General features: G+C 45.4%; 1 protein-coding gene across 1 annotated transcript; it reads right to left on the bottom strand.

The window, feature by feature from the left end:
• Positions 1-36,405: 36,405 nt before the first annotated feature.
• On the bottom strand, positions 36,406-69,126 carry LOC138511376 (oxalate decarboxylase OxdC-like). The gene is made up of 9 exons (XM_069626999.1): positions 69,001-69,126; positions 64,429-64,659; positions 60,149-60,355; positions 58,596-58,829; positions 52,907-53,060; positions 51,325-51,434; positions 47,841-47,954; positions 40,093-40,239; positions 36,406-38,580 (listed from the first exon to the last, which is right to left on the bottom strand). Exons 1-9 carry the CDS (start codon positions 69,097-69,099, stop codon positions 38,446-38,448), a joined length of 1,431 nt encoding a protein of 476 aa, XP_069483100.1. The 5' UTR covers positions 69,100-69,126; the 3' UTR covers positions 36,406-38,445.
• Between the last annotated feature and the right edge of the window lie 2,963 nt (positions 69,127-72,089).

Below are 72,089 nucleotides of genomic sequence, written 5' to 3'. Positions count from 1 at the left end.
ACCCTAGGCAGGCATTGCACGCTCCACAGTAGTAACCACCTCCCTTTTAAGAAGGCAGCAAAGAGACTGCTGCGCCCCCAGCATTGCAGCGCACTGACCCTAGGCAGGCATTGCACGCTCCATAGTAGTAACCACCTCCTTTTTAAGGAGGGTGCAAAGAGCCTGCTGTGCCCCCAGGATTGCAACGCACTGAGCCTAGGCAGGCACTGCAAGCTCCACAGTAGTAACCACCTCCCTTTTAAGGAGGGTGCAAAGAGCCTGCTGTGCCCTCAGCATTGCAGCGCACTGACCATAGGCAGGCACTGCACGCTCCACAGTAGTAACCACCTCCTTTTTAAGAAGGCTGCAAAGAGACTGCTGTGCCCTCAGCATTGCAGCGCACTGACACTAAGCAGGCATTGCACGCTCCACAGTAGTAACCACCTCCCTTTTAAGAAGGCAGCAAGGAGAGTGCTGTGCCCGCAGCATTGCAGCGTACTGACCCTTGCCAGGCATTGAACGCTCCACAGTAGTAGCCCCCTACTTTTAAGAAGGCTGCAAAGAGACTGCTGTGCCCTCAGCATTGCAGCGCACTGACCCTAGGCAGGCATTGAACGCTCCACAGTAGTAACCCCCTACTTTTAAGAAGGCTGCAAAGAGACTGCTCTGCCCTCAGCATTGCAGCGCAATGACCCTAGGCAGGCATTGCACGCTCCACAGTAGTAACCACCTCCCTTTTAAGGAGGGTGCAAAGACCCTCCTGTGCCCCCAGCATTGCAACGCACTGAGCCTAGGCAGGCACTGCACGCTCCAAAGTAGTAACCACCTCCCTTTTAAGGAGGGTGCAAAGAGCCTGCTGTGCCCCCAGCATTGCAACGCACTGAGCCTAGGCAGGTACTGTACGCTCCACAGTAGTACCCACCTCCCTTTTAAGAATGCTGCAAAGAGACTGCTGTGCCCTCAGCATTGCAGCGCACTGACCCTAGGCAGCCATTGCACGCTCCACAGTAGTAACCACCTCCCTTTTAAGGAGGGTGCAAAGAGCCTGCTGTGCCCCCAGCATTGCAGCGCACTGACCCTAGGCAGGCATTGCACGCTCCACAGTAGTAACCACCTCCCTTTAAGGAGGGTGCAAAGAGACTGCTGTGCCCCCAGCATTGCAGCGCACTGACCCTAGGCAGGCATTGCACGCTCCACAGTAGTAACCACCTCCCTTTTAAGGAGGCTGCAAAGAGACTGCTGTGCCCTCAGCATTGCAGCGCACTGACCCTAGGCAGGCATTGCACGCTCCACAGTAGTAACCACCTCCCTTTTAAGGAGGGTGCAAAGAGCCTGCTGTGCCCCCAGCATTACAACGCACTGAGCCTAGGCCTAGGCAGGCACTGCACGCTCCACAGTAGTAACCACCTCCCTTTTAAGGAGGGTGCAAAAAGGCTGCTGTGCCCTCAGGATTGCAACGCACTGAGCCTAGGCAGGCACTGCACGCTCTACAGTAGTAACCACCTCTCTTTTAAGGAGGGTGCAAAGAAACTGCTGTGCCCTCAGCATTGCAGTGCACTGACCATATGCAGGCACTGCACGCTCCACAGTAGTAACCACCTCCCTTTTAAGGAGGGTGCAAAGAGCCTGCTGTGCCCCCAGCATTGCAGCACACTGAGCCTAGGCAGGCCCTGCACGCTACGCAGTAGTAACCACCTCCCTTTCAAGAAGGCTGCAAAGAGACTGCTGTGCCCTCAGCATTGCAGCACACTGCGCCTAGGCAGGCCCTGCACTCAACACAGTAGTAACCACCTCCCTTTCAAGAAGGTTACAAAGAGACTGCTGTGCCCTCTGCATTGCAGCACAATGAGCCTAGACAGGCCCTGCACGCTACGCAGTAGTAACCACCTCCCTTTCAAGAAGGGTGCAAAGAGACTGCTGTGCCCTCAGCATTGCAGCACACTGCGCCTAGGCAGGCCCTGCACTCAACACAGTAGTAACCACCTCCCTTTCAAGAAGGTTGCAAAGAGACTGCTGTGCCCTCTGCATTGCAGCACAATGAGCCTAGACAGGCCCTACACGCTCCACAGTAGTAACCACCTCCCTTTCAAGAAGGCTCCAAAGAGACTGCTGTGCCCTCAGCATTGCAGCACACTGAGCCTAGGCAGGCATTGAACGCTCCACAGGAGTGTTCTCGTCCCTTTTAAGAAGGCTGCAAAGAGACTGCTGTGCCCTCAGCATTGCAGCACACTGAGCCTAGACAGGCCCTGCACGCTCCACAGTAGTAACCACCTCCCTATTAAGAGGGTGCAAAGAACCTGCTGTGCCCCCAACATTGCAGCGCAGTGACCCTAGGCAGGCATTGCACGCTCCACAGTAGTAACCACCTCTCTTTTAAGAAGGCAGCAAAGAGACTGCTGGCCCCCAGCATTGCAGCACACTGACCCTAGGCAGGCATTGCACGCTCCACAGTAGTAACCACCTCCCCTTTAAGAAGGCTGCAGAGAGACTGCTGTGCCCTCAGCATTGCAGCGCACTGACCCTAGGCAGGCATTGCACGCTCCACAGTAGTAACCACCTCCCTTTTAAGGAGGGTGCAAAGAGACTGCTGTGCCCCCAGCATTGCAGCGCACTGACCCTAGGCAGGCATTGCACGCTCCACAGTAGTAACCACCTCCCTTTTAAGGAGGGTGCAAAGAGACTGCTGTGCCCTCAGCATTGCAGCGCACTGACCCTAGGCAGGCATTGCACGCTCCACAGTAGTAACCACTCCCTTTTAAGGAGGGTGCAAAGAGCCTGCTGTGCCCCCAGCATTACAACGCACTGAGCCTAGGCAGGCACTGCACTCTCCCCAGTAGTAACCACCTCCTTTTTAAGGAGGGTGCAAAGAGCCTGCTGCGCCCCCAGGATTGCAACGCACTGAGCCCAGACAGGCACTGCATGCTCCACAGTAGTAACCACCTCCCTTTTAAGGAGGGTGCAAAGAGACTGCTGTGCCCCAAGCATTGCAGCGCACTGACCCTAGGCAGACATTGCACGCTCCACAGTAGTAACCACCTCTCTTTTAAGAAGGCAGCAAAGAGACTGCTGTGCCCTCAGCATTGCAGCACACTGACCATAGGCAGGCACTGCACGCTCCACAGTAGTAACCACCTCCTTTTTAAGAAGGCTGCAAAGAGACTGCTGTGCCATCAGCATTGCAGCGCACTGACCCTAAGCAGGCATTGCACGCTCCACAGTAGTAACCACCTCCCTTTTAAGAAGGCAGCAAAGAGACTGCTGTGCCCTCAGCATTGCAGCATACTGACCCTAGCCAGGCATTGAACGCTCCACAGTAGTAACCCGCTACTTTTAAGAAGGCTGCAAAGAGACTGCTGTGCCCTCAGCATTGCAGCGCACTGACCCTAGGCAGGCATTGAACGCTCCACAGTAGTAAGCCCCTACTTTTAAGAAGGCTGCAAAGAGACTGCTGTGCCCTCAGCATTGCAGCGCAATGACCCTAGGCAGGCATTGCACGCTCCACAGTAGTAACCACCTCCCTTTTAAGGAGGGTGCAAAGAGACTGTTGTGCCGTTAGCATTGAAGCAAAATGAGCCTAGACAGGCCCTGCACGCTCCGCAGTAGTAACCACCTCCCTTTCAAGAAGGCTACACCTTGTCTTGCAAGCCGAAAGCAACTTGCTTAATCGGGAAATCACACATCAATCCCAGAAGTCGCTACTCAGGGCTGCAATACGGAACCCTTTGTTCGAGCTCACAGCTTTGGACACTCCAGTCTTAACTTCAGTAGCATGCTCGGAAAAAACAGCTCAAATAACATGCACGCGTCAACAATGAAATCATTGAGAGTTACTTTGCCTTCCCAAGTTCTAGAGCATGCCAAGACCAATACAAGTACGCCACGGCGTTATTGAGGAAAATCAATAGTGCTAAAAGTCCCGGGTCAGCACAAAGAAATGTGCATGCAGTGGATGCCCACTTGCCAAATGAGGATACCTCGAGTCATTCGAGCATTGGAGCTGAAAATCCCTACCATACACCCGCAAAGGCCAGTCTTTCCTCGGCTGCCGCCATGCAAATTCATAATAATGTTTTGGCCGCATCATCTTTAGCCTTTATACCGTTTGTGAAACTTTATGAAGCCCTAAATGAAAGGATTCATGATAAAGAAGCAATGTTGTCAAATTTGAACCAAAAAATGGAACAAATAGAAAAGTTTAACGTGTATCTAAAAGAAAGAATACATGCAGAGGCAGTTCTTACAGTAGAGTGGCAGCAAAGGCAATGTGACTTGGCCACCTAACACCGTTGCCAAAATGAGAATGTGGTTGAAGGCTTGTTGGAAGCTATTAAGTGGTTGCGTAAGAGTCAATGTTCTGACTCTAGCGACTGTGTTGGGAAATGCCTAATGAAAGCTGAAATGAAAGTATCAAATGCGTTGCAAGTTCCCGCTGATTTAGATCAGAACTTAATCTTGATTTACAAGGACATCTCGACTAATGTAGGTTCAGCTGAGCCTCGGTCGACATTAAAAAAACCTAACACAGTCGTTGGAGACGATCCTTCGCAAAACTTGCTGGTGCAGGAAATTATACACGGAAATGAAAAACCCCTTAGTGGGTCAAGGAGTTTAAACAATGATGATGGAACGAAAGGGGCCAGGGACAAAGACATCCAGGAAGCTATTCAAGCGTGAAAGACCATGTCTGAGAATCATGTTTCGTCCTTTGGTATCTTTACTGGTGCGGCAAAGACAACCTTATCTACAACAATTATTGTTGCAAATAAAACATCAGATAAAGACATAACTCGGAAATCAGCAAAGAAAGGCCAAATGTCTGATCATGCAAAGACCAAGAAATTTATAAGAAATCTATCTTCTCTGCCAAGATTAAGTTTATTCAAACGTAATGATGGCACAAAAATCAAAACGCCAGAAATTGTCACAAAAAAAGCTGCCCATGCTAATTTCGTCCAAGGCAAACAAAAACCAGCTCTAAAACGAAGAAGAATAATTTCTGACTCTGAGATGAGCGGCATTACAACTTCATCCACTTCAATAAATCTATGTGATTTATCCACTTATTCGACTCATGAGGATCAAGACGTGTCCATTTCTTCTAGCGGCCATCAATCAGCTATAACTCAGGCAAACCCTCAGAAATGAAATAAAGTGACACCTATTGTAATGAAATCTATGGCTGAGCAACCTCAAATAAATACTGATGCTGCAGCAAAGGTAAATTTAGTGTCCAGAGCTGACTTACAGATGAACCCGAAAATTTACGTCAAATCAACGCAACTAGCGTGTTAACTTTAAAACAAGGGTTCATGAGAACAAATCCAGTAAAGAGGTACATCATTGCTGTAAACTACGTCTACAAAATATTCAAAGTGATGAAACAAAAGTAAACTTAAATCGAACAAACATAATGAAATTGTTCAAGTGCGAACCACTTCTGTGCACAATTGAATCAGACGACATAAAGATTGTTCAATATGCAACTGAAAAATCTTTGGATCAGGTGCTCCTACATATCAATTTAGCAGGTGTTCGTAATACTCTTTTAAGAGCCAGTGACAATCTTTTGTTCTTTGGATTTAAGATCTCGTCTGAACCTGACCAGGAAGGAACATCACAACATGACAAAGTAATGGAGGCAAACCAACACCAATCGAAACCTGTTGATTCTGCAGTTTTACGGAAGTCTATGAGCATCAGACAGAACTCAAGACCAGAACGATCTCTGTCAAAAAATTCATCAAAAAAAAAGCAAACCCGAACAGGCTGTGGGTCCATCAATAGCCATGACTGACAGAACGCGAGTGTCCATTTCTGTTTTTATCCTGCAACACACGTGGATTCAAACATTTATTTAATGATTTTGAAATCCCCTTGGAACGTGTGTTTGTTATCTGTCTACAGGAAACATGGTTATGCAAAACTCCAATGTGTGATGGGTTCACCACCTTATTAAAAAATAAAAATCAATGTATTTACCTAACGGTTGAAATACACTGTCCAAGCCAGCCACGGTGGGGCCATGGGATGCTTGTGTATCTTAGGCAGTATGTAAAAATTGGGTATCCTGGGATGGCTTTTGAGTAGGAACCTCTTACTGTGTTCATTGATCCATTTAAAACCCTCAGCCTTGTTAATGATCATTTCCAGATTCAATAAGATAGCAACTGTTGGGTCAGTATAAAGTTTGGCTTATATCGAGGGGTCACTGAGTTGTCTTTCGCATTCTGTTGAAATCAGTGCTGTTCATTAATCAGCGCTGTTCATTATTACCAGAGCACCTCCTTTGTCCACGGGGCAGACCGTTATGTTCTTATCGCCACAGAGATTCTTCAGTATCATGAGTTCCAAAGGTTTAAGTTACTGTGTTTAGGACGTTTGTAAGAAATTTTCTTCAGGTCTTTAAGGGTCTGTTTGTGGAAGATTTCTATAGATGGTATGTTTACCAGTGGCATAAAAGTGCTTTTATTTTTAAATTCTTGGTAGCCTCATTTTCTTCTAATTTTGACTGGTCGTTGTCAGTTTCGAGTTCGTTAAATAACACTCTGAGCTTCAATTTTTACGAATGAACCGGAAGAGTTCAATCTTTGTGTCAAATAGAAAGGTGCTACTGTGGATCCAAAAGGGCTTGATGATCCCGGGGCTTGGCTCCCAGAAACACTAAAGAAGAGGACCTAGCAAAGAACCACAGAAACCAGTAACATAAAGGAATGTACTTTCCGATCATTGAATACAAGGGGGTTTACTCATCTTACCCAACAAGATGCTCTACCTTGGAATGATCTGGACCTGTTCTGTCTCCAGGAGACCTTGCTAAGGGAGGAACCAATGCTGTGTGGCTTTACGGCATTGGTTAATCTAGTTCTAAGTGGAGCAGTGGGTAGACTTAGATCTAGGCTCCTCACTCTATTTAACATACAAGCTGGAAATGACAATATAGAATACCTTAACACGTCCCCCTTTAGCCAACATACAGTCCTCAAAAGGCCTTATAATTGTGCTGACAAAGGCCCCTCTTCTCAGTTTCATGTATCCATAATAAACATAATAAACATCTACTGGAGTGACTCGGATGTGGAACCAAAGGTGATGCTGGATCAGATTGTTGAAGTCATTGATAATGGTTACAGATACGATAAGGTATCAATCATTCTGTGCGGAGATATTAACATGCCTTATTCCACCATGTTTTTCCCAAAACAAGAGAAAGGAATTAAAATGGCGGCCTCAAGGGGAAAAATGCACTTATGGCACACTTTTGTGAAGAGCCATGACCTCCACAAATGCTAATGGCCACTTTGAACAGGCTGCAATATGTCACGCTACCTGGAAAAGGAGAGCCGTGCCTTTGATCAATGATCATATTAGCGTCTTTAGATAATTGAATTTGCTAGTAACATCTTTGGAAGTTTAACCATCAGACAAAAGCGACCATAAATGATTGAAACAAATTTGGTCAGCCCCTTTACCGGAACCATCTCTCAAATCTGACATCTTAGTAGAAGTAACCAGTCAAGGTAACCATTTGAAATTGAATGTCAGGGCTGTTGACCAAATGGCTCAAAACCGAGCTAAAACTATCATAAATTTCAAGGCCAATTCAACAGTGAATGCGGATGTTGTGAAGTGACTTGCAGGCTTTCTTATTTTACTTCTTAAGTTTATTACAAGCACTTAAGTTACATTAACATGAAGGTAAATACTAGAGAGTATGGACTATAAATCAGCACTGGGCCCATCACCCAGGCAGGGGAGCACTAACTGCCTCAGTATGGAACCCACATATCAACATTCCATCATTCATACAACACTCCATGTGACATCACAGACTCACAGCATGACACAGTCAGTCACTACATAACACATCTCCTTCCTTTACCAGACCCACACACACAGAAACAGTCATAACATAACACATCTCCTTCCAACAACAAACACTATTCACCTACTCATACACTACAAGGACTCAGCCTATCGGTTGCAACCAACTGAGCCAACATATTCAAATACTCCAGATAATTCTGAGACATTGGCCAGACATCCCCAAATCCATCTGCGTAACTGGCATTTGACCACTGGTGACCCGATGGCAGTGTTGAACGAGTCTGCCCTGCCAAACCCGGACCCTGGACAAAGCCCAGGCTTTAGCAAACCAACATACAAGACAATCTAAGGAGGCGCTAGCTCCTTTAAACATTGTGGCATCACTCTGACATGGCACTCACCCACTCAGATTTCTGCCCAGGTTCATACAGGCAGAGGCGCTACCTCTTGCAAATCACAGTATACCACACACAGGAGTCACTACCTCCCTCTAGTACCCTAGTGACACGCACATCAGAGGCGCTACCTCACTCAAATCTAATTGGGCCACTCACACCAGAGGCGCTACCTCCAATCAATACCAATTTTTGCCACTCACATCAGAGGCGCTACCTCCCATAAATACCCTAGTGGCACGCACATCAGAGGCACCAGCTCTCTCAAATGCCAATTGTGCCTCTCACACCGGAGTCCCTACCTCCCTTATATACCCTTGCGTCACTCTCACCAGAGGTGCTACCTCTCTCAATATTGACGCACACAGCAGAGGTGCTACCTCTCACTACTACCACTGTGTCACTCACACCAAAGGCGCTACCTCTGTAATGATCCCTGACTTGAATACCCTAGTGACACAGACACCAGAGGCGCTACCTCTCTTAAGTACCAACTGTGCCACATAAACCAGAGGTGCTACCTCCCTCAAATACCTGTGTGCCACCTTCACCAGAGGCGCTACCTCTCTCAATCGTGACACACACAGCAGAGGCTCTACCTCTCAGTACTACTACAGTGTCTTTCACACCAGAGGCGCTACCTCTGCAGTGACAGCCTGACTCGTAACACACTTCATGTTCACTCTTGCACACTCATTTCACAGCATACCTCATCCGAGTCAGGCACAAAACATTTTGCATTCCACTAATTCTTAATGCAAAGTTATAACTGTAGTATAGATAAATGACACATATGTTCGTCCTACAAGTCCATGGTCATCTTTTGACCTTAAGACACGACTTTGCTCCTCCTAAAAGTCGATGTTGCTATAGCAACTAAACTCCTGAAAATCCTCAAAAGGCTATACTATCTTATTCTTGCATAGACACACATTTTCATAGCAATGCAGACAACTTCAAACTCTTCATTTCTAACATACAACTTCAGTCTGCATAAGAAAATAACACTACTTTCCTACATGTCCATGGGCACCCATAACCCTAACCTGCAAAACCTGCAACTTGTTAGTTCTATGACACAACGTATTACACAGCACTTCACTTTATATAAAGGATACAGATCATGCAGCCTCCCTTTCATCCCTTCAACCTTTGCTGTTCTTAACAACAAGCTCCAACACTTTGTCATGCTGCTCTGGTCTGAAGCTTCTCTTCCCTTCGCTGAGCATTACGAAACAGTCCATTGCCCCACTCAACGTTGGCATACAAGACATGCACGCCAGAAACTGTGCTGACTTCATGCGAAAATTCACTTTACATGCAAGTCTTCCTCCTTCATATCCTATGACGCTTCGGCTTCGAATCACATCCTCCAGTTTCTAATGAAAATAAGTACTATGACCGCCCATCATCTTTCTTTCTCTCGCGGCACGTCATGATAGAGCATATCAGTTCAACAGCTCCATTCAACTTAAACTCTGAACTTGAATCCATAGCTGTGTATCTAAGCAACAAGGATCCTGCTCGCTTTCCATGCCAAACACTGTTATCTAGGATATCATGTGATACCACAAATCAAAAGGGTTCTTTACTCTCAAGCGTGTATCTTCTGGTTAATGGAACGAAGAAATGTGCTACGCGGCACACTTGGAACTCTGAAATCTTCGTTCGATTACTTTGCCAACTCCCCCTGAAGCTAGTATGATGTCATCATTTTCCTTCACACCGAGGAGCGTCGCTGAGTTCCTGCTGCCCAACGGTCACATCCCTCAGGTGAGACGACGTTATGACACCTTTACATTTTGCACAAGTCCTTAAACCAAACCCCACAGAGTTTAGTATTTCGCCGGGGCACACTGCTCTCAAAGGGCTTTCTGTGACTGGCCAATGCACTGCTTCTCCCTCTACTTCGCCCTTTGTGCTTCACCAGGCCCCGATTCTTAGGTGCTTCTCCTTTTATTCTTTATCCATCTACTGCATCTTTGGGACTTTTCAATGTTACTTTCCCACAATTATGGGCTTGGCATCACTCCACCTGATGACTACTTCACTTAAGGGCAACACTCACTCGCCGAGCTTCCCTCCTAGGCCCTGCTTGTTCCTTTAACCCCTTGGGTTCTCTCACCTGTGCTTTTGGACCACTGAACCCTTATAACATGGGTTTTCTTCCTCCTCCCCTCCTTAGCCCTGGGTGATGGGTCTTACTTATCTTGTGTGGGCAATGTTGATCTCTGCTTTGTCCTCCTCTCCCCTGCAGCCCCCGCAGCAGGCTCCTTCATCATCAACTTCTTCTTCTTGTGCGCAGATTCTTCTTTAAAGACCAACTCATCGCCAATGTTGTCAAGTGACTTCCAGGCTTACTTGAATTACTTATTAGGTTTATTACAGGAACTTAAGACACTGTTACATAAGGATAAATACATGAGAGTATGGATTATAATCCACACTGGCCCCATCACCCAGGCAGGGGAGCTCTAACTGCCTCAGTATGGGCATTGTATCATTCACATAACAACATCACAGACTCACAGCATCACACAGACAGTCACTACATAACAGTGGACCATACAAACCTTTTGGTTCTTTACCGGAATGAGAAGAACCAAAAGTACGCTCCTCAAAAATCAACTTATCAGCACATCTACGATCATAACTTGGCACAGAAGCATAAGGCAATGAGAAAAACCTTATGAGACATAACTAAAACATGGACCACCTCAAAGGACGTGGAAGCCAAAGGTATCAAATTATACTATAGATCCTGGTGCATAAACCATAGAAATGAGCTCCTTCAAAGAGATGCCAAAGTAATGATGGCTGCCCTAAAAGGGAAATCCTCAGCTCGGACGTGGTCGTTAATAAATGCACTTAATCAACCCCAACACTACCTACAAGCCACAGGGGTGACTGAAGAAGCCTGGATAACTTTTTACTCAAAGCTATTTGAAGACCTTGATCAGGAGAATTCACTTGGCGCTAAGATCTTGGAGCAATGGCTCTTGCCGAATGATCAAGAGGGCCTGATCCTGATGATGAAACATCTCAACCCCTCCAGAGCACCGGGACTGGACAGGATCCCAAACCATTTAATGGCAGAAAACCTGCAACATTGGGCTAAGGTTTTGGACAAAGTAATCCAAGATACCCTAGACAAAAAGTGTACCATGAGGTCGTGGAAGAATGCCTAGGTCATCCCCATAAGTAATTAGGGCCTAACATCGGACCCTAAAAACTACAGGCCCATTGCCCTATCAGACGTAATGGGGAAAATGTATGCTTCACTACTACTGAAAAGACAGACCCGATGGTTGGAAGTGAACAGACGTCAGGATAAATTCCAAGCCGGATTCTTAAAAGGATTAGAGACGTCCCCTGAAGCTTTTATAATTTCCCTGCTGAAAGCCAAAATGATAACATAAAATAAGAAATTACATATGGCATTCGTGGACTTCACCAAAGCGTTTTATAGTCTCAACAGAACGCAAATGAGGAATAAACTGGTAGAGAAAGAATGCCGTGGTGTTTTATACAAACAAATAAAGGGCCTATACACGAGCACCTGTTTCAGAGTTCGACACGGCAGGCCTTTTGAGTGACGAAATCCAGTCTCAAAGAGGAGTTAGAAAGGGTTGCGCTCTGGAAAAAAGAATCATTTAAAATGGCATCTGAATAAATCAGAGATAGAAAAGGTAGTCTCATTTAGATACCTGGGAATAACAATCTCCAGTAGCATGGTGTAAACGGAAGCAGTTGAATCCCTGAAACGTAAGACCAGGACATTGACGAGCCAGTCATTGATCCTTAAAAGGAAATACTGTAAATACTAATTATCTCCAATCATAGAGTTCTATAGATCCAAGGTCATTCCATCTATAACCTATGGATCAGAAGTATTCCTTAACATGCCAGTAAAAAGGGGGCCCATAATGGGAGGTGGATTTTTTATAACAATTCTGGGGCTTTCCCGTTCAACACCTATCCAACTGATAAGGAAAGAATTAGGTTTGAGTTCTTTACTGATGGCAGTGCAATGGAAGAAACTGTTGCTGTATGGAAAATGTCAGAATAATCTGACAGCCCCAATGCTCAAAGGGATCCAACAGGAACTCACACATGCTTCCAATCCTGTGATCATGACGTGGGAAAAAGAATGTGTAACTCTAATGGAGGCCCTGGAAATTCAATCTCACGACATGTTTCTCAGGCCAGCGACACTCAAGAAGAAACTACTTCTAAATGACTGGTAAAGACCACAGAGGAAGTAGCTGAGCTAAAACTCCATCAGAACCTTGCAGCAGAAATAAGAAAAAAGGGCATGACACAGCCATACCTAATAAGATGTCCGCATCCAGGCACTTGAACTTCTTTCATGAGAATTAGTTTTTATCTATGCAACAATGGTGAAGTCATGGCAGCGTGTGACTCCACCCATACTAAAAGCTCCTCATGTAGAATTGGCAACAAGGGGGACATGAAAGAAACACTCAAGCATCTATGTATGCTGTGCTCCCACTTTGCAGACGCTTCTTTGGTCACTTTCTAACTGAGTATAACATAACTACGGCAGATGACTGGTGGAAATATATGCTCAGTGGTTCCAAAATGTCACTAACTTTAGCCATGGTGGATTTCTACAGACCTATTATAGAAAAAGTGTGTGCTTAATAATCATGGAGGATAAGCTCTGAAACCTAGGACTATTCTGATCATATTGTGAGGTTTGGGATCTTTCCATATGTATGATATGTGACCTAAATTGGCTTTGTTGAGATGCTGAGGATAAGCTGTATTTGCTAAACATTTTAATGTAAACTATAAAGCAATACAATTAAGCAATTAAAACATTAAAATAGAGAGGTGATATATGTTGGTACAAAGCTAAGGCCCTTTGACCGTGTCTGCTTTATTGAGTGGTCTGGTAGACAAATGTATCACTAGGTTATATTTTGCTATCTCGTAATTCTTCCTTCCACTCTTGGATTTCCTCTTCCCCCTACTGGTCCTTTTTCTCCCGGTTTAGCATCTTAAAAAGAACCACCAGATGTGGTAGGTCTGATGTTATTCTCTTCATTGTTAACTGCAACCTCTCTGAATGTAGTTTCCTTGTTCATTCATTGTTTCCGAATAAGTGCTAGAAGACTTGCCATAGCTCCCAGGATGGGGTTTTCTCTGTGGTGGTGTCAATGTATCCACCCACGTATACCCTTCATCATTCAAGTAGTCGTAAGTATCCTGTCGAAACTTTCTTACTTTCTTAGCTTCTATTTCAAATGTATGCGTTTCAAGTTTTTGGTTGATGTCAGTTAAGATGGTGTCTTGTTCTTCTTGACCTAATAGTCCTTTGAGTTCCTGCTTGATATCTTGTATCTCATTATTTAAGCATGTAACATTTTTAGTTTGTTCCTGTGTTGTTAACAGAATAAGGGTGAGCGAACATTTGTTTAGGATTGCCTCCCACTTACGCATACATTCCTTACTTTCTTTGCATAGCGTTGGTGTGAGATTCATCCTCTTGGTATAAGTTGGTTTTTGTAGTAACAGCCTAAGGAGATAGCGTGTAGTTTTCTGTTGATCTCGTTGCGGATATTCCAACTGTTTAATGCATTTCAAGGGATAATATGTATTGGCTGTTGTAGTGTTCCATGTTGTGTCGCTATTAGTCCTAGGATGGCTTCTGCCTCTTCGGTGAAGAAACCTAAGGCATCGGCCCTAATATTTGTCAAGGTCTTGATGTGCTCAAAGGGAAGTAGGGTGGGTACCACTGTTGTAAAGTTAAATAGTAATTAGGATCGCTCAGTTAATCGGTGCATGCCTTTAAGCCTTGGAACAAGGTTGTGTAATTCACAGAAAAAAGAACTATAGTGAATTCTAGTTCAAGGGATGCTCACACTGTGCTCTTATAAAAATAGCTGCATATGGCATTAATATTCTCATATGATGCTGCTAAAGAGTTAAAAGAATGTTCAATTATTTAATTGCATGAAAAGGAAATATGCATCCAGAAGTCTAGTGTCCCAACATTGTGTTGCAATGCCTTTCTGACAAAGTCTGTCTCGGGCTTAGACACTATAGTACTGATTATAGCGGACAAAATACTAGCAGATTGGTCTATGCAACATTGTATGTTAGGTTGCCCCGAGAGGCTAGCATGGGCGTGATCTTTTGATGGGTGGAGCCCATGTGTTTTGCGAAAGTCGCAAACTCATGTCCACTAAACGGGTGTCCGTTGTCTGACTTGATAATGAGTGGGATTCCCCTTTCACTCACAACCTCGTTGAAGATTGCTGCTATGTGTGAGAACGCTGTGGACTTGGGGCCTCGTCACGAGTTGGATGGTAGGCCGGGCACTAATAGCGCCGGGCCTATTAGCGCTACCGCCAAACCCCCTGGCGCTAATAGCGCCGGATCATGGGTTTGGAGGAACGGTTGGTTCCCATTCCCCATTGGGCCCATTTGGGAATTCCTCATTCCCCATTGGGCTCAATGGAGAATTTTTCTAATATTACCGCTGGCGGATTTCCCGCTGGCGGTAATAGTGCAGAAAATTGGCACATTTTCGGCAGATTTGCCCCCAGCTCAGAGCTGGGCAGAAATCAGCCAAGGCCATGATCTGGTGGACCATTAAATGCAGCGTAATAGCGATACTGCTGCATTTAAGGGCTACCGCCAAACTCGTGATGAGGCCCTTGGTCTTCACAATGGGAAATCTTGAATGTTCATCTATGAATAGGAGGAGGTACTCTCCTGACTCGAGTGGTTCATAGAAATCAACGGCGACCCTCTCCCACGGATGGTCTGGGATTTGAGTGTGCTGGATTGGAGCTGGGGCTCCTGCTCTGGCCGTGCAATGGCAGGCTACACAGTTTCTCACCCACCGATCGACCATTGCGTCCAGGAAGGGGAACCACACATGGCACCTGAGATGCCTCTTCATGTTATCAGCCCCTCTGTCTCCCTCGTGCACTGTCTTGATGATCTCAGCTCTGAGGGTCGCGGGAATGACGAGTCGGCACCCTCTTAGCAGTATCGTCTTGTCCTTCCCTGCCAGTTCTGAGTTCACCTTGGCAGCCTCTTTTCGTCTCGTCCCTGCAGGCCCTCGGGTGGTTTGGCACAGCACAGCAGAAGTCCTTCCATTTGTTGTTCTCCGTCAGGCTGATTGCGAATGCCATGGAGGGGTCCGCTGCAGAGCACATTACCAGCAACATAGTTAATGTATTCTTTATCCCCAGGACTCGAAAGTGGCTTGCCCACTCGATGCCTCGATAAGTAGTCAGCCGGGTTGATTTCGCCCCCGGGTCTGTGGATGATCTCGAAGTCATTCTCCTGGAGCTGGATGCCCCACTGCTCTATCCTGGCGGGCATTTTGGTCTTGGGGTTCATGAAGAGGGACAGCAGAGCTTGATGGTTCATAATAAGTGTGAACTTTTTCCCTATCATGAAGGAAGTGCTCACATGCCAACACAGCTGCCAGGCTCTCCTTCTCCGCTTGCAAGTAGGCCGACTCCGGTGGGGCTAGTGCCCTGCTGGCGTAGGCAACAATGTGCCTGGGGTGGATGTCTGTCCCGTTGGTCTGGGCCAGTATGGCCCTCAGTCCCATCGGACTCGCGTCCACAACAATCACGGTGTGCCACTCTGGGTCAAAGTAGGCCAGCCTCTGGGCTGCTGCCAGTGCAAGCTTCATGGTGTCAAAAGCTTCCTGACACTCGGTTGACCAGGTGAACTCTGAGTCTTTCTGGAGTAGACGGCGCAAGGGCTCAGTGATGATGGCATAGTGCAGGATATATCGGGCGCAATGCACTGCCATTCCCAGGAAGGATCGCACATCTGCAACTTGGGTAGGTTCCCTTAGGTTGAAGCTGGTAGAGCCCTTATCGAGGTCCAGCGTCATCCTGTCTGCAGAGAATATGTGTCCGAAAAACTTAAGTTTGGTTTTACTAAACCGACACTTGTCAATGTTAAGGGTCAGGCCTATGTCCTGTATGGCTGCACATGTTGCGAGCAGAGTGGCGTTGAGCCCCGCCTGGGACTGACCGAAAATGAGGATGTCATTGCTGTAATTTAGGGTCCCCTGTATCGAATTTTCTGCCTGATGGCCTCGTGGAAGATTTTGGCCACCAAAGAGATACCAAAGTTAAGGCATTTGTAGCAGTACAAGCCGTCATGCGTTGCAAAGGTGGTGATGCCCCTTGACTCTGGGTGGAGCTCCATTTGGTGGTAGCCCTGGTTCAGGTCTAGTTTGGAGAAGAGGACTGATTTGTTCTTTTGTACAATCATATCGTCAATGCATGGTCCTGGGTGGCACTCTGTCTGAATGGCGGTGTTGGCCATCCACACGTCCATGCAGAGCCGTAGGCAGCCCGCTTCTTTGGGTACGATTACCAGTGGTGAGACCCATGGGGTGGGTCCGGTGGCAGGTTCGATGATGCCGTCATTCAGCAGCTGCGTGAGTTAACGCGAGACTGCGGCTTGCAGGTGGAACCTCACTCTCCTCGAGTTCTGGGGGACGGGGCAAACAGACGTGTCAATGTGCAGTTTCACAGGGGGAACTTTCATCTTACCCAGCCCCTTGAACAGGAGGGGGAAGTCTGCTATGATCTTGTCCTTCGTAATGGGGTTGACGGGTAGGTGTCCCTGGCTGACCATGGCAACAATCCCTTTCAGATCATTTGGGGTAGCAATCGATTGTATCATGTCCCCTCATGGACATGTATATCAATGAGTCCCAAACAGGATGCCGCGCGGAAGCTTAGGAGGCAGCTCCCTTTGTTCGGGCTTCAGATCACGTGAATGAAGGTGGTAGTCAATAGTCCCTTGTGCATGAGCTGTTGTCCTAAATGTCCTATAGAATGGAGGGGAAGGTCTGTCGCCCACTGGAAGATTTTGGACATTGTGTGGGTTTGTGCGGGTCAGTGCTGGCCTGTCGGGCAGTTGGAGAAATTCACTTTCCCCCATGATGTTAACAGTGGCCCTTGAATCGATCAGAAAGCAGACTTTCCTGCACAGATGTTGACGGGTATCCTCGGGGCCTCCCTCGCTTCCCTGTCATATTGGATGAGGTTGGCATAGTCATCTTACCCATATTGGTCATAGTATTCACCTTCATATATGGGTCTGTGGGTCACTGCCACATGTGGAATGTGGCATGGTTGAGGTGGTCTGTCATATTCATCCCTGAGATGCAAGTGCTGCTCAAATGCTTCAGGGTCTAGGGGGTCGTCTTCAGGGTAGTAATCTTAGACCATCCACATGTAGCATCTGGGCCCCTGTTGGTAGGGGCGCATTGGGGCACATTTGGTATGCCGGGACTGATGAGGCCCGGGTGAACATCCTATTCTGCAGCAGAGATGGTGGTCGTGGTGTGGGAAAGGGCCTGCCCTTTCTGCAGACTGCCTGGAAGTGGCCTTCTCTGCCGCAATTTCTGCATCTCTGGGTGAGATCGGGCCATGTCCCTGAGTGGGGTAAGGCCATCCCACAGCAGTAGCACTGCCTCTGCATCCTGGGTGCTGTTTGGCATCCTCCTGGTGTGCTTATGTGCCCGGGTCTGTTGCTCGTTGGCTGGATGGCAGCAATCAGTTCGCTCTTGTCTGATTTTCCGGTGGTGTCCCCTGACATTAGGGACGCCTGTGCGTCCACCATTTCGAAGACCCTGACCATTTCACTGACCTCATCGATCGAGAGCGGCTTCTTGAGCAGCTGTTTTTTCAGTGTCTGGGACAGGCACTCCTCGATCACCCTCAGCCAGATGGCTTCATCTAGGGAGAACGCATGGAACTGGCAGTGTGCTCCTTTGATCCTTAAGCGAGTGATGAATTCGTCAACAGTCTCCTCTGCTTTTTGGGTACACTGGTTAAACATGCACCTCTCCTAGTCACAGTTGGGCTCGATGACAAGTCTTTTGTTGAGAGCGAGTTAAAGCATTGCAAAGTCTGGTTGCTCCTCTGGGGGAATGGTCTTGATGAATGTCTTGACCTCAGTGCTGGCAAGGTTGAGGAACATATTGCACAGGTTCGGTTTGTCCTCCTCCGCTGCTGCCTTAATGAAGTTGTTAAAGTCATCTACCCACTCTACCCACCTCTAGCCTTTGTCAGCCTGCGGTGTCATGGAGAATGGGGGCGGCATGCACCATGCACTGGACCTCATGGGTGGCACAGGCAAGGCAGGCAGTTGGGGCGCCAGTGTGTCCTGTGCACTCATGGCGGCAGCTGGGAGTGGTTAGGCGCTTGCGCTATGATGCTTGAGGTCTTTTCAGGGCCTGGCACCAATTGAGTTGCAGAAGGTTGTAGGGACTGATGACCCCATACGGCACGTGGAAGAAGTGTCCTTGTCACATGGGCCTGCAGGATCACTGTGTGGCCAATGGTGTTGCTGGCACATGTGCGCAGTTACATTTGCGGATGGGGCCAGCTGGGCCTTCTGTTCTGTCTGCCTGGAGGAGGGTGCACCGCGTGCTCCAGCACACAGAGGAAAGCCAGCCACTGGCAGAGTGCAGACCAGTGAAAAACAGGGATCCTTGGCTCCACCCATGTGAAGTAGCAGCTGCAGGCTATGTGGGTGGAGGATGCCCAGAGCGGGCGTCGAAGCCTCGGCAGGGACACCCTCTACTCGGAGAGAAACGATGTGGAAGCGGGGAGGACCAGGAGCTGGAACATGGAGAGTTGCACGGTGGGATCACCGGCACGCTGGATAAAGGAGGCGTCTGGTGTGCCGACGGAACAGCCTCGTCGCCAGATGTTGAGCCTGGATGGCTCATGTGGAATAAAGGACGCAACACCAGTGGACTGAAATACGTCTTTCTTTATTCCCTTCTGATCACAGACTAACTTGTGTTCCCTTGCTCCTCCTCCGTCCCAAATCATGCCACAGCATGCCTCCTGTCTCCTTCCTAAAGAAGCAGTGACCCATACAGTTCTATTGCTCCTCTGGACCTGCATAGATTTGTTCACTCTGCTTTGCATAGACGTCATACACTTTCAATTGTCCAATACTTTGGCATTTGCAGATGTTTTCTTCTTCTTTAATCTAAGAGAAATGTATCAATCTTTCAAGGCTTATCCTGGTTAACACATCTTGTGTCTTGCAATTATTCCTTAAAATAGCATCCTTGATTCAATGCCAACATACCCCCCCTGTTGTTCAGCACACAGAGCTTTCTAGCCTTACGTGATTCTGCAGCCTTGGTCTGTCTCTGAAGTAGCTTGGTTGAAATCAACATGAGCCAGCGTCCATTTTTCTATCATGGCCATTCTTGCCACGTTATATATTCCTCTATAACAAAGATCTATATGCCTCATCTATCTTGCATTACTGCATATTTACATTTATTCGCAAGTAAGTTACTTCACTTTCTTTATATTCATAATTACTTTAGCTTTAAGTACATATTCCTCTTGGTGCCTCAATTACATCGTCATTCTTAAGTATTTTCATATCGTTTCAGCATAAGGTTCATACATCTTGTTTATGACTTCCCTCTGCCCTCGTCAGATTTCACTTAATGTTCCATGATGTCCAATGGTGCATGCTGACATCCTTCCAGCCAGCATCCTTCCACACTTTCAGTGCAAGGGTAGATTCGATGTGGCTGTCTGAGTGCATGACGCCTTTCATACACTCGATGCGGTATAGGCATAACACATGGTGTCCTACATGTAGCCCTTCTCCTGCTGTTCCAGTATGATGGTGGTGAGGGGGCGGGAGCTAGGGAAAATGCATCCACCAGCTCATCTACAATGCTGTCATGGCCAATGTACGTATGTGGACAATAGTAGATGTGGGTAGATGACATGTTTCACATCTTCATCATTCACATATATTGCTTAGCTACATCTGTGCTTTGCAGTACAGGCATATTTGTCATTAATGTTCATGTTGTATGTGGGTGTGTCAAACATGTATGCTATGGTTGGCATGGCACTTCCTTTGTACATGTGTGTTGAGTCATGTTGGGGGTTGTTTGAGGTAGGCAAGTGTAATGATTTGAGGTAAAACATGGCACTGATGCGCAGTGCATTCTGGTTAACACTGAGCCATAATGGACATTTGCTTCATGCCTCAGTGGAGTCTGAACTTACTGTGAACTACAAACATATTTTCAGCACTGTTTCCACTATTTCACTGGAAAAGAAATGTCAACGTTATTCGTGGCTTAAGTTAATTTGCATTGCTCATTCAAGGACCCTGTATGTGAAGAGACTGGGAAAGCAGGTGCCGGCTGGTACTTTATAAGGTTTCCATGGACACTTTCCAAAATAAGGATGAGTTACCGAGTTGCATTTATTCTGCTTTCATGAGAAATGGAAGCTTTCTGCTCCATTAGGATATTGTAGGTCACTATGGCCGGGGGCATACAGGAACTGCGAATGAGCAGAGATTCAAGCCAGAAGTTTCTAGAAAATGCAACCTCAACTTTGCGGAGGGTTTAAAATGCGGGTGCTCAGGAATGGTTAGACAGAAAGCTTCGCTTCGGAGAGAAGACGCCTTGCACTGAGCCTGTTGGCTGCTGAGGTCTCTATGCCTAGCTGATTTAGGGGCTTTTTCAGCAGATTCTGGAGAGATGAGGGCATTCTTTAAGGATGTGCCAACAGTGATGTATTTTCTGTAGATTTGTTCATTTATGTTATTCACTTATTTATGAGTTCTGTTGCATTTATTAATTCATGTGTGCTTTTGATGATGTTATCCTTTAGCTGAGTGTGTGTATGTGTGAATCATTGCTTACCTGCGTTCAAGGTTTTTCATGCAGTGTATTGGTGACAGAAAAGATACATGTATATGTCTGTGCACTCTTTGAAAAGCAAAACAGCATGGTGGCATTACTTTGATTGACTTCCCATATGACCATGTGGACATGTGTTTCATAAGTATAGAAAGGACCATCGCAAGGGTGGGGATGAAAAGGTATGGTTGCTTAATGCCATTCCTTGTGCAGGGGCATTGCATGATTGCTGTCGGTGTATCAGATTTGGTAGAGTATGTTTGGGATTGTGTGTCTAATGGAGGTGATGTGGGAGGCATTTGGAGATGAGGTATGTTTCATGATGATATTGTGGGTCTCTTATTGATGGTGGGTACTCATTTATATCGGTATCTGGCCAGATGGTCCATAGAGCAGGGATGTTTGAGGTATCTGTTGATAGCTTATTCACCTCTGCCCTTTCACTTCCCAGGATTTCAGTTTATTGGATGCTGTGTTCCTTTATGCAACCACAGCTTTTTAGGCAGACCTTTTTACACTTGTTTGTCAATGTGGATTTTGCTCACACTTTAAAAACAGGTATAACTTATTCACATTGTGGTCTCACTCTGATTCATGGACTACGCACCTCACATGTGGACTATGTCACCTGAACATAAAGGGACCAAAGTGTAGCTGCAGTAACAATTTGGTTGACTGGTGTTGTGCAGCTGAGTGTGATCCAAGGGGAAGCGATGGATGAGATGGCAGTCCTACATTCATAAGCACTGCTTCCAAGTGCTCATGTTGGAAGTGGATATCTACCAGGTGTAGTTCATGGAAGACACAGGCCAGAGGAGTTTAGGAAGGTAAGTGTTCCACAGTGAACTGAACCATGGGTGTTCATGATGCATAGCTGGTAAGTATTGCTTTACAACAATTATAAGGCTAACACCATAATCGTACTGAACAGGGTCCTCCACCCTGTCCATCACCTTGTAGTGACAGTGAATTGGTGTGGGTATCCATTACTGTTATGTATGTGACTGTTCCCTTTTCCCATTGGATCATGAGTGTGCCATCATACTGTTTTGTCAGTTTAGCAGGCAACAAGACTTATACATCTGTGGGAGTCCAATTTTGGTGTCCCTATGTGCAAAGAGTATGCGGAGGACATCCAGTGAGTTGTTGTCAGGCAAGTGGTGTAGTCAAATTACATGGGACTGTATGTGGTATAGTTAGTTGGACTGGGAATTCATCATGGACGTCTGCAAGCAAGATGGTTCAATGGATAGTCAGTCAGACATTTCACATTTCATCGAACTCCTGGTGTCAGTATAGGGCACTGAAAGAGTAAGAGTGGGTGTTGGGGTGATGGGCATTTGGGGTGCATTACTGTGATGTGGCACCTTGTCTGGGCAAGTACTGTGTGCGAAAGGAGTGGGCATAGAGTGATGAAGATTTGGGGTTTGCAGATTAGTGTGGGTACAGGGACGAGGACTTGTCAGTCATAGGAGAGGTGTGGAAGTAATGGAGATTATTAGTAATAATCCTTTATTATTTCCCATGATCCTGCCGTGAAGGTTGTTTGACAGCGCTATGTTCTGTTTGACGTGGGGGCTTGTTGTGGGCGTGTTGGTTGCTACTCTGTTTTTTCTTTGCTCTGCAGGTTTATGGGTCCTTTGATTCCATGAATCAGCTCCAGGTGCAGTGCATTTGTTCCATGCAATGTTCTTGCTCGCGCTAACTGCTTAGCACTTATTTTGTACTTTAGGTGCATTTAGCATGGTACAAAGTGTACTTCTGCAGTGCAAAGTCACTTTGCTCCATGTAAACCTTTTATAAATCAGGCCCATTGTCTGTTACATTAATCTGTAATCCAGAAAGTGTATCTGATTTCTGCTACATGAGCGGGTCAAGTACAGATATGACAAGTCAGCTTCTGAGGGAAAGTGGGAAAAGGAAGAAAACCTCTGGGGAGGTGCAGCTGGTAGTGGGACTTCTTTAAGATGTCTGTGATGTGAGGAGAGAAGGAGAGAGTGGAGTTGAAGATGACCCCAAGGTTTTTTCCCTCACAGGAAAGTGCATGGAAAGGGCCCAAGTAGGGCGGCAGATTGAAAGAGGGAAGGTGGGAGCAGGGGTCCCAATGAGAAGGATCTCAGTCTTGCTGGCATTGAGGCTGAGATCGTTGCCATTGCACCATTCCTGAATTGTGGATTGACAGCCAGGAATGAGCGAGAGTGGAGAGGAGGCAGAGGGGAGCCTGAAGGAGAGCTAAATGTCATCCGCATAACACTGAAAGGTAGAGAAGGTAGAGATGAGGTGGGCCAAAAGAGCCAGGTAGGTGTTGAAAAGCCAGGGTGAGTGGCTGGAGCACTGGGGAACACCACATGTGGAGCGAGAGGTGGTGGACAGAAAGGACCCCAGTTGGCCCTGAGTGGGACGGTCCAGGAGGAAGGATGTCAACCAGCTGCGGGCCCAATTCACGATGCCCAGGTTCTCATGGAGACGATTGATCAGGATGGCATGGTTGACTGTGTCGAAAGCAGTGGAAAGATCAAGAAGGATGAGGACAAAAGGAAGCTAGAGTCAAGTGGTTTCTGTGTCTCTGGCTGCTCGGAAGCCACACTGATGGCCATGGAGACAACCAACTGATTCAGTGTGGGGAATGAGCTGGGAGATGGCCAGCTTTTTCAAGAGTTTGCCCAAGAAAGGAGTGATAGAGATCGTAGTAGTTAGCCAGGCTAGAAGGATCGCGGAAAGTTTCTTCAGGAGGGGATGCACAAGGGAGTGCTTGAGGGGGAGGGGAAAGTTCCAGTGGCAAAAGAGTGATTGCAGAAATCAGCCAGAGCTAGAGCGAGGGTATCAGTGTGGTTGTTGATGGTTCTGGAGGAGCAGGAGAGCACCTGCTTGGATGACACTTACATAGATTGGACTTGTCTAGAAACGTGATCAGAAGTGATCAGAGAAAAAGAGGAGAAGGGAGGAGGAGAAGGAGAAGGGAGGAAGTTAATAAGACGTGGTAGATGCCTATCAAACAGGAGGAGATTGGGCTGAGGACCCTGGACCAAGACAGTGCCATTCAGGTAGACATTAATGCTGGTCTTGGAGGAGTGGAAGAAGGCCAAGAAGACCTCCTAACGAGTGCCACAATTAATGGGAGAGGAGGAGATAGGAGAGAGAGAGATGAGACCATATGAAGGGTCCATAGGTCTGGTGTGGGATTGACAAAGAGGATGTCGGTATCAGCGATAGAGAGGCCAGGGTTGGCAACCAGGATGTCCCTCTTTAACTTCTTCCTTCCAGACTTAGTGAGAGGGCTAGGATAGGAGATGGAGTAGCAGTTAGATAAGATAGGAGAAACAGAGAGCACCATAGAGGGTGCGAGGGAGGTTGGTGGGAGGTGAAGGGCATGAGAGAAGAGAGAGAGAGATGCACAGCCCTGTTTCACACACTTAGGATGTGCAGTGTGGGACCAGGGTCACAACAAAGGAATACACAGGAGGAGAACAAGTAGCTCACAACAGTGAATGGCACACCTTGTGGGGGGGATCTAGGGTGAGAGAGAGCCTAATGAGACCCAGAACAGTGCCCCATTTACTAGAATGCAAAACATCCAGATAAACATTTCTAGAAGGGGAAAAAAGGTCAGGTTTTTGAACTCAGCACAATGCAAAACACCCAGATTCAACTTAGGTGAAAGCTTCTTGCTAAAACGGCATTCACCAGCAGACACCACTGTACCTGCACTTAGCCTCAGGCTCTTCGCTGAGGGGGCTGCCATGGCCAACAGGAGCACAGGGGAGGAAGGTGGGAGAGAAGAAAAAACAATGGAAGAATAAGGGCAGGGGGGAGCAGGGACACGTGCGCTACGCTGCGGCAAAAATGTAACTTTTTAAAAATATTTACTTATGGTGATTCAGAGCACCCAGCCTCACCCCATCACCAGAGAAGTGGAAATGGTGCTGTGGGCTACTAGGATTACAAGCAACAGGCCATCAGCTAATAGGAGCGCAGGGGGTGGAGGGCGAGGGCAGGACACACAACAGAAGAACAAGGACAAGAGGAGGGGGAAGTGAGGACACACACGCTGCGGTGTGGCAAACATTTAACTTGTTAAAACAATGAACTTATGTTGCTTCAGAGCACCAGCCTCACCCAGCCTCACCCCAATTCCAGAGAAGTGGAAATGGTGCTGGGGGCTACCAGGATTATGAACAATGGGCCACATGCCAATAGGAGCGCATGGGTGGGAGGGAGAGGGCAGGACACACAATGAAGAAGGACAAGGGAGGGGGAGTGGGGACACACGTGCTGCTGAGCAGCAAAAATGTATCATTTTAAAACAATTTACGTACTGTGCTTCAGAGCACCCAGCCTCATCCAGCACCGGAGAAGTGGAAATGGTGCTTGGGGCTACCAGGATTATAAACAATGGGCTATCAGCCAATAGGAGCGCAGGGAGGAGCAGGACACATAATGGAAGAACAAGGACAAGTATAATATGCTTTCCACATATTAACATGACCTTTAAAGAAGAAATCTAGAAACTGTGACAGAGGCTCCGGAATCGAACCCATTCTGGATGCAATATGTTGATCCAGGGGAGGGTCAAACTCCTTCTGGATTCTGGGTACGGTATAAAAGGCAGGTGCTGTGGATGCTTAGTCTCTAAAATCGCTGCTTCCCTTTGAGGTATTTATATTTTTCCATCAATCCTTTCTCAATAATGGGTGCAATCAATGCTGACATCTTTGACTGGTGTGGGGACCTTTCCCAATGGTGCATTACTGTGACTATCAATCAGTAGTATTGACCCACTTTTTCCATAATCTTTAGTATTCATTGCCACCATGGCACCACCCATGTCTGCTGGTTTTGTAACCGCTGTAGAGCCCTGCTCTAAACTCTACAGAATATGTCATTCTCTGTGGAAATGTGTCTACCTGTGTTTCTATTTTTTCCAACTCTTTAAGAATAACATTGTCAAAGTGATTGGATTCGGTGTGGATTAAAAGGTAGGATGACAGTGTAGATCTGGTGTCTCCTGACTCTATGGAATGTATGTGTTAATAAAGTATTGCTTACGTCTGAATATCTGTTACAACCACATACATTGAATGCTTGTATGAAATGAATAATGTGTCTTAGAAATAAAGCCGAGACCTGTTTGTAAAGCCTGCCATTCCTCCTGAGATAAAATGATGGTAGATAGATTGAACACTAGAAATAATTTTAGGAATTTAATATCCTGCTTCTGAAGACTCGTCATTATGCTCCTGACCAGTTTGATCTGTCTCTTTATATGCGATCCCTTATAACAGGAGTACCTCCCTTATTACTTTGGAACTGTGCAGGATTACTTCATCCTGACCCTTGTTAATTGTATGTTGGGCCTGAGTAAGTGGATGCATAGGATTTAACCTATCTACTACCGCTTGAAAGATGTACATTTGAAAGTGTAGGTTTCCAATGAATGTAGTCTTCATTGATTCTGATTATTCTTTGAGGATCCCTTGGTAGTGACCTCATCAACAATAGGATATTCTTTCTCATGTTCGCAATTGTTTTAATTTTAACACATCTTCCTAATCTTCTTAAATTGAGCTCCTGAAATTCTTTCAGGGAAGTGTTGGGTTATTCTAATCTGGTATTCTCCATGTCAAGACGTGGTTTACATGTAAAAGCCTCCTTTTTGTCTAGAATGTGTTTCATTACTTTGTCGGAAATTGTTTTTGAACGTGTTCAGAGTTAAAATGAGCAAATTGCTGGTAAACCTATTGGCTATGTTTTTGCAGATTTTCCAGAATTGGATCTTATCTAAAAAATATTCTTGGTTCCATATGGATATTCAATACATCCAATGCAGCTTTGGTTCTTAAGTATTCTGTCATAATCGAGCCGCGTCACCCAATTTCGTTCCATTCATAATTATTTGTTGTTGCTGTAGCTGACCTAATATCTCCTGATAGAGATGGAGTCGCCAAAATCCTAAAGTTAAACCAATTTCCTTCTTTCTTCTGAGTAGCTCATACGTGGCACTCATCTCTCTTTACTTTGCAATTCAACATATGCATTTCCCTATAGTCTAACACTGACTAACCTTTCATCCTCCTGTCATCTTCGTCTTCTATTCTATATCCAACCAAGTCACTACGTCTTACATTGTCTTTCAATTACTGCTTCTTCACCCATAACCTCACAATGAAAGCTTCCATATCACCCCTCCTGCTGACTTAGTATTCATCTATATATCCCCAATCAAGCTTCCTTATCTATAGCCGTCTGTTATCCTTGTCTTCCACCATATCCTCTGCTAACAGATTCTGTCTCACCCACCACATTCTAGCATTGATTGGTTTCTGATAAATATTGTACCAATGACTCCTTTGTTCTAAAGGTCCTCTTACTGACTGCTTGCTTCTCCATGAACTAATATGGCCTACTTCTTCCGCTAGTTCTTCTAAATAACTCCTTTCACTCTCATATCCATATGCTTATTACTACCCTGGTTTCTTCCAACACTCATATCTTTCACATACATATTGGCTTTACTGAGTGCTGTCTATATCTTCATAGACTCCCACTGATTCTTCACCTGCCATATCATACTGCTGACTGCCTCCCTTTCCAAAGCCCTCATACTGACTTATGCCTAGTCTTTATTTATTTAACTACCTTTCCCTACAGTCGCATATTATTATTAGACTTTGTTATGGTCCTTCATGCTGGATTCCCCACACTTCCTGTGCTGTAAAAATAACCAGCTGAAATTCGAACTTGTGAAGTGCAGGTTGCCTCATGATGAAGGTGAGAGCTTACCCCATGAGCTAGTCTCCTGGACACTTACACAGAATTATGTGTTACAACTCTGGGGGCAGGGTACATTTGTAATGGTGGGCCAGAGGTAAGATCCTATAGGATTTTAAATACTAATACTAATATGGTCCCTGATGGTCAAGGTCATCGAACAATGGCTTTGTGAATACGTTATAAAGGGTGGGAGACAAGCAGGAGCCTTGAGGGAGCCTTGAGGAGCCTTGAGGGACACTGCATGTGATTGGCACAGGGTTAGCCGATGCTGTTGGAGAGAAGACTCTCATTGATGTATTGACTAAGAAGGATTGTATCCACATTGTGGCTTTGTGGGAGATGATTGCTGCTGACATAAGGTGCGAGCAGAGGACTTTATGATCTACTAGGTCGAACGCTGCCGACAGATCTAGGAGTAGGAGGAGGGTTAGTTTGCCTTTGTCTTTAAGCTCCTCAATTTGAGTCTTTAGGTCGGCTAGGGCAGTTTCTGTACTGTGCCTGGGCCTGAAGCCTGATTGCCTGAGGACAAGGAGGTTGTTAATTTCTAGGTGCTCCTGAATCTGCAGATAAGCTGCTCTATCAATAATTTTCAAAAGAAATGGGAATGTGGTGATAGGTCTGTAGTTCGTGGGGATAGTGGGAATAGTGGGGATAGTGGGGTCTACAGTTGTTTTTTTGTGTAGTGGGAGGACCTAGACATCTTTGAAGTTGTTAGGCACTTTGCCTGTTTCAAAGGATGTGTTAATAAGGGAGGTGGTGAAAGGCGCAAGTTCTTTGGCAGCTTCCTTAATGATAGGCATTAGACTAAATAACCAGACATCAGCAGTAGCCAGGCACTTTCATGAAAACAATCACACAGTGGCACAACTCAGATTTGTAGTATTAAAGGTGATACCTACCAAAGGACAAAGTATCAACATGAAAAAATCTGAGAGCACAAAAAGAAGCATTATGGATCGAAAGATTGGGATCCCTAGTGCCAGAAGGGATGAATGAAGAGTTTGATCTAAGCTGGTTTTTATGAAACCTTTATTTTCTTTGGAAGGTTCTGTTACTTGCATTAGTTTTGATTTTAGCTATATCTGCTTTAGTTATTTCATTTCTGTTACATCTTTATTATATCTGCTTTAGTTATTTCATTTGCGTTGCATCTTCATTACTTTATGTTTTTCATTTTTTACTAGCATTCCGAGCCGCACTTTATTTTTGCATTTCATTTTCTAATCAGGTTACTTTAAAAGGGACCCACATTTAATGGTCATTAGATCCTACACTCATCTTTAAGTATCACCCCTCTGCTGATCCAGTTTTTCTTTTCCCCTATTTTTGTTACCTGCCTCGTTATTTGTATATAACCATGCAACAACATTGGTTCTTATTACTCATTATATATCTTCCGTTCCCCCCTTTTTTTACACCCACTATTCATTTTTTGCACTTACCTATAATACATGTTTTTCATATCTGATATCCCAGCCAGATCGCTATTTATTATTTTTTAATCTTCTTTTAGTAATTAATAACTATTCTAAGATGGCCGCCTGCAATACCTTACATTTACACAAATTACTATGCAAAATGGCCGCCATGCATTAAGCACGGTTACTAGGACAACCAGACAACAACTTAGAACGAGGAACACTGTGCACGTGCGTAATAGTTTTCTGCAGCAGCATCGCTACAAATATCTTCAAACAGGTAAGACCTCGATTTAGGTATAACACAGCAAGATCCAACACGATTCGTAATATTATAATCAGAAGAGGCTTTCGTGTTATCTTTTGTAGAATTAGACGCCGACTCATTAGAACTACATGGCACTTTCAAGCTACGCTTGTTGCTACTTTCAGCAGTACAGCAGCATGAACGATACTAGCACTGACACAATTACCCGCACACATTCATACATGTATATGGTGCTTCGTATGAAACACCATGAACTAGCATAATTAAGTATCTTGCTCACTATCTTGCGCATATCTTCTTTTCAGTATTTCATATTATTTCATGTATTCCGACTATGTCTCAACGAATCATTCACCATTCAACATGTGAATTGGTAACGTATATAATGATGTTAACGTGACATTTATATATTTTTGGAATTTGATTTATTCAAACGAATGTTATTACTTTGCAATGTGATTTCCGTTGAACTATTGATGTTGACAAACAATTTATACATATGCAATGTTCTTTTAAATACAAATCCGGATGGAATATTTGGTTAACTTTGGTTGCGTATGAATTATGTAATTTATGTATTTATGCTGTTTTGACCATATATTTGACAAAAAAAACATATGATCATAGGCCCCGAAGAAGGGCATGAATGCCCGAAATGCATAGGCCTATAATGCGGCATTTCTGCCATTTAGAATGTTTGCGAATACTAACCATAAATCACTATTTGAAGGAATTAATGGAAATAAAACCTTTCTCAACAAATATAATTACCACTGTTGAATTAGAATTACTTTTTTATGCAACCAGAGCGTGGTTCAAGGGTGTGCAGCCCACACCGCTTGCCTCACAGCCAAGGTCCATATTACATTAGGCACCGGGCAGATGTCTACCTGGCATCTTCAAGGGAGATTATGTCCTCTACCTTTTTGGTGGTAAGAATGGCCTTAAGAGGTCGGCATTGAGAATGCTGACCTCTCTCTTGCTCCACATGGCAAACCGACCTGCCAATACCCTGCGGTGAGGTCAAAAATACTCATGTACTTGGCAGCACCAAGCTTTTCAATGAGCACGTCTGCTCAAGGAATGGGGTGAGCATTTGTCGTCATGACAGAATTGAGCCCCCTGTAGTAGACATAAAAGCGAAATTCAGTCTTCCCAATACTGGTCTTTTTAGGCACCAGTACAACTGACCTAGCCCAGGGTCTGTCGGATGGCTCTATCACTCCAAGGCACAGCATCTTGGAAATGTCCCCCTTGATGGTGTCCTGACCTTATCGGACATCCAGTGAATCCTACTCTTCACCAGCTTACTCTCTCCAATGTCCACATCATGGGTGTACCAATCTGCGTGACCTGGAGTCAGAGAAAACAGATGGGCAAACTATCCCAGTAAACGGCAACCCTCTATAAGTAGCTGTTCTGATAGGTCTGTTACAAGGTTGATAACTTTAACTGACCTATCTGTGGCTTCAGTGTGCAAGAGGTCTGGGAGGTGATCGTTCTCCTCTTCAGTCTCTCCATCAGTCACTAACGCCATGACCAAGTCATCCCGGCTATGATGGGATTTTAGCCGGTTGACATGAAAGACCCTCCATATCTGTTTAGGTCCTTTCACGTCAATAACATAATTCACCTTGCTGACCTTTTCCAACACACTGTAAGGCCCAGTCCACTTGTCCTGAAGGTTCTTTGTTGACTTTTCCATGTATTTTGCCATTCTAGACCGAAGGCCAAGTACATAGTCCACCACATCTCATGTAGGGGATGAGGGTTTGCTTTCCCATCCCTCTTTCACTAGACTGAGGGGACCTCGACAGGGTGACTAAACCCTACTCCGTTCTGTGGCACATCCCTGTAGTTGAACAGAAGGCAGGAGAATTTCCCATTTTCTCCTCAGGTGCTCTTCCAAGCCACCTATCATGCCGTTCAGGGTCTTGTTGAACCACTCAACAAGCCCATTTGTTTGTGGATGGAAGAATGTAGAGAACCTATAGGTAAATACACACTCTTCCTATATGGCCTTTATATACGCTAATATGAAGTTTGATATCCTGTCAAAAACAAATTCCTTGGGGCATCCAACATGGGAGAATATCCCAATCAGAGCCTTCGCAAACACAGGGACTTTGATGCTCCTCAGAGGGATAGCCTCAGGCATGGTCTACCACTACCAAGATATATCTGTTCCCTGAGCTGGTTAGAGGATCGAAAGGACCCACAATATCCATGCCTATTCTCTTGAAAGGTGCCCAACCTCGGGTTGTGGAATTAAGGGGGCCTGTGTGGGATCACCTGACTTGCCAGAAGATTGACAAGTCGGGCAGGACTGGACAAATTAATTAAACTTTACCCCTACCTGCAGCCAGTAAAAGTGCACAGACAACCGGTCTGATGTCTTAGTCACTCCTAAGTGACTCGCCAAAATAAATTTGGTGAGCCAAATTCAAAAGGAACTTTCTGTGACATTGGGGAATCACCAAGCTTCTGGTACCCTTGCCCTCTGAATCTTTTGGCTCACTGTAACGGAGTCCATCCTCCCAGTACACTTTGAACAGTCCAGGGGCCTCTCCCTTAGCCTGCTCCTCCGCCTCCTTCCACAGACTCACCAAAGTGGTACACTCTTTCTGGGCTGTGAAGAAGTCAGTCTGACCTGGGCCCACAGCTGATGCATACTCATTTAGCTTGGGCAGACCCTTCAGATCTGCGCTCACCTGGTCCTCCACCTCAGGTTCCCATACTGCGCCAGGCAACTCTGAAGTCACAGAGTCCCCTGCTACCAAAGTAGAGTCCTCAGTGGCTACTAGCCCCTCCCTCGCAGGAGTAGGTAACTCTGTAGTGTGTGGAACTCGACTAGGATCTACCGGCTATGCTGGTCCTTCCAACAAGCCCTCTGGAAGCACTCCAGGCCCTAAGGCTCTCAGAGTGTTCAATCTGGATATCTCTTTGGCCCTCGATCGTGTAGCCGCTGTGACTATTTTGCGATAAGGAAGATCATTACCCAACAGACATGGGACAAGGATGGAGCCTTTTACCGCTACACAGCGCTGGGTCATTTCACCTCACCAGCTGAACTCTACTATCGCCAAGGTGCACTTACTCTTACCATCAAACCCACTTCCACACAAACCAGGCCCAGCAATATACTGGCCTGGCTTTACCCACTGCCAGGTGACAGCAGTGACGCTAGCTGCTGTGTCTCGGACCGCAATAGTTTTGTGTCCATTAATATACACATGTTCTAGATAGAGTTGAATATTGATGGGGACTGGGGTCTCTTCTGGAGACCCGGTACCGTTCCCACTCAGAGTAACCAATCCACCTTCACCCACTCCCTGGCCTATTTGGAAGTCCTCCTCTGAGTGGCCCACACTAATGACAGCCTCTTTCACAAGTCCAAAATTCACTATGGCTTGCTTGGGTAAGCCCTTGCAAGCAGGATCCCTTTTCCTATGGCCCAGCTCCATACACATGAAACAACATTTTGGTGGTGAGAATGCAGGTATCCCAGTATTATGGGTGCCTGCTCTCTTCTTTTTTGAGGTGCACGTCTGAACTAGAGTTTTGGGATTTCTCTTAGTTCTGTAGGGGACCTGACTTTGAAGAAGATTGGGTTGGACCTTTGTCCTTCCCATCCTTGTTTACTTTTTTGTCTGCTGATTTCCCTTCCGGTTTGGGTGTGCTCGCCTGAGACTTTTTCTGGACTCGAGTACTCACAAACCTGTCGGCAGCCTTTGCAAGCTCCCTAGGGTCTGTCATAGTCTTGTCCACAAGATGCTGGTGTAGGTCAACCTCGCAATTCTTCAACACATGTTCACATGTATTTCAACGACAAGTGTATGAACGCTTCAAATGTTGGCACACTTTTCTTTCTGAGCTCTCTGAAGCTCTTGAGATACTGTTCTGGGGGTTTACAGAACTTCTTCTGGAGGGGTGCCTTCATGCTCTCATAAATGGGCCTTTCCTGAGGAGTTAACTGAAGAATTGCTTCAGTCCCTGGTGTCGGTAAGTGACTCATCAGGGCTACAACCCACAGTACCTCATCCACCTCCTGTAGCTGGAAAGCCACTCAAGTGCTTCAAACCAGTCAATAATATTGTTCCCCATTTCATAAGCCATTGGGGCATATCCAAGGGACTGTGGTTTGAGCCACTACTACTATTTTTGCTAGAGGCAGATCTGTTGGCCTCCTTCTGCTCTTCAAGCGCCACCTTGCACAGCTCTATGGTGAACTTGTCCCACTGTTTCTGTTCCTCTAGTTCTAGTCTCCCCTCCTTGAGCAACAGCTTTCTAGCTGCTACCTCATTAAAAGCTGGAACAATTACTGGGCCACCTAGAGACTGCGCTAGTGCCTTGGACCTGCACATTGCTGCACTAGCACCTGCAATCACTGACACGCTCAAGTGTTGAGAACCGCACTTGCCCGCCGGCGGGATGATTGGCGAGAAACACTGCTCCTGCGGTCGTCCTTGTCATTTTCCCCCTCTGGAAGGTCTTGTCCGTTCGGGTACACGAGGCCTAGCCCATTCCCTGGCGTCTTCTCCTCAACCACCCTCTCTTCTACCCAAGCTTGGAGGCTGGTCAGCAACTCAGGTTTATTAAGCTTAGTGCTGTGGTGAAGTCCGCTCTCTAGACATGAGATGCGCAGGACATCTTTGTTAATGTGGGGGGAACGGTAGGCTTATCTCTGCAAAGTCGTGCATCATTGGTTAGTTGCAACATAGTGAAAATACAATTATTACCCAATGATAAAAGGGACTGTCTAGCCAAGGTTGTATACAAATATCTAATTTATTATTACTACAACAGACAGTTCTAGAGTTCTAGCACACTACAAAATACAACCCACCCTGTAAACACAGGGGAGAGACAGTTTCACAAAGGAAAGGGGGGCACTCTGTATACTGGCAGGAGGGTATTTGGTAAAGTAATCAGTCTTACTGTTCAAGGATCTTTGGTTTCAGCACCAAGGGGCAAAGGGTCGTAACTGTCTCTAGGGGCCTTCGGTGAAGGATCAGGGGGAAGAACCACAATGTATCTGGTTCTTAAGATGTTCTTGATGCTCAACAGCCTCGAGACGGTTCCAGGGCACTTTACAGCTCTTTAGACAGAGTTTGAGGTGAGAGACAGCTGGGGGTATCAGGCGGCAGGTAGTTCGGCAAGCAAGGCTGGATGGAAGCTTGCAGGCTTGCCTACACAGTGGCTCTGGCCAAGAATCATTGTCCCTGTGATGGTTGTCAGATCTGGAGCACTGGTCGAGTGCTTCTTGGACAGCTCCAACGACTGCAGCGTGACAAGAGTCAGTGGTGCATTCGTTTGCGGTTCGAGGACTAGACTGTCTCGAAAATGTCCTTAAAAGATGGAAAGTGGTTGATGCTTGTAGGGGCACTCCTCCTAGCTTCTTCGCCGGGCTTGTGTCGTCCTTTCAAGGCTCACCCCAAGCTTAGGGGAGTGTTTGCAGGCAAGGGTCTTGTCCTTTGTTCAGTTACTCTGCGGCACTTCCCACCTAGGAAGCTTCCTGGCAGAACCTAGCAGGGCACGCTGTGTGCTGGCTGGGTACCAGTTCTGAAGCTGCTGGACGGGTCCTCTGAGTCCAGTATCTCCCTCTGTTCTCTGGGAGATGTTTAGGGGACGGATCTTGCTTCCCTTGGAACTCCTGGCCTACCTTCACTGGCAGACGATATAAGGTGGACTATACCTTTAGCCCGGGTCAAAATTTGTCCTTCTTCTTACTCCTTTCAAAGTCATCGGATGAGCTGCTAAGTGAGGGGGGGTTCAGCCCTCTTTTAAAGCCAAATGGGCCCCAGTTATTGGTGCAGGCTAAGCTTACATTGATGAACTAATTCTGGTCCCCCACCAACAATCTCCTGTTATGCATGAGGTCAGGACCAGAGTGCTCAGCAACAGAAAAGGTAAGGGGTGACAACATATACCTAAGTACCACCCGTCTTCCTGTCTGTTGTAGATTAAAGTGTCTCTCTGTTTAACTGAGCGCTCTGAAGTTTGTGATGAGAACAGACTTCCTGTCTCCCTTAAATCACATACTTCTCCCTCTGACAAGGGTCTGCTCTTCAGGGGTTTGCCTACTGTAAATAGTGGACCCAGACATGCATTTCACTGCCTTTCGTACAGAGGGGTGGGAACTAGCTTGAAGTTGACACAGTGCACAGCAAAGGGTTGTTAGCCCCACCTTCCTGTTGTCTGTTCTGTGACCAAGCCCCTTCAACAGGCTTGCCTCAATTATCTCTCATTAGTATGCACTGCCACCAGCCGAACTAACCAATAGGAAGGCAGATCCATGGAGCATTTAATATTTTAATTAGGCTGCCCATGGCGGAAGGAAGCTGTGCCTCCCCCTTCTTGAGATGCTTTAATGTACCCGTGGCTGTCACATTCCAGCTGAACATAACAGGGGAGGACAGCGCATGCAGGCTGTGTCCTCCGGGAGTACACATGAATATGCTCGTTTATATTGTTTATATTCTTTACTTTGTGATATTCTCTGCTTCCTTTTGCCCATTGGTCAATTATGATATTTTTTTATATATGAATAACTAAATGTTATGCAGCATAGTGTCAAAGTATGTGCAGATTGAAAATGGTCGTAGAGTGGTGGTGGGAGCAAGAGGCATGCTGGAAGTGTGTGGGATGCAGGGAGATCAACAAGGTGAGAATGAAAGTGTGTGGTAGGCCATCCAGGCCATTCAGGCAGGATGTGAGAAAGGACATTTCGGGCTTGCTAACTCAGAAAAGCTTAGCATCCAATACTAGCAAAAGAAAATCAGGGCCCTGTGGATAGTTTTATTATACCAAATAGTATTACATTTATGATGCTGCATGTGGAGATGTGCCTGGTAATGTATATTACAATGTATTAGCCACTTCCTGTCTATTCTTACACATTGCTTAACACCTAATGTTAAAACATTTAAAAAACATGATTATGAATAAAATTAACATCCATGCACAGAAGTGATCCATGCAATTGAGGACACCGAATAAATCAATGCAGTAAATAAAATGTTTTTTTCTGCTTCAATAGAAATTATGTTTATTTTTATGTGCAAATATACAATTAACAAAGATATAAATGAACACGTTTGACAGAGCATTTGCATGCTGGTGAATGATTTTTAGATGCCCACTTTCATAGTTCTAAATGGCATACTAAATGTGCCTACACTGGAGCATGTCGAAAGGAATAGAATTGCTGCAACTCGAATCGAGGAATGCATTCCTGTTATCTCTTCCCATATCCACGTCACTTATAAAAGCATAGCAGTATGTACTGCTATTTGTTGCAATATTTGCCTAAATAGAGAGAATACAACTAGTGGGCTGACAATATGAATTCATATAAACTAAAAATCTCTCAAAAATCTTAAAGATACGAAATTGTCTTTTTAATTAAGATACACTACTTTGCAATGCAAAATTGAGACATAGCATAAGATATTAACATTCATAATGATATAGAGGCACCTCATAATAAAAATGTCACTGCAGATATTGTATATTCCTCTTTTCCCTAGACCCTGCATTAATACGAGTCAAGGTGCACGTGACCTGACACTTGTGCCTTGATTTGGCTGATTCAATTACGCTGGGCTTCACCACACACATCAATGAAAGGAAATGGTTATTTCAACAATGAATATCTATAGTTAGCAAGTAACCGTCCAATCAATCGTACTCAAATATAGATAAGCACAGCAACTCGACAATCAATTGTGCTGGCATAGAGAGAAGCACAGTAACTCTACAATCATTCGTTCTCAAATATAGAAAAGCACAGTAACTCTACAATCAATCTTTCTCAATTATAGAGAAGCACAGTAACTCTACAATCAACTGTACTGAATCGGAAGATCTTGCATTGGATGTGTAACTCGTTTAGTCTTGAAAGGCAAAAACGCATTTTTAAATGAAATTGAAATAAAAATAATTGCTACTCTTTGAAGTCCATGTTCCTAGGAAAACGGTTTCCAAGTGGTTGAGACTTGTTCATGACAAAGGTGAAAAAGAGTCAAAGCTGTCTCTTTTTTTTAAACATGTAGTTTTATGCAATATTTAAAAATGCTTTGATAACGAAGAAGATTGACATGCATGACTAAGTGCCATGTTAGGGGAATCATGACTGTGTATGCATTCTACAAGCATCTTCGTAATCAGACCCATGCCATGTAAAGTGTATTGCATGCGTGCACTGTTTACACAAAGATTGGATATAATAACGCATTTGAGTACCTTTAAATTGAGGTATAATAAAATCCCTACAGGGCTGAGAAGACAGAGGAATTTGGCATGAGGTGCTATATAAACATGGCATACTTTATTATTATTGAATACTATGTGATTATTTTCACCAATATGGCATACATGTACATACAGAGCACAAGGCTACTAAATATGAAAGGCTAATGCTGTAGTAATATACAGCAAAGATGTGCCTGTCACGTTAAACAAAAGTGTCTTGTGCTCACGGTTGTACTAGACTGCATTCTAAAACGAAGACGTTTCTAGCGGTCAGGATGAAGATGAGCTTTCAGATACAGCACATCCGTTCTTACTGAAGGATCAAGCCCACTCTTCCACTGACATCAGAGAGATTTTAGGAAATATACAAACAATGTCGAAACATGTATCGAGTCCTCGGTGCTATACTGAGGATTCAGCATTGCTGTTGAGGTAGCTTTCATGAAGTGGGGCATGTCCATACTTGACGTTGGACAGACAATAGTGAGATGCCTGCAGCCCACAGTCCCTCTAAACCCTCTCACTGCAGTACCTCTAATTCCACACAAACATACTGAAGAAGACCTGTTGTTCCCATTGAAATTGAAATGCCGTCAAAAAGCACATCCTTATTAATCAATGTTATGAATCTTGACACAAAGGAAATAATCGTATTGAGTTATTCCCATATAACATATAAGATTTCCTGTGAATGTTTGCGCCTGCAAAGCAGTTTTTTCTGGATGAAAATGAAAATGGAAATGTTACATGTGGCATAGGTTATCGTCTACATGCCAAAGCAACTGCAGGGACACACTCTCGTGCTTGCATTAGTCTTTGCTTCTATGGTATGTTCACAGCTTGATCATCTTTAAACTTTGGAATTTTCTTGAATTCCTCTTGTTTCTTCAAAAAAAGCTGAGCCAGGATGTGATCAGCAGTGGCCTGGAAGTAATCATCCATATCGAGTGTCTGAAGCTGCAACAGAGAAAATCAATGTAACTGCAGGTGAAACATGTTAGCTCCTTTTCATGAGAGTATTGCAATTAAATACAGTATCATTTCTGGGAAATAGATTCTGTAAAAGCTTTTCATTCTGGAGGGATGTTTCACAGAGTCTCAAAATAGATTACTTGTTCTGGTCTCTAATTGTACTTTAATGCACCCATGTAGGCTGGCAGGATTCCCAAACGTTAGCCACATGATGACTGGTACCAGCTCACTTAAACCAATGTCCTTCTTTCTCCTGAGACAATTTACTTCTTATGCTTGTTCTTCTAAATGACTTCTTTCATTTCATATCCATACTCCATTGCTTCGCTGTTATCTTCCAACACTCATCTCTTCACATACATATTGGTTTTACTGAGTGCTGTCTATATCTTCATAGGCTCCCATTGGTTCTTCACCATCTATATCCTACTGCTGACTGGCACACTTTCCAAAGCCCTCATACCGACTAATGTCTATTCTTTATTTATTTAACTTCCTTTTCCTACAGATGCATAGTAACATTAGACTTCTTTATGGTCCTTCATGCTGGATTACCCACACTTCCAAGTGCTGTAAAAATAGCCTCCTGAAATTCGAACTTGTGAAGTGCAGGTTGCCTCAGGATTAAGGTGAGAGCTTAACCCATGAGCTAGTCTCCTAGACACTTACACAGAATGATGTGTTACAGCTCTGGGGGCAGGGTACATTTCTAATGGTGGGCATGAGGTAAGGTCATATAGGATTTTAAATACTAATACCATTATTAGACTATATTAATAGGCTCTCAATGGGATTTCTGGAAGGGCTGCTAAATGGATCCATGGGCCTCATAACGACCCGTGCGGAATGGTTTAACTGGTTCCGCTAATGGATGCGGACCAGTTAACACCATTCCGCACGATTACGAGGTCCCCTCGCGGGACTCGGTAAGGGTGCCTGGTAAAACCAGGCATTGTTACCGGGTCCCGCGAGGGGAAGAGGGAGCTAACAAGGGGCCCAGTCCTAATCGGCCCGTTGTTAGCTCCCTCTCCCATTCCCATTGAGCCCTATAGGGGCTAAATGGGAATGGGGTTCCCAGAGGGAGGAATTACCGGGCCCACCAAACTCGGAATGGCCCGGTAATTCCCCATTCAGGGAACCCGGACCCGGTATTGGTGGCAGCCATGCCGCCAATAGCGGCATGGCTACCGCCAAACCCGTAATGAGGCCCCATGTGTTTGCTATAAAGAATTCCTCATCCATAACTTAAAACATTCAATACAATTTGAAAATCATGATCACTATGTCAAATTTAGTTTTTTTAGATATCCCTACACTACTCATATTTCATGATTTTCCTCTTAGAGATACATTGTATGAGCTCCTGTAATCTAATGTGCCAGAGGGAAGTATTTTCTATAGATTGCATCAATTCTTCTATTCTTTATCTGGCATCCAGTTCTTGATACCAACTTGAGGGCCTCAATATTTCTTGATATTTAGTACAGAACATGTTACCTGGTTTCCAGTACTGAAGGCTAGGATCATGTATAAGTCTTCAACACATGTGCTCTTGATATAATGCTGGTTGCCAATCGGAAAGAAAAACACATCTCCAACACCAATCTCGAAATCAGTTGTTGGTTGTGAACCAGTAATTCCAATCTGCAAAAAAGAAAATATCAGTTCACAGAACTATGATTACCTCCACACAATCAAACCACTGGTCCGTTATAGCCATCAAGATGTTTAACCTGGACATTGCATTTAGAAATATTTTTTATTTATATTTTATGTCATGTTAATGACATTACATATATAAGACTGCATTAAGAAGTGCTGCATTTATAGCTAACCATGAAAGGGTTCATGTATTGATCTACTAAATATGTCTGCTTAAAACATGCTGATTACATTTTAAAATCCTCTTGGGGCCAATTTAGACTTCAACCAATGCAACAGAGTAGCTTCTACCCTGAAGACAGTCACACCTAAGTAGTAAATACTACAAATAAGATATCAAAACATATACATATTCACACAAATCAAATTATATTTCGTAATGAATCAGTTTAATGTGATTACAATATCTTCATTTTCAGTGCCGCAGATAGAAAATGGCAAATGCATTCTGGACCCTACCGGTCCTTCATCAGGTCAGTACCTGGCTAGAAAATAAATCAAAGAGCCACAAAAACAAGTAGTGGCATGCCACAAAAGTCTAAGTCAAAATGACCCACATAGGGGTCTAGTGGAAACATCAAAAGATTGGTTGCAGCACGTTCATCAAGACTCAGTGGTCTCAAAAGACACGAGTTTCGGCCTTGTTGGGCCTCCTCTGGGAGGCTCAGCTTCACCTCACTTCAGCAGTCATAATCCATAGGGATCCATGCCTCGGTGTCTACACCATAATGTGATCCGGGTGGCGATGCATGCAAATTACCTACACTCAGTGGAAAAATGCATCGACTGGAATTCACTCCATGCTTTGTCTAGGAAACACTGAACAAAATGGCTGGTTCAGCTAGCAGTGGTCTTCAAACCTTTTTGACCGGAGCCCCCCTGAGCAAAGTTTGGGCACGTCGGGACCCCCCAGAAATGCCAAATGGACAGCATATATATTGCATGACATTTTTTTACTGGACATCTATGATAAAAGTAAAAAGATACCATCCCTGTCCCCCACTGGGCCTAACACAATCAACATGATTATGTGTGTATGCAAGGCGCTGGACATTCATATAACAATCACGCTATCATTCACACAAGCATCCATCACCATACACTCACTCAAAACATAAGTATACACGCATCCATACATATGTTTTAATAAAAACAATGAACATAAACGTACCCTCTGCATTGGCCTGCGTGTGGGTGCTGAAACGCCCTGCTCCAGGCTGCTCTGTCCGTATGTCCGAGGAGGCGCAGGAGCTCTTCCTCGTACATACAGACATGCAGTGCCCCAGCCAGCATTTCCAATGAGCTATGCAATGCTGGCGAAGAAAAACGCCCCAGCACTTGCATGGCTCAGTGAGCATGTGTGGCTGGGGAACTAAACTTAACTGTCAAAGGGAAACAATGTTTCCCTTTGACAGTTCAGCCAGCCCAGAGGCACTCCATCAGCTGGAAAAAACAGATGAGGGAATGCTCACTGTTTCACTGGGCTGGCTCCTTATCTCCTCCATAATGGGTGAGGGGCCACTGGGTGGGTGCACCCTCGCCATTATGGATGAGCCGCCAGGCTCGGACTGCCCTATAGGCAAATGCCTGTACCAAAAATGTAAAATGCTAGTGTGGGCCTGTCAAAATGGGCCACTATTTTGGCCAATGTGGACCAGTTTGATGAGTTACTTAACTATGCAGTTAGTAGTTTTGACCATTGTTGCTGAATATATCACAATTTGCTTACATTTTAACACAAAGCACCCCCGTGGGTACTTTTGAAACAGTGGCCTCATTACAACCCTGGCGGAAGTTGCATCCGGGTCCGGCACCCGCGAATGGGCAATTACCGGGTCATGCCGAGTTAGGCGGACCTGATAATTGCCCTTTCGCGGGTGCCAGTACCGGTAGATCCCCATTCCCACTGAGCCCCAAAGGGCTCAATGGGAATGGGGAGCTTGGATGCACCGGCACCATTAATAACGGTGCCGGTGCATCCGACGAGCTGTGCTCGCGGGTGCCGTACTGCCTGCCAGATCAGACCTGGCGGGCTGTCAGGCACCCGCAAGCACAACTCTTACTATGGCGGTACGGTAGCAACTGTGCCGGTAGCTTACCGGCACCGTTGTTACCATACCGTCATAGTTGGAATGAGGCCCAGTCTGTGACTAAAGGAATGAATATGCCCACTGCGCATTTCTTCCGATCTAAAAAAATATATATATTTCATTTTTATATATATTTCATGCTGAGCTCTCAGGGCCCCCCAGGGATGCACCCGCAGATCCTTGGGGGGTCGAGCCCCACAGTTTGAATACCACTGAGCCAATGCAAGCACAGAGTTTTACGATAGCTGTCCCGTTGTTAAGGGCCCTAGAAAATGACTCTGTAAGAGCCTTGACTAGTAGTAGATGCTCTCCTTTAATGAAAATAGACTTTCCTGATCATAATGGTCTCCTTTCCACACTTATTGAACATTCTTACTGCCCCTTTTAGGAAGCCTACAAAAAACACAATGAGCCCGATTTGCAAAGCCTTTTTCAATGCGATTTTTCTCATTGAAAAATGCTTTTGTAACTCAGGCCTAATAAGTAAATATTTTTGCAAATAGCAGTACTATTTTAGATGTGGGAGGAGTGCTATGCACATTTCCTGCACAGAGTGGGGAAGCACATTCAGAGGATTTTGCACTCCGTACCTTGCTTTGTAGAGAGACTCTCGATCAAAATGGCAACTCTGATGAAACATGCCACAGATTATGACGCTGTGTGTTTTTATGCATTTAGGCATCTTGGGCCAATGTGGCTTTAAGACTTTTGATCATAGCAGATGCCCTGTAACCAAAATTGTCCTTTGCAATTATAATCCTCTCCTTTTCTCACTTTTTGAACATTCTTGATGAACCTTTTGCCAGTCTGCTAACATACATCAAAAATAGTACGGCCATCTTTGATGAGTTAATTTAGCTGTTATCGGTATTACTCTTGCTAAAGTGACAGTGCAAAACTACGGTTTTCACCTTACCTTTCCTAACGTTAGATGCACTTACTGTTACAAATAATTTAGAGTGCTACTGAATTTTCTTTATAAGTACAGTTCATAAACCTCACAGGCTCTATGAAATACCCTGAAAATATACTGGAAAGATATATGTAATAAACATGACAGTCAAAAGAGAATTCAGTTGCAGGAACATAATTTGATTAAACAAATCAATGATTGGTTCTCATGTCTGAAGATAGATGTTGCAATGTATGTCTCTTCGAATTACTCTGTGCTTGGACTTTAAATGTGCTAGCCTTGTAAGGGCAAATGAGTATGTCTGCTATACGATGCTTAATCCTGGGTGTCATATTTCTGAAAGTAAATTATGATTTTGCAGCTCCTACTATATTGGTATAAATACTTCTTGGCCAGAGGGGATTTTTCACCAAGAATAGAATTTAGGAAGTACTGCAATAATTGTGCTGGTAACTGTAAGCTGTGCTGTGTATGAAGATGTACAAAAATGGCAACGTCATGGGTGCTTAAGTGGTACCATTTACTGTGCTCATTACCTTGCGTTCTGTAACTCACATCACACTCTACAACTAAAATGGCTTTGCTCTTTGGTAAACAAATTATGCTGCTTACCTGGAAGACTAGTAGTAGGGTATTTATTGAGTGCAGACCTAGCTTCGGGAAGCAACAGATTGCTTTACAAACATAGGGGAAAGAATAAGGTTAGGGGGCCGAGAAACAAGGGAGTGGAGATATAACAACAGGGGATGAAGGGCAATAGTCAGCAATGGATCTCCAAGTAACCAGGGGAGGAAACAGTGGGGGTCAGATCACTCAGTCTCAGGTTAGGTGGAGAGTGGACAGTGTATGGACCTTAGGGATGAGCTATTCCTTGAAAAGGAAGGTCTTGAGTTCCTTCCTGAACTGTAGAAGCGAAGAAGCGAGTCATATTGATGGGGAGGAGGTTCTAGAGTCTTGGGGCGTAGACAGAAAAGCACTGTCTTCTGGATGTTTCCTTCCTGCACCGGCAGTGGTCAAGTCTGCACATGTCCTTACTTATGCTGGATCATAGGCCTCCGCAAATGCTGAGTTTCTCAGTAAGGTAGCTTGGGGACTTCAGAGTGACAGCATTGTAGATGATGCTGCAGGATTTGAAGATGGTACAGGCTTTCAACGAGAGCCAGTGCAGTTCCAAGAGGGTTGAGGTGATGTTAAATTTGCAAATTCCTTTGTTAATTCGTGCTGCAACAAGCAGGACACATTTCTGGGGATCCAGGGTAGTTGCTGAAAGGGCTTCCAGAAGGGGATTGCCACCATCCAGGTCGGAGAAGTTCAAGGCTTGGACAGCAGATCTGAAGTTGTTTAATTAAGGGTTTGATTTTTCGCAGGAGAGAAATTTGGTCCCAAGCTTTTTGTGTCTTCCTTGCGATGTGTTGTTTGAAGTAGCAGTGTCTGTGTATGTCAAACCCAAGGGACTTGGCACAGGTGGCCAGCTGTGGTGTGAAGCCCTCAGGGTGCATAACAGAGAGTCAGGTCATGATGTCTGGGGGTTCATTGTTGTTGGTCAGCAGTAGGAATTCAGTATTGGAGGTGTTGAGCTTCAGGTGAGCACTGGACATCCACAACTAGCTCATTGAGATTCAGGCCATGAGCCTATGTATGCCTTCGATGGAGGATATATTGAGGTATAGCTGTATGTCATCTGCATATTGATGGATGTGGATGTTGTATGGAGCAAGGAGGATTCCAAGCAGTTCCATAGTAAAGATAGAAGATCACAGTGGAGAGGCTAGAACCTTGTGGGACTCCACAGGAGATAGGTAGTGTTGGGTGATCTGGAGGAATCCATTTGGACAAGCTGGTGGCAATTAGCAAGGTACGATTTGAGCCAGCTAAGGACGATCTTGCTGATCCTCATGCGACAATGTAAATTGTCAGTGAGTATCTGGTGGTTTACAGTGTCAAATGCTGCTGAGAGGTCAATGAAAACCAGGAGGCATGTATGGTCATCATCAAGGATTTTAAGGTCATCGTCAATCATGTTGATGGTAGCCCATGTTTTGCTGCATCTGGGTCTAAAGCCAGGTTGGTAGGACTAAAGGAGGTTGTTGGCTTAAATGTGTTGGATGAGTTGTGTGGTTACTGTTTTCTCAAGGATCTTGCCTAAGGTGGGAAGATGGGTGATGGGGTGGTAGTTGCTGAGGTCATCAGGGTTCAGTGTGGGTTTCCTGAAAAGCAGGATAAAATGTCCGATCTTGAGGGTTGAGGAAAAGGTGGGTTGAGGAAAAGGTGCCGTGAGTTAGCGAGCTGTTGATGATTCTCAGGTAAGAGGGCTTCAGTCAGAAGTGTCTTGAGTACGGAGTCAGGGAGGATGTCATCCACATATGATGTGGCCTTGAAAGATACTAGAATGGCAGTAAGGTCTTCTATAGTGAGTGTCTTGAATGTTCTCCAGGTGGTTGTGGTTTTGTGAGATGGGATGTGTATTGTGCTGTCAGTGGTAGCGTTGGTGGATCATACTGATCTAATTGATGAAGAAAGAGTTGATGGCTGTGACTTTCTCGATGGAGTGTGGTATGGTTGGGTCGGGCAGAGGGTTGATGCAGTGCTTGATGGCTTTGCAGAGGGCTTTGCTTTCATTGTTGGCCTCGGCTATGGTGTTTTGGCAATTGTTGGCCCAGGCAGTGGTGATCAGTCATCTCCATGTAGCATGGAGATCCTTTAGCAGGGCAAGGTTGAATGTGCTGCATGATTTACGTCAAGTCTTCTCTTGTTTTTTGATGGTTTGATTGTTGAAGTTGAGTTTTTGAGTGTACCAGATTGCAGAAAGTTTAGGCTTGAAGGTGCATTGTTTCACTGGGGCAGAGCTTTTGATGTTAGTTGTGGGGTGGTGTTGCGCTCTTGGACAAGCAAGTTGTAGTCCTGGGTAGTCAGAGGTAGATTAGCTAATGTGAAGTAGAGCTTGGTGAGGTCTTCTATGAGAGCAACCCCTGGGAAGTTCTTGAATGATTGGAAGGCTTTTTTGCAGGGTTTCTGATGGGTTTGATTGACTGGTGTAGTGTGACTAATGTCAAAGGGGTTTTCCAGGTTGTCTGACAAGACAAGCAGAATTGGGTAACTGTGATGGAGCGTCGGCAGGGCGGTGAAGATGAGGTTGAGTATATCACCCTTCCTTTGAGTTGGGTCTTTTGTGTGCTGGGTGAGGGTCAGAGTGTTGAGCAGGCAGTGCAAGTCGTCTTTCATTGACTTGGTTGCTGGGTTGCGGGGGTGTAGATTTCGCCGAAGAAGATGTTGTTGGCATGTATGAAAGACAATGCAGCAACCAAGTCTATACTGTAATTTATTCCCCCCACCCACCCTGCCCTGTGGGCATTTTGAGACAGTATATTCTTATTGTATAAGTGCTTAACAAGCAAACAATAAATACAAATAATAAAAAAGAAGTCTTCGACGAAAGAGTTGTTGGGCTTGGGTGGTCTGTACATAAGGTGAAACGTGGCACTGTCTTTTGGGGAAGAGTGGGAAATGGCAGCAACAACTTTTGAAAGAGGAAATGGTGGCGTCGTCCTGTTGGGTGTGTGGCCATGATGCCTTGCGAATAATGACAAGGCCTCTGCATACCTTGTTTAGATGGTCTGCCTGTAAAAGTGTCAATTACATGGGCTTGTGTTCTCTAATGTAGACAGAACAATAGAGTGTCATTGCCATAGGAATTTACACAATACAATGCCATACTTATTTTTGTTATGCATGCCCCTATTGTGATTCACTCCAATTGCACAGTGAGGCTTTTTCCATAAACTTCCAGAAACGTGATTTAATTTCAAAACGAGAGTTTAGCCCCGACTAAAAGCAGTTACTAGATATATTTAGGCATAAATATGGCAGATCATTTTTGTTCTCCTTGCTGAATAAAAGAGGGGCCAGAGAAGAAGCCCAATAAAAATACCTGAGCGATGTAGTGGTGTTCTAACGACAGAGGTGCCTCCAAGCCATACTACCTAAGAATCCAGCACGTAGTGCAATAATGTTTCAATCTATAAATTGTAGGTTGTAACGAAGATATGCAAGCTGCGTGAAGGCCAAGTGCATAACTGAGGTGACTGTCTTGTAGTTCTATTGTTGCTTAGTGAACATAATCTACTGCTCCTTGGACAATAGGTTCTATCATGGCGCCCTTGGGTCTGGTCGCTAGCCAGGGGAAGGGTTCATTGTATTGCTTGGGTCAATTGTTAGGAAAAAGGGCCCTGTTTGAGAAGACCTCATTTCCCAGAGGGTACAATCAAGCACCATTTTATTCAGACAAATTTGCAAACATGTTGTCATAACAAGATTGGTTACTGGTCAAGGTGCCCCATTATCAACTCTTTTGATCACAACTGGAACTGACAGGAGTTTAATTTGTTGGTAAACGCATCTCTGACTCTATCCCCAACTGACCAATCTGCCTGTAGCACAGCAACAGAAGGCTGTAGACCTCTCAGCTATTGGATTCCATGGGAATCATGACAATGTTTACAGGTCTGAGGATGCAGGTGTTCGAAGGAAGGCACTGGCTGAGAAAGGTCACATGAACAGCACAAAGGAAAATAACCAATTACCTTTCCACAGCCACTAATGACGTATCCCATTTCATGAGCATTGAAGTGGAAATGAGGCTGACGAAGACCATTGCTGTATATTCTGAGAGTCCCCAGTGTGAGAGTGTCCACATGCTGGAACCAAGAGGGAATGATACATTAATACTGTCATTATAGTATTTGGGAAAATATGCAATCATACCCTTATCGATTAAACATAAAAGATTATGCATTCAAGGATTTCTTTGCTGTTTGCAAATCGAGTGGTATGATGTCATTACTGAAAAGAGAATCAATGTGCTAGTCAATAAAATAAGATGAACCATGAAATGATTAAGCACATAGATATATTTTGCAAATTCAAGAAAACATATTATTGCCTATGTGAAACCTTATAGTTTGAAACAAATCCCCATTAAAGGAAGAGGGGAAGCTCCAAGCACGGGGAATGGACAACAACATAGCAGAGAATGTATAACCACATTTTTAAGCTGGTATTCCCATGATATCTCAGATTGAAAGAGAACATTGGGATCTCTGCTATCCGCATGGGACTAGGAAGGTTACCAGGAAGAACCAATCAGATGTTAAGCAACGAATCTCATAAATATTTGCCAAGCAGAAAGACTTCATTTGTACGCCGCGTGTGCAGATTCATCGCACTATAACCCGCAGCTCGCCATAGACTACTTAGGGTGTGCTTGCCACCCAGGTGCAACCTCTTCCTGTGGATCTGAGCATGTAAATATGAAACAGTGGTCCATTGGGCTCCCCACATATAATGCAAGAGAGTCAAGGTCAGCAAGAGTTGATTAAGAAATGAATGGTACCTTGGTAAAGCCTTGCCAGACGGGACACCCAGTGAGGACGAACAGTATGTCAGTGGCAAAGTTCTCAAAAGAAGAGGAAGCGCCCTGTGGCAGCAAGACTACCGAGTCTTACTCACTCCGAACTGACAAAGGTTACTACCCGTCACTGGCTCTAGAAGGTATATATGCCTGAGTGAGGTGGCCCATGGCCGACAGTCACCCAGCAAAAAGGCAAAATGTAGAGACTCACTTACTCCAATACTTCATAAACGACAGTGGAAGGCAACATTGATATTAATCTCAGAGAGTAAATTAGGTCAGTTGAGTTTTACTTTAACTGAGGAAGTTGCAAAAGTACTTCTATCAATGGCCTGTTACCTAAAGAGAGAGAAGAGTTCTCTAACTTGATCAAAGCAGTGATATTTTCATGTCTTTGTCTTATTGTAAGGACACAATGGACATAACATATTTTGATGTTATTGATGACTTGAACAGTGACAAACATGCAAATGACTTACTATGCAGTCACCCTTTATTAATTCTCACTGTTTGATAGGAAACATTAGAACATGTTGAGGAGCGCTGGAGAGCCGGATGCACCTTAGAGACTAAAGATCATTTAAATGTCACAGTCTCCACAGGAACATGAAGTCCCTTCACGCCTCTAGTGTCACACAAGCGTGACTATTACACTGCTATACCTTATGGTATTTCCTTGCTTAACTTCTGCAGCTTTGCTGAATTTATATGCAACTCCATCTAGCATGGAATCACATTTCTAGTGCAAACCACAAATGACTTGTGTGACCTCTTGCTGCACTGACATCAAAGCATGCTACTTCATTTCAGAAACTTTTGCAGCACAAAAGAATCTCCCGCCACAGTTCAAGGGTGTGACTTGATGAAAACCACTTGAGGTTGAATGATCCTTGTCCTACACTTCATGACGGACAAAGACATCACAAAGAGGCTTGTTGTGGGAATATGCCAGCCTCTGTGAAGCCCAACAAAATGTCAGGAGATGGGTGAACCTCTACTTTCATTTGTCCATGAAGTCACTAAATGTTCCAGAGTCATGGAAATAAAGGAAGGATCAGGAACTAAAGTGCAATGGAAAGCTACCTGGGTACTTATGAAACCCTGGTCCAAGGGGAGCAACCAGAACATAAGATGTTTGGGGGATGGCTGGAGAGAAGGTCCAGAAGAAGTATTTAAGGTTTGTCCTGCCTGGTTCATGCTTCCTATTCTCTTAAGTTTCCTAAGGGACACCCCTATACATATGAGGCACTGCAATATGAGTGCAAGATTCAGGGTCCATGCACAGCATGTATATGTGTACGTGTACACACCTGGAACTGAAGTGGCTACCTCTTGGCCATGTGAGGCAGACATTTTAAATCTCCCGGGAGGACATTTTAAACCATGTCTCGGGAGGATAGCTCAGGGGCAACATGCTCGCCTTGGAAGCAAGATGAGCTGGAGCAACACAGGATTGATACCCGGGTCTGCGCTTAGAAACCTCTGGGTATTAAGCACGTTATAAATAACCAATCATATCATATCATTTTAAGTCAATGCCATTTGTGACACCTCAGTGGAAAATAGGCCTGATCTCAATAGTAGTCTAACTAAAATGTCACATTTCACTAGTACATCTACAAAACCGGTGAAGTGAAATAAGGCTATCATGTTTATGTGTGGTTATTTAAGTGGAAGCTGATGAAACTATGGGTTACTCGGACAATGAAAGAACCATTCATTCATTCATCTTTTTTTGTAACACGCTTAATACCGAAGACCAGTTTCTAAACACGGGACCAGGATTCAACCCTGTGTTGCTCTGCGCTGTCTTGCTTCCAAGACAAACGCAATGACGCGGAGCTATCCTCCCAATATTTATTTTCATCCACAAGTGCCTTTCTCAAAGAGGCTATTATTTGCCATGTTATTCCTGTGCAACAGAAGGGAGACTGCAATGTCTCTGTAAATGGCTGGGATGCCTATTCTTATGACAAACGACTTGTGTCGTTACATCTTGATTGTGATGTGATAACCAATGAAGTGTTGGCTATAGTGGGATATGATTGTCACAATGCCCCTGCACAGCCCCAGCAGCCTTCCCCTGCTTCTCATTAATTGATAGTGAGAAGCAATTCCAGTGCCGGTTCTTTGTGCCGAAGGAGCCTTGTGTGTTATGGGAAGGAGCATTGTATAAAACAGGATGTACACATGGAGAGTAGAGCAAATGCTGGAATGAGGACCGTGCTTGGGAAAGGACACATAAAAGACAAATAATGCAGGGATAGAGGAAAGGTATGTTAAAAAAGAGATATTAAGTAGCAAACAGAGATTGGGCTGAAGAAATAGAACTACTGGCGAGGAAAAAGGGATACAAAAGGAGAGAAAACGGAATAATATTAAGTTGAAAAAACGAAACAACACTGGGGACATGTGGTGAGGCATTGTCACCCAAGTATGAGCAATAAAATACCCTTAACTCCATGTACTAAGAATATTTTAAATTTGCTTAGATTTCTGTGGCCTTCTAGGCACACATCCTGCTGACTCGTCCCCCTATATTATCGCTCGCCTCCTTGGGGACTTTCAATATCCGTATTGTTCCCTATCATGATACCTGATTCACTGCCTCCACCATTGAAACAGGAATACACAATCTGAAAAGAAGCCACCGATACCTGATTCAGAGACTCGCTGAAGACCTTCTCATTAGTATTCAGGCCTGCCCCGTCCTTGCGATAACGGGCCCATTGTATTATCCCGCCAGGGTACAGGAACTTATGGGAACCTGAAACAAAGACATATTTCTAGTAACCGACTGGAATGCGTAGGTATCGAACTATACACTTGTGTATAAGCGCATTACAAATGCCATATCACATCATATCATATATCATATCATAAGTGAGAGAGATCACCACAATTTGCAGTTATTTCTTTACCTTGATCAACTGTTACCTTGCGTCAATTACAGCAATCAAAATACTGATAAGTGAATACAGATAATTTGTTCACATAAGAGAACATTTTTTGCAACAATAAATCAGTAACTGAGAGAATGAGGATAGCTTATTTTCATATATTTTGAATGTATAATGGAAGAATAGTGTAGTAAGTTAAGAACTGTGTTTAGCAATTAAGTGTCAAATTATGTTTAAAGCGTTTTGTGGTAATAACGGACAAATTAACCAAATTTGTTTCTAACCTGAAGGTCACAATTACGAATCCCTCCTCCTTTCATCCAGCAAACATTGATGAAATAAGTGACTTTGATCTGGATAAGAGTAAAATGTGTTACCTATACAGCCGCTCGATTAAAATGGGACGGGTCGGGAGAGGGATGTGTGATATAAAATGGCCGCCATGGTCAGTAGAACGTGAATAGTGGGAGTTTTCTTCGGGATTCCTGAGATTGAGGCAATGAGGCCTGACACATACCTCTCACGGAATAATGCGGTTAACCCACGCATGAACATACAAACAGCAAATAACTTTGGTGATGCAGCCTGGGCGTAAGCACGGCAACTGCTAATGAAATGAGATCGTGACAGAATTTGTGTAGGAGTAGGGCACCAGTAAGGAAAGTGGTTGTTAGCGAAAAGGAAGGAATGTTAAAAGATATGGGACGAGCAGAAGTACGACTTAATATGTGTGATGAGGGACACAATCCTAACTAAGTGAATTATGTTATTTTCTTTTGCAAGAAGGTGACCAGTGGGCTGCTAAGATGGAACCAGTGACCCATACAAGACTTGATATGACAATTTTGTAATGACCTTGCGACCAGAAAGGTATCAGAGTGCAATGCCGTAGAGAAGGTCTGAGCAAGGCAATTACAAAGGAGTCTTCATTCTTTTCCTAAAATGATCAAAACCTTGGTGCCATGCAGCTCAACAGACAACGGGCCTGATTTAGAAAAACAACTTTCAATGGGTAGGTCCCATTGAAAAACGCTTTGTTAATGAGTCCCAAGGAGTTCTACCATCTACTGAGAGGACCTCCCCTTTGCGCTACCACCATTGGCAATTATTGCCAATTTTCCATATTGGCAATTTTTACATCCTCCTTGTTTCAGTGCAAGAATCTCTAACACAATAAATGATAAGCAAAAATAATAAAGGGTGGGTGGGGGTGGAGGGGAGAGAGCTGCTCCCTAAATATGATGTGTAATCTAAGAAGGTGTTGATAAAAAACCTGCAGTAACATCGTCAATCATGCATCCTTGGATATTCCTGTGAGGGTTGTACTATCTTTCCATACCTTTCAGATCGTAAAAGTATTTCCAGACCTGTTCGTCGGGTGACTGGACGTAGCTGGCATTCTGGATGAGCTCGCCCAGGTTGGAAGGCAGGTTGACGGCTTGGTCCTCTCTTGGTCGCTTGAATGTCCTGATGAAGTTCACTCCACCTTGCGGCTGATGGGGAGGAAGCATGTTCAACATCATCGATACATTTTAACGATAACCAAATAATAATTCAGGGAATAATGAGGATCGGCAAAGACTGGACCATGTGGTAACGGAACGCCCACCATATTTAATGGCCATAGTAAAGGAAGGGCATTGATGAGGGGATGTAACGTTACCGTACGATACAGCCCTCCCGAAGGCCATTATCGCCATTAGCATCTGATCATGGCCATACCCGTGCATATAAAAAAACTGGTGGGCGCCCTACAGGTGGCTGTGAGGGCCAGTAAGTACACAGCTAGTGGGTGAATGGGAAAAATGCTGCCCATGACTAGAGCAATAAGGAAGAAGAGATCCTGTGTCTGGAGAGGCAGGTGGGGCGTGGGCCTCAATGTAAAGCAATTAAAGGTGGATGGTTCCCTGGGGTTTAGGGCAATTGCCTCGCGTCAATTGCTGCTTTGCCCACCCCACATTATTGTAGGTCTGTTTAGTTTATGAATAACGCAGTGCTTGTTTGAATAGAGATAATGCAATGCCTGATTGGACCAGGGATCATGCAGCTGTCGTGGCCTATAGAAACACTCACATAAGTGCACTAGGAGCCGGATTGCCAAACATTTACACAAGCGTAAATAAAATTTGCGAATGCGTAACTGCATTATAACTAGTGTCAATGAAGTACAGAATAATTTGCACTGGTGCCCATGCAATTATGCATGCACAAACTCCATTAACACTTGAGCAAAATGCATCTGCGCTTATGAAAACGTACAGAAATCGTGCCCCAGACTGTCAGGCTACCCTTATCGACGAACAATCCCGGCAAGACACTCTTCAACAATTGGGCTTCTAACATCATGCAACGATTGTATGAAGAGGTGCTACCTGCACATGTTTTGGTGTTGGTGTTGATCTCCCAGCAGAGGCGTAGCCAGGATTCTCTGACAGGAGGGGCCTGAAGCTAATGTAGTTGGGCCCACCGCAGTGACATTAACATCTTGAAAGGCCTGCACAGCACTGCTGAGTGGGCATGCACCATTTTGGGTGGGCCTTGCCCGCCGTGGGCCTGCCCTGTCTACGCCTCTGTCTCCCAGTACATATAAATGAGGCTCCGAACGGGGGCATGTGTTTCACGCTGATGTGAATTAAGCAATTCAGTCTTTACACCATGGCCCCAAAAAGCTCAACATTATCTGAAAGAATGTGTCACTTTTTAGGATACGTGAATTCACATGTTTTAGTTTGTTTAGTGCGATTACCGCAGTGGGTGATTAACCACTCATTTCGGTAATCGTAGTGTAGTACAATTCCATTGCGACACCCATGGCCGGCTTTAGTGGCAGCAGCGCCCTGGACAAATTGGCGCCCCTCCCCGCGTGCCCCTGGTCAACAGGGGAAGGTAGTGGCAGGAGCGCCAATTTTCTTTTTCTAACTCCGGTAATTACTGGAATAGGGCGCTCATGCGAATGCATGAGCGCCCTATTCCAATGCAAACCGCCTCGCTCCCGCATTGGAGCAAGGAGGACATCATCTGAACAGGGTGCTGATGCCTAGCAGCAGTGGTCGAAGTGCACGAAAAGAAGTAGTGGAACTATGTTCTCTGCTGGCCTGCCCCTGCTCCCCACACACCCAATTGCCACAACCCCTCCCACAAACAAAACGCCCCCCCAAAACACTTGTACCTGCTGTTTAAGGGAACGTTCAGTGCAGTGCACTGAAAGTGAAGGTTTCAACTTCTTCCTGCACTTTTATTTTAAAGCAAACCCATTCCAGAACGGGTTCTTTTTCAAATAAAAGTATAGGAGCTGTACAAGGTAATATAAAAAAGAATAGCAGCACCGCTCCCGACCGCTCCCGACCGCTCCCGCTCACTTCAACCACTGCCTAGTAGCAGCACCCTATTGTTATTAGATGTGCCCCACCACCGTGAGTGCATTTAATAACAAACGGGCACCTGCCGCACCTTCTCCCACTATGCCAGATCTGGGGAGCCTTTGAAAGACTACCCCGAGCTGGCATGGCAAGGGGCTAATGGCGCCCTGGGGGGCATGGCGCCCCAGACGGACTTCCGGCCCGCCCTGCCCTAAGGGCAGCCATGGCGACCTCCACAAACGTGTGGTGTGGAATAGCAGTTAGCACTGCGGCCACCGCCCTTACCTTTAGGCGTGCGCTTCAGTTTCAAGGGCACTTGGTTTCACAACAAACAATGTACAGGCAAGCAGAGACACGCCACAGGCCTACATTGTTACATTCTAGTTTTATTAAAGTAAGATATTGTGAAACTATATTAGCAAAGAGGCTAATTTGAATCTCAAATGTTTTTTCAATAAGTAATCTATTATAGAAAAGTCATTACATTGTTACAGAGATTTTATTGCAGTGATGATTGTACTGCGAATGTACATTAAATAAATAAATAGGTAGCCTGCGGTACCAATGTGTCTGCCCTTTGAAATTCAAGTTGCCTTCTATTTTTGGATGTTCAGTCATTTTAGTGCTCTTTGACCCGTTGCATGATATTTGCAATATAGATTTGCACCATGGGGACAAATGGCATGGGGAAAATGCACTTGTGCAAAGTTTCTGTACTGTGTTTCAGTCAAGCCGGAAGTACTCCTCTTGCTGGAACAGAGAGCCAATGCTAAACCGAAAGTACTCCTCTTTCTGGAACTGGAAGCCAATGCTAAACCGGAAGTACTCCTCTTGGTGGAACAGGGAGCCAATTCTTATGTGTTTAAATAGAATGAATGAAACTCCCCTGATCCTGCATCAGCTATTGCGAAAGTCCCTTTAACTTTCAGGGTGTGATTGCAATATATCGGTTAGTTGCAATCACATTTTGTGCAAGAGCAACTTCATTTTGCGCAAATGCAAATGACATTACCACCTGAGCAAATACAGCGCATGTGTATTCGCGTTGAAGTGAATGCAGTTAGCCAATGAGCAACATTCTACCTATCTGTGTTCTTGAATTGCGCCACTAATCCGAAGGCCTCATTAATTTGTGCAAGTGAAAAATGTGATGTGTTCCGCAGACTGACTGGGTGACACATGCATCTGCACCGGACCTTCTGCAAGACCCGCTAACCTTTGGTGTGGTGTTGCATTCAACTGCACAGTCACAATGGGCCTCATTACACGGACGGCGGTAAGGGTTTACCGGTACCGGTATTTTACCGGTACCGGTAAACCCTTACCGCCTTACTACGAGGTCCCTATAAGGGTTGGAGAATTTAACGCCTGCTTTTTGCAGGCGTTAAAATCCAACCCGCATAGGGACCAGGGAGCTAATTACGGCACCGCAATTTGCAGTGCCGTAATTAGCACCTTCCCCATTCCCATTATGCCCTATGGGGCAAAAATGGGAATGGGGAAGGGCAATGGGGGAAGGGGGAATTACCACCCCACCAACCTTGGAATAGGGCGGTAATTCCCCTTTCCACCAAGGCGGTGCCGGTATTTTACCGGCATGGACCAAGGTGCTAGTAGCACCTTGGTCCACCGCCGTCCGTGTAATGAGGCCCAATGTGTGTTGTGAATGTGAAAATGGCATGAGCGCCAGCACAAATAGAGTGCAAATACGTGTGGTTGGTGTTCATGTCGGCATTCACTGGCTGGTGCTTCTGTGTAGATTCTATCCATCTTCCCGCGTGGCAGGTTTATTCGAGAATACTGGGTCCCCAGAGAATATGAGTTGATTTTTGAGGAAGTGCCGTTTTTTTTGCTGTAGATTTCATGTGGGGTGCTTTTCTTGCTGTGCTTTATTCTTGGTATTTTGATTTATTTTGTATAAGTAAGAGCATGGCTAATTCAGTTACAATGTGTGTTTTTAGGCAGCGATTTGATTGATGGTCACTTTGTTTTTTGTTTTTTTTGTACATCACCCTGAATGCCTCTGGAAAAGGTCCACTCTTTAAAAAAGCAAAAAATAAATAAAATGCACAATCTATCTCCCACCAGTAATACCCTTTACGTGCAGAGGCGTTGCTGGCGGTGTGGGGAGGGGACTGAGAAGGCTATGGCCCCGGGTCTTTTGATTGTATCCCCAGAAAGAAGCTCAGGGGCTACAGCCAAAAGGCTAGCTAGCACCGAGTCCCGACACTCCCGACATTAGTGTAGCCCCGATTCTTTTCCAGACCTAGCAGCACCCCTGTTTACGTGGCTGAACGTACTCTCAGATACCAGCATGCTACTCAGGATGTCATACTCAGAGGTTCTGGAAAATCAGTAACAACACCTATCCGTCAATCTCTGGGGTGCAACTCACTGTGCGTTTAGGCATTTCCTGCCTAGTGAATGGCATTTATAAACAGGTGTAAATGTATATAAGATTGACATGGAAGCCTTTTTTGGTTAATGAAGACATATAACATAATATTTGGAGTTTGGCTCCCATGTGTGTTATAGGGCACTGCCTACAAACCTATATTCTATAAACTGGATCCAGCAAACACATTTTCTAAGGTGTTACCTGGAAGTTCCACCCCATGAGCTGTACAGATCTGACATGGACTCACCATAGCTACTCCCCCCTCCCCTGCCATAACCAATGCCTTATGTCTCACAGGTTTTTAACTGGTATGCCGGGTGCCTGGTTGAGATTCACTTGATCATTTCCAAATGGTTTCTACTGGCTCCAGTTGCAGAGATATGGAGTTTTGAGAAACGTGATTTGTATTTGAAATCATGCTTCAAATGCTTCAGAGTTCTACATTGGGTTGCTCTTTGGTATAACATTTCTAACACCAACCAAACCTCTGTAAGAATTGCAACAGTAAGATTTCTAGAAGCATTACAGCTAGAGTATAATACATTGAATTGTCCGTAACTTCGACAGAGGGTTATCTGCTCGTGCTACTAATATGTGATTGATATGCACCTTGATTGTTTTTAACTTAGAAGCTCTGATATGATGTTCTATCAATATGTTCTTATGTTGAATTGTTTTTAACCATTTTGTATCTGATGGTTAAATTTTGATCTTAACAAGTGTGTTAAAGAAAAGGTTGATTCTGAATCAGCCAAATCAATAAAAAATGGAGTTTTGTACTCCTCCTTAACCACTGTGAAGAAAGTTTCATTGTTTTTTTCTGTCTATCCCTGTTCCATGCACCACCCTCACCTCACTCGTCACACGCTGGTAAACAGCGCCTCCCTTTTCCTCACCACTCACTTCCACCTTTTTCCCTGAATCCCTGTTTTAGATAGAAGCTACATGCTACTGCCTTAGTTATGGAACATTTTTTTACATTGTAAACATACAGAAATGTAAAACAATAAGAGCAGTATTGTTTAACACAGACACCCACAGAAATGCAATTTAGTTGGCAGTGGCTGCATGTATGGGGGTTCTACCTTACTATACAGTAACTATGTCAAGCATATGATGGCATTGGCACATTCCAGGCTGCATGTAACATAGGGGCTAAGACCTATGGGTTATGCAGTTCCTGTTCAAAATGCAATAGTAACTGTATTAAAGTCTCTACAAAGCAAAGAGCACCACGGGAAGGCATCGTTGCGCCAACATAGCGTGCATACCTTGAGTGATCGTGCCGCTATATCTTCTGGGGTGGAGAAGAAGGCATCATCCACATCTAGAGTTTGGAGTTCATCATGCGTGGTGAAGAAGAGGAAGAAGAGGCAGTCCCCATCACCCACGTTCTTCACCCAGTGCAGAGTGTTTTTTGGAAAGAAGATCACCTGCCCGGCTGTGACGTTGTACGTCGTCACTGTGTTGCCGCCATCATCAACAATGCCAATCCAAGCAGAGCCCTACGGGATGGAATAGGAAGAGCACACTTTAGCAACCCAATGCAGCATACCAGAACAGTATCGTTGGTAATAGATACTAAATATTCTAGAATAAAAAAAGGAAATGCATGCAAAAATAAAGTTCAGCCTAAAAAATCCTGGAGAAAATAAAGTCATACAAAAATACTTTGGGGAAAAAACAAGCACAGGTCAAAAAAGCGCTGAAAAAAGATTCATTATGACTATCCTAATTGTTTTTGGGCCTATTTGGTCACATTGGGTTTGTTTTTGATATGTTAAGGCGTTGTAAATTGTTGCGGCAGTTGGAATGGCAAAGGGGGTGTGGAGAGTTTCCCCAGAATTCAGAGTGTTTCATAGGGTGTTGTAGGTGGAATTGGGGATACACGGTTGTTCTCCTCCTCCCCAAGAAGTCTACATAAAAGTTAGCTACAGCTAAACAACTTTTGGTTACATATGTTTTATCTGCAGTATTGATTGTTAATTGTAGCTGGTGTGTTTCAGGTATTCATACTTTATCGTCCAACAGTATGTGTTCACATTTCTAGTGTAATGTAGCATTGGAGAATGTCTTCCCACGAATCTTGAAGCTACTGTCCTGCTCACAATGTCATCACATATATCCCACCAGAAAAGCTTATGCATCTTTCTTAGATTTCCAATCAACGATAGTGATGGTCTCAATATGCCAACGGCCCATGGCATTCGGATCAAAGCTTCCCAGACTCCTTTCATGATGGTGCCACCAAGGGGTAACGACCTGCCTGGGACTTGTGTGGGGATGTCTAGGCTGCCTGAAAGTAGCACACTGGCACTGTTTCGATATCACACATGCATTCTTATCATGCAACACCGTCATTGTCATTCACACAGACCACATTATTTTTCTGCCAAAAGGCACCATCCAGAATTCTTTGCACAGGTCCTTTTTTGAGAATTAATTGGTTTTCCTTTTTTTTTTAAATAGGAGTTTCATCATCGAAATCCCGCCTTCAAGCCCCTTCCACACTCCTCCCCTTTACTCAATTTTAAATCCCTCTCCCTCTTTGTTCTCCCTTTTTTCATTCATCTACAATATTCGTTCTATCAATAAGAAGCCACTTTTAACAGCTTTCTGTTTTCTTTCAAGACGTGAAGTGAAATTGAATGGGCAATTACAGATGCCAGGATGACTTGCAGTGCCAGCTGACATACTAATTCTGCATGGTGTTCTGTGGAAAAGGCATTGTGATCCCTCAGTGGATGCCGCTTTGCTCGTTATCAATGCGAGGATTATAAACCACACGGCAGCAAAAGGAAAACAGGAGCAAGTTGAACTCCACCTGTACTAAGAAGCCATGTTCATTGGCATTAAAGTGCCAGTGGGGTGCCCGCATCCCTTTGCTTTTGATCCGCAGAGTTCCCGCTGTCATCTTGGACTGCTGCGTGTTGAGGCTCGTCCCAAACCTGACTTCTTCGTCGCTGTCGTAGTGTGCCGGGTCCTTTCTGAACCTTGCCCATTGGATGGCACCTCCTTGGAAATCGTGCACCTGTGGAAGTCATAAGCAACATTGGTGAATTGCTTAATAAAAGGTCTTAAAAGCCAGCCAAGTGCAGTGTGGCATTTAGTAGCAGGACTACTATGTGTATCCCTACTGGGCAAATGTTACTAAGGCATGGAGATAATCTCAGTTTAAGAGGGAAGGATGAGCAAAGCTACTCGATTACCTTGAGCAGGGTTCCACCCCAAACCGGGGTCTACTCAATGTTTCATCCATCGATGATATGAGTACCAATTCCACTGGGCGATAACAATTAAGCAAAGTGTACAGAAGCCTCCACAAAGACATACACTGCTGCATTCATGAGGTGTTAAAGAGCCATTCAGGTCACACGTTTCTAATTCAAATCCTATCTGGCCACTGTGACCACCCCTTGCTTGCTGCGAGATCAGTGACCCACATTTTGCAACATTTATATGCCGTCATACTCTGCCCATTACATTTCTCCTTTTTTCTATCGCAATGAAAAGTCAGTGAAAGGTTGTCACTCCACTCTACAGAAACAGACACAGCAATGAGTGGCAGCAAGCCTGGAGCTCTGCTCTAGGACCAGAGCAATGACTGAGAGCTAGGCTGGAGCTCCACTCTAGGACCAGAGCAGTGAATCAGAGAAAGATTGGCGCTCCACTCTACAGCCACAGCAATGATTGAGAGTAAGGCTGGAGCTCTGCTCTAGGACCAGAGCAATGAGTGGGAGCTAGGCTGGAGCTCCACTCTAGGACGAGAGCAATCAGTCAGAGAAAGATTGGCGTTGCACTCTACAGCCACAGCAATGATTGAGAGTAAGGCTGGAGCTCTGCTCTAGGACCAGAGCAGTGAGTCAGAGAAAGATTGGCACCACAGCAATGATTGAGAGTAAGACTGGAGCTCTGCTCTAGGACAAAAGCAATGAGTGGGAGCTAGGCTGAGCTCCACTCTAGGACCAGAGCAGTGAGTCAGAGAAAGATTGGCGCCACAGCAATGATTGAGAGTAAAGCTGGAGCTCTGTTCTAGGACCAGAGCAATGAGTGGGAGCTAGACTGGAGCTCTACTCTCGGACCAGAGCAGTGAGTCAGAGAACGATTGGCGCTCCACTCTACAGCTGCAGCAATGATTGAGAGCAAGGCTGGAGCTCTGCTCTAGGACCAGAGGAATGAGTGGGAGCTAGGCTGGAGCTCCACTCTAGGACAAGAGCAATCAGTCAGAGAAAGAATGGTGCTCCACTCTACATCCACAGCAACGTTTGAGAGCAAGGCTGGAGCTCTGCTCTAGGACCAGAGCAATGAGTGGGAGCTAGGCTGGAGCTCCACTCTAGGGCAAGAGCAATCAGTCAGAGAAAGATTGGCGCTGCACTCTACAGCCACAGCAATGAGTGAGAGCAAGGCTGGAGCTCTCAACTGGACCAGAGCAATGAGTCAGAGAAAGGCTGCAGTTTCACACTAAGACCACATCATTAGCCTGATTCATGGAATTATTTGCGTGAAAAACGCAGATTTGTGCGCCTTTCTGCCCGAAAATCCCCATACTTCAAACAGGGATTTTCGGCAAGAAAGGCGTGCAAATCTGCGTTTTTCACGCAAATAATTCCATGAATCAGGCTGCATATGTCAACGCTCTTCTTCTACTTAAATTCCTGACACCATCATTGCTTATATTTCATCCTGCCATTCTCAAAAGCAACATCAGAAGCCTTCACATGCCCGAAGGCCCCTTCGGAAAGCATACAAAAATTGCCCACATGGCTGGTATATCCAAGATGCTGTAAATTCAAGGAACTTGCAAAGTGGGATTGCAAGTGAACGTTATTACCAGCAACACATGCAGATAATTTGGTGCCATTTGTATCTGAAATGTATTTATTTAGTTATTTATTTATTCATGTATTTATTTGGGCCATTTATTGAACATGGAATTAGCTTTGAGAACGGATAGGTCACTCTCCAATACTAGTAAGGGGACTCATGTGGCTGTGTTAAATACAATTAAGCAAAAGCAGCAGTAATTGGGGGAGGTGAGGTTGGCGGGGGATGGCATCGCAGGTGTCAACTGTGCTTGAAGGAGATGATTCTTATGTCTATCAGGAAAACATATTTGACCGCTGATGGCTTACGCAGCACAGAAACATCTTTTTGGAAGATTCTGTTCCGGCATTGACAAAAATGGGTCTTGTTTAAAACATTCTTGTATGGCTGTCAGGTCAATGCTCCGAAGATGTCCGCTGTCCACTAATGTGTTCATGAAGCAGGAGATAGTACGCCCCTACACTACTTCCTATACCTACACAACTTCCTGCTCTGGTTTCACATGAAATGCTGCTGAGGCCAATCACACACTGACAGGACATAGAGCTGAACACATTTGCCAGTGAAAATAACTAGAACGTTGAGAATGGCCACTGGTACAGTAATCCGTCATACATGCGTGGGTGGGACAGAAAGTCAGTTGCTTCACACCAGAAAAGGTGTTCCCACAAATAGGAGTCCAACAAATATCCTGCTTGAATGTTATCTCTATTGCAGGGCCTTCTAATTGTGATAATCCTCCGGCAGTCGAGGGCTTTTAGTGCTAGAGCATAGCACTGTGATGGGCTTAGAGGTATGCTGAGAAGAGTGATCTTTGTAGCTGGGGGCTGCCTAGTCAAGCTTGAGGGGGCCATTTCTGGAAAAAGTGGCCTCCTAGCACTTTCCTCTGGAAACGGGGCTCAAATAAATCACTGAATTGAGCTGAAACTTGTCAAAAAAGAAAGTGTGCCAGACAATGTGGTCAATAAATATCGATCTACCTGCCTACCATATTTTTATATTGCGCCAAACACCCATAGGCCTCAAGGAACTCACAAGACAGAACCAACAGAAAACAGAAAAATCTATTTATCAAAGAGAAGAGGTATCCATGTCGGAGACAATGTCAGTGTGGTAAGGGACAGGCCTAGCCCAGATTAGTTGTTTCTTGAACTGGGCAGTTGACTCACAGCTCCTGAAAACAGACCGGAGCTGGTTCCAGAGAGCCGGGGCCCAGGCATGAAAAACTGAGCCGCCAATCCTCTTCAGCAAGACTCCTGGTTGCTGAAGAAGAATGTCTTTGTTTGAGCAAAGACTTCACCAGAAGGGAACTCTAGAAATTATAGCTGATAGATAATTTAGGGCTTTGCCTGTCAAACAGTTATGGGCTAACACGATACCCTTAAATCTTATTCTTTGATTAACCGGCAACCAATGCAGTTTTCTGCGGGCATCAGGAACTTGGGTACATTGAACAATGCCGTAATAAATAGTGGTATTAAGAATATGCACTGGTTGACAGGAATTAAATGAAGCTGGTGAAGACGGGGAAACATGAGCTTCTAGCGGCTACAGTCCGAGCAGGGCAGTCTAAGGCAAACCACCACAGTAGTGTGGTTACATTGTGGGAGGAATGAGAGGACTCTTTTAGGCATCGACCAATGGTTCTCCAACAGAGCCCATGAAAGTCTGTGGCCCATTGGATGGCAGACGATGGTGTGAGGAAACCACAGGGGGACATTTGTGGGTTGTATGTAGTCCCCCAATGTTCCTCTGGGGCCTCTTGAATAAGGTGGCGCAGGGGTTTGTTCACCCTCCACGTTTCCCCAACAGTGCACCCTGCCGTCCTCCCAAAATCAAGTCAGATGGCGACTTGCACACATCCTATCAGTATAGCTGGAGCTTTGCGGATGGGTCTTCAGCCAGTGAGCTAAGTCATTTTGAAGGGGTAACGCGCCCAACAATGGTGGGTGCAGTCTTGGACTGTATTCATAAGCTTGGAGGGGTGTTAAACTTCAGGCAAGGAGCTTACCTATCACCATCATGGTGTTGCATGAAAAGCCTGTGATGGTGTGCTGAGCTCTCTACCATGCAGGCACAACCTGTGAGAATTTGCGCCTGAGGTGCAGTCCTTCAAATGATAGTACACATTAACAGTTTTCTCACATCGCAAACATCTGCATCACAGTTTGCCCGACTGCAACAGTGCACCATATTACTGAATACCACACATGGAATGCAAATGCAGCTTTTGTGAGGGTGAAGATAGGAAGAGGACTTGAATACAAATGCATTAGGTACCTTGGTATTTGCCAGATGATTAAGAAATCCAAAGCGGCTGTCAGCTTTGTTCCCTACAGCGGGACCAGCGCTGGGAGCCGGGTCTCTCTCGCCACTTCCTTCTCCTGTCGTGGGGCTAAAATGGCCGACGTAGACCAAGGAGAGGATGAGGACCCCAATGGTGGTGGTGACGATGCCAGCTAAGAGGCAAAGCAGGAACATCTTCAGCAGTGACCACGACTTCTTCTTTTCCTGAAAAATGAATAAATGGACAACAATTAAGCAAACAACAATTGCTTGGAGCCCACCATGCTCCAGTAATATCCAAAAAACAATAGACGGACGCTCCAGATGCTCCTGTGATCTATCAATCTATGTGTTTGTACAGATCCTTATTGTTTCTGTGAACTTCTGACTAAGCTTAGAACCTGTTAGCATGTCAAGACAGTAAGAGCAATGCTCAAGTCCTTTTTTCATTTTCTTTTCTTTTTTTATGCTTTTTGGCAGAATAAACTGCATCTAAGCGCAGACGGTACTCGTTAGGAAAGATTTCATAATTGTATGTTATTTTCCCTCCATGTGTCAACCCCCAAACCTTTTGCTGCTGTTTAGACACCACTGACTGACTTTGCCAGAGAAGCACAGCCTTCAGATGTACTCCTCTGGGCTTCCGCTAACTTTTTATGGGGAAACGGACATGCCCTTAAGACAGTCAGCACTGGGAGACTTTGTTTCCCTTAGTCCTTTTCTAATGTTACAACTTTTGTGCAACATGTAACAAGTGTGCAATGTATCTTACCATACAGCACACTTGGGTCTCTAGTCATTTCCAAAGGTCCTAGATACTCTTGCTGGACTTTTTATGAACTGTGCAGATATGTCATGGACAGGACTGGTGACAGCTATCGTTTCATATTATTTTTAACCCTAACTGCATTAACCGCGTTTGGCACAAATAGGTGGCCTGGCTCCAAAATGGCCATGCCCCTAACTTCTTTGTCCTGTCCTTTGACCATCTTGCCCCTTCACCTTCCCCAGATCGAGTCGACCTGGGCCAGTCCTTATTTGGTCATGCACTTTCCCGCGAATCCCAAAGCTTTCGCGGGCTTCTGCATGCCTTGTGTGTGTGCCTCCAGGATGTGGGCTGGGATGTCTGGTCCCAATACACATCCTGGGTGCCAGAGAGTCTGGAGTGTCCTGAATGCCTGAGACCACCGTGGTCTGTGATTGGTCCACGTATGGAGTGAGTATTTGTGAGCAGATCTCCCATTGGGTCCTTTCCATTTTGGTGCAAAGGGAACCTTGGATAAGAGGAGGCTGGAAACACCACTATCATATCGATCTCCTGAGTTCTCACTGAACGAAGGATAGGATCCAAGTATCCTGCAACTACGAAGCTGAGTCGAAGAACCGCTGGTGACCCGCTGGAAGGTTTGGCACCCTGAGCCCGCTGTCGTCCTGAGGGACCCCTCTGCATCTGGTCGTCCTAGAAGGTCTGCGAAGACGCTTTGACCCGTTGGAATAGTGGGACCAACTATTCTCGGTACCGGCACCAAAACCTGCAAGTAAGCTTTCTCAGAAGTGTCCTTGGCCCAACCAGTGGGCTGACCAGCTTACGCAGGACCATTGCTCTGTCTCCGCCGTCGTTTTGAGGAGGCCCTCGAAACTTGGTATACTGCTAGCTCTGTGTCCACGGCAGCCTCATACCGAATTTCGTAGACTTGGACTTTTGTAGACTTGGCATTCCGAGGTCTGAAGTGAGACGAGTACGCCCGAACTGGAGTAAACGCGGTTACCGTGTTGCCCTGCTGCGGCAACATCCTTTGCAAGTCTGCTGCATTTGTGACCCTCTTGCCCCTGAAGCCTGCTGCAGTGGAAATGGGGCGATTCATCCACCCGGAGCAGAGAAATTGCCACTGTCCTGTTTGGGAATCCTCTCTGGATCACAGGAACTAAAAGGTGCGAGACGTCCTTTTTGCCGCATTTGAACCTGCAACCAAATTGGACTAACCTGCTGAAGTTTGGGTCTCCTTGTATCAGGGACCGGTGAGTAATCAATACCCCAACTGGTGGACCCTAGCACAAGAGCCCATGTTTATGCATGAGTGGCCCCTGGGGGCCCCTCTCCTGTCCACTGCTATTGTGAAATAGTGACTCCATCCCAAACTCTCGAACTGCCTCTGCCTCCAAGTGGAGGTCCTTCTTGAATAGTGGGAACTTATTCTTCATTGCCTTATCCACCTTCCCGAGCTGCTAGAGACCCCTGAAGAGACCCATTTGAACAACCGCGTGCGCTTGCACTACATGTACTATTGAGCACAAGGCTCCTCTCCTCTTAGGGCTTGGACTGCCGATTAGTTAGGTGAATAACTGATGTTGAACTGGGTCTAAAGATTAACTGCACTGCCTGTTTCCTTCCCATCTAGGTTGTCAACATATTTCGTGCAGTCACCCATTTAGACCCCCCTCTGGTCTTGTATATATTGTATTGAGTGTGATGTATTGGTTTACTTAGTGTTACTGTGATTCTTTGCTATGGTCTATCTTACAAAGGCCTTGTAATAAATGTGTCTATATTTTTAATATAACACCTGTCTGGAGTAATTTGTAAGTGTCCTTGCTCTGTGTGCTCATTGAGGTCCTTTAGTCATCCTCACCCCTCCTGAGACTTAGTCTTGACCGCCTGCCATAGCTACCCTGATTGGTCTGGCTTGTCCAAAGGTTACCCTGTTCCAAGAAACTAGGTTGGCCTTCTGAACCTCTGCCCCTCCTGGTCAGAGTTCAGAAATCCTTCTTAACAGTACTCATATACCACTCAACCACACCTGGGTCAACGGTATTAATATCAATAGAAGCAAGAGTAACTGATTACATAAACAAGTGTGTATGTAAGACTACGGACGTCTAAGAGCAAAGAGTTCCAGAGTCTGGGACCATAAATCAATTCTGGGACCATAAATCAAAAAGCACCTGCCACCCCTGTGGCGATATGTGGAAGACGGAATCACCAGTAGATGTTTGTCAGAGGATCATAACGAGCTCATACTGAACCACCCTTTTAGTGAGGTAACTAGGCGCTAGTTTGTGAACACATTTTAAGACAAAACAAACAATCTTAAAATTGCCTCTCTGCCAGACAGGAAACCAGTGCAGTGATTTACGGAGGGGTGAGATGGCCCCCATTTTGGGAACTATAAAAATTCATCCTGCAGTTGCCTTCTGTCTCCCTACAGCCGTGCCATTTATCTATCAGGAATGCCTGCAAGGGTGCTGTTGCCATAGTCTAGCCTAGAATTAATCAGAGCTCCTATCACAGTTGCATGGTTTTTCTGGGGGACAAAAACTATGGCAAGTCGTAACAGCCAAAGACAATAGAACACAGAGTGCACCTTAGCTCCCACTGTTGCTCACTGCCAAGATTGGACTGCCACATACACCTCGGGTTCTTGGCTTTGGTAGCAAAGATCAACTGAGAACCAAGGAGGCAAGGACCTTCTTTGAGTCCCAAGAATGTGAAGTTCCTATTGTACACTGTTTGTCCACTGCCCTACCAGCTACCATCTCACATGTGCCGGTGGAAACCATCTACAGAATAGCATTCAATCATTCAGCCACAAATACAGAATGTTTGATGGGAGCTGGTAATTCTCTCTCAAGAGGAGTCAGGATCACATCACAAGAGCAAACTTTCCAAAGCAGCATTCATACATTTCTTGTCCGAATTGGCAGATTTCATAGAAAACGCATGAGTTTACAGCGGAGGCAGGAAGACGCTGTGGTATGGAAGTTAAGAAGGGTATTTGGGGAAGTGTATTTGTGTGTGGGCGGGGTGGATGTGCCTGCATGAATGTTATGGGTGGATGAGGTGGGTCAGTAAAAAAGGACATCAGGGGTCGGGTGGCGGGATTGGACCCACCCGATAGACATTAGGGAATGGAGGTTGGGGAGGGTACAGTGGGTGCAGGGATGACCCGTGCATTGGGAAACTTAGGGGGGGGGTGGTGAAATGGGGGAAAATTAATTGCCACAGCACAATTTTCCCTGTGACCTGCAAGCGTTTAATTTGCGAAGAGTTATCTTGCGATCAAATCGGACTCGTTATATTCACCCTAAACTTTCTGGTCTGGGGCAAGCAAGGGATGCATTGCAAGATAGCACTGTGAGTAGTTGTCACACCCTACTTTTAAATTGGGATAGAAATAGGGTAAATTGATCTTCTGCACCTTTTTTCCATTCCTGGCATTTTATCCACCGATTTGCATTATAGTTTTCACAGACACTTACACTAACATGACTATTATAAGCAAGAGGGGACTCACTCCCGGAACCAGCTCATGTTTCCACAGGGGTCCTCTTTTGTTGGTACGCCCTTTCCTTCCTAGTCCTAACATGCGAAGTTATTTTGAATCAAAAGCCAAGACTGAATGTCCCTAGTGTTATAGCGCCACTTGACACTTCTATTTTTGTGCCCTCTAGCAAATGCAATGCATTATCAAATCCAGCATAGAAAAGGTTGATGATCATATAAATTCAATCTTGTACACACGTATTCTTTTATTTACAAAAAACACATAATCTAAAAATAAAACCTACCATTTTGTCTGGATGGCAGGCTTGTGCCTTCTCCAGCACAGCTCTGGGCGAGGAGTTCTTCAGCTCGCCTTCATGCAGTTCAAATGCCGAATTGTCCATTCTGGTAGGGAGGAGGAGATTTGTCCCACCGCTGACTCGGTAGCTCTGCGGAAGGTTCTGCTCTCTCGGCTCTTATAGCTGAAGAACAAGGAAATGGCGCGCTCAGCGTGATGCTGCAATGCGTAGCTCAAATAAGGAAACAGGCAGTGGATAACATACACACAAAATACGTATTCCCCAAATACCATCGCATTCCACATTTCCCAATTATCGAAAGATGTGAGTCAGACAGATAAAGGTATAATGAGGAAGAACAATGCCTTCTGAAACACTGCTTCAATATAACGTGGATCACGGCTGTGAGGTGCATCCAGTTTATTAGTTTTCATGGCTTAGTTAAGATAGAGACGGTGACTACATGTCACCTCTCCAGACAGTTCACCTTACTGTGCTTGTTTATGTCAGTCACAGGAACAACATGCTTCCATCCTGGAATTACAATTAAAAATTGGTAAAAAATAAACTCAATTAAGATATATGATGTTTATTTTTTATATACGTAAAACTTAACTTACACCTTTAATGGTGCATAAATATACACTCATAACATGATAGGTGTATTTGTGGGGTGTGCATTCACTCCAAAGGGGGCTTCTTGGCCTTATAGACAGATAACAAATGTCTATTTTACCTAAACTATAGTTACCCTAACTAGACATTCTTCAATATAAATTCATCATACAGTATTATGAAATTCGGTATGCATTAACATTAATAGATGGTTAAATGTGTTTGACATTTTTCACCCAAATGGGCATTTCCTTAATTCCTAATGTCGGGTTCTTTAGTTGCCATCTCCTACTTGTTCCACATTCAGAGAGTCATTTTGAAGGCTTTATTTCCGCCAACCACGCAGCACCAATTAATTAAGCAATAAGCACCCATTCAGAAAGGCTTCACCAGCTAGTAATGGAGGCGGGGCCCGGTGTTAAGGCCAGAGAGAAGCAAGGGCCTATATATTGGGCCCAGGTGCCATTACCAGCCGGCCAAGGCCCCCCAAATGCGGATTTTTGCTATTAGCACCCTGGGTTTTAAATCTGTAAACCTGGGGTGCTAATAGAAATGTTTTTTGTTTGAATGAATTGGACGGATCGCAGCATCCCGTTCATTCAAACAAAATACTTAGCTAAGATGGTCGCCATGGATGTGAAAGGTGGGACTCCATAGGTGTGATGGTGTGGGGGTGATGGCAGGCCCCACCTGCAGGCACACACGCACACACGCAGCGCTCGTGCTAAGAGACACGCCGGAGACGTGTTGCTGCTCTGGTCTCCGGCGCGAACTGCCGGCCGGGACCGTCTTTATTGAAAGCGCGCATGCGCAAACCTCGTGGTGGGTCGCGCATGTGCTGAACCGCGTATTACTACGCAGCATCCCTCCTTTTTCCCCAAACAACGAACAGTGATCAACAGTATAACTTAACAACATATTCTTCAAACATAAATGTTCCAGCTCTACCTAGATGCCTAGGCCGGGTCCATAATAAAGTCTTGGAACCTCTGCGGCGGCTTACGCCCCGCCCGGCTCGGGTACCTGCGTGCCTCGGCCGGAGGCACCTCTTGTGTCCCTGGAGTCTCGTCCAGTCCATCGGGTCTCGGTGGCGGTTCATCGCTCGGCTCAGGTGCCGGGGGGTCGACTTCATCCGTTTCGGCAGATCCCACGCGCTTGAAAAACGAGACATTCCTGGTGACAGTTCCACGTGCGTTGGCCGCTGTGATCATCGAGCCCTTCACATGTGTCACCACCAGGGGCTGGGTTTCGTAGGTTAACGATAACTTTCCTTCTGCTCTTCTGTTTCGCACCAATACGGTATCCCCCACCGCAATCGGCCTCTCCGAGAGCTTCCTCCTGATCGTCTCCCTTTCATTCCGCACTGCCCTCTCTGTTCGCACGTGATCCTTTTCAATCTCCCCCGGCTGGCATCCTTCCATTTCGGGCAGGAGCCCTCTCGGTACACGCTTAAAAAGCGCTTCAGCAGGGGCGACCCCAGTTGACTGATGGGGGGTCGAGCGGTACTCTCAAAGGAATTCCACTAAGTTGCGTCGGAGGTCTGCGCCTCCATCTGCTGATATGCGGAACACTTTGTTTAGCGTTCGCATGAAGCGCTCTACCTCCCCATTTGCCCTCGGCCAGAGCGGTGTGACTTTCCTATGGCGTATTCCCCTCTCCTCACAGTACTGAGCAAAACGTTGCCCCCGAAATGGCACCCCATTGTCTGAGCATATCTCCACCGGAAATCCATGCGTGGCGAACATTTTCTCTAGCGCCATGATGGTGTGGTCACTCGCCGTCGACTCCACCAGTTCAACCTCCGGATAGGGAACATTGGTCTGTCACCACTAGAAAGTAGAGCCCTCGGCCGGTGGATCCAAAGTCGGCATGGACCGTCCCCCATGGCTGGTCTCTTCTCTCCATGGTTTGGATCGGCGGGGCCCTCTCCACCGGGTGGGCTGCTTGGCAGGGGATGCACCTTCTCACAAACTCCTCCACTCTGCTTTCCAGGTCGGGGAACCAGACCTTTAGTCTCAGTCTTGCTTTCATCTTGGCCATCCCTTGGTGCCCATTGTGTGCGAGCTGCAGAACCTTGTCAACCAGTGTTCTCGGGATGACAATCTGGTGACCCCGTAGCAGGAGGCCATCCTCGGCTACCAAGAGCTCATGGCTCACTTTCCAGAGGGCCTGCAGGTCTTTCTGAGCCCCTGCGTTCCTTCGTGAGTTGTCCTGGAGGACCTCTCGCCATTCTCCATTTGCCATAGCCACCTTGATCCTTGTGAATGTCTCATCCATGTTGGAGTCTTCGGCGATCTCCTGGCGGGATAGGGCAATGGGCAGCGCCGATTCGACCGTGAGATGTATCGCTTCAACACCCTCTGCCACTTCCACTGTGTCTTTTTGCCTCCCCGCACCTGGATGGCAGGACAGGTAGTCTGCCGGGTTGTCAGGGCCAGGTTGATACAGCAGTTTGACCCCGTACTCCATCAACGACAACA

Source organism: Ambystoma mexicanum, chromosome 6p (assembly GCF_040938575.1).
Source record: "Ambystoma mexicanum isolate Mex_15411 chromosome 6p, UKY_AmexF1_1, whole genome shotgun sequence".
NCBI classification, from domain to species: Eukaryota; Metazoa; Chordata; class Amphibia; order Caudata; family Ambystomatidae; genus Ambystoma; species Ambystoma mexicanum.
Note: the sequence above shows the minus strand (reverse complement) of the source record. Positions and strands in the feature narration are given on the sequence as shown.

Excerpts from the sequence above, each read along its gene's own strand:
- LOC138511376 (XM_069626999.1), bottom strand. The coding sequence starts at position 69,099 with ATGGACAATTCGGCATTTGAACTGCATGAAGGCGAGCTGAAGAACTCC. Across the intron at positions 60,356-64,428 it reads ATCATCTGGCAAATACCAAG|GTGCACGATTTCCAAGGAGG; the intron begins GTACCTAATGCA and ends TGACTTCCACAG. Across the intron at positions 38,581-40,092 it reads CCTTCAGTACTGGAAACCAG|CTTCAGACACTCGATATGGA; the intron begins GTAACATGTTCT and ends TCTCTGTTGCAG.